This window comes from Liolophura sinensis, chromosome 6, assembly GCF_032854445.1.
Source record: "Liolophura sinensis isolate JHLJ2023 chromosome 6, CUHK_Ljap_v2, whole genome shotgun sequence".
In the NCBI taxonomy this organism is placed as follows: Eukaryota; Metazoa; Mollusca; class Polyplacophora; order Chitonida; family Chitonidae; genus Liolophura; species Liolophura sinensis.
The window spans coordinates 17,574,924-17,646,228 of record NC_088300.1 but is presented as its reverse complement, the minus strand read 5'-3'; the positions used below and the strand labels follow the sequence as shown (position 1 = coordinate 17,646,228).

General features: G+C 38.7%; 3 protein-coding genes across 3 annotated transcripts; 1 reads left to right on the top strand and 2 right to left on the bottom strand.

Moving 5' to 3' along the window:
- Positions 1–7,413: 7,413 nt before the first annotated feature.
- LOC135468148 (GTP cyclohydrolase 1 feedback regulatory protein-like) lies at positions 7,414–13,187 on the bottom strand. The gene is made up of 3 exons (XM_064746234.1): positions 13,075–13,187; positions 9,132–9,226; positions 7,414–8,174 (listed from the first exon to the last, which is right to left on the bottom strand). The coding sequence occupies exons 1-3, from the start codon at positions 13,108–13,110 to the stop codon at positions 7,949–7,951; spliced, it is 357 nt and encodes a 118-aa protein (XP_064602304.1). The 5' UTR covers positions 13,111–13,187; the 3' UTR covers positions 7,414–7,948.
- Positions 13,188–13,472: 285 nt separating this feature from the next.
- LOC135468040 (regulator of microtubule dynamics protein 1-like) lies at positions 13,473–20,783 on the top strand. Its single transcript, XM_064746051.1, has 9 exons — positions 13,473–13,804; positions 14,526–14,709; positions 15,115–15,287; positions 15,915–15,990; positions 16,191–16,268; positions 17,020–17,118; positions 17,419–17,472; positions 17,682–17,762; positions 18,384–20,783. Exons 1-9 carry the CDS (start codon positions 13,497–13,499, stop codon positions 18,435–18,437), a joined length of 1,107 nt encoding a protein of 368 aa, XP_064602121.1. The 5' UTR covers positions 13,473–13,496; the 3' UTR covers positions 18,438–20,783.
- Positions 20,784–47,635: 26,852 nt separating this feature from the next.
- LOC135466959 (thioredoxin domain-containing protein 16-like) lies at positions 47,636–69,974 on the bottom strand. The gene is made up of 21 exons (XM_064744712.1): positions 69,752–69,974; positions 68,762–68,844; positions 67,526–67,599; positions 67,068–67,142; positions 65,531–65,652; positions 64,306–64,396; positions 63,157–63,328; positions 62,309–62,469; positions 61,577–61,652; positions 60,293–60,458; positions 59,846–59,848; positions 58,856–59,032; positions 57,953–58,181; positions 56,147–56,277; positions 55,678–55,765; positions 55,087–55,228; positions 53,934–54,091; positions 52,753–52,843; positions 51,961–52,054; positions 51,063–51,191; positions 47,636–50,477 (listed from the first exon to the last, which is right to left on the bottom strand). Exons 1-21 carry the CDS (start codon positions 69,906–69,908, stop codon positions 50,206–50,208), a joined length of 2,691 nt encoding a protein of 896 aa, XP_064600782.1. The 5' UTR covers positions 69,909–69,974; the 3' UTR covers positions 47,636–50,205.
- Between the last annotated feature and the right edge of the window lie 1,331 nt (positions 69,975–71,305).

Genomic DNA, 71,305 nt, shown 5'->3' with positions numbered 1-71,305 from the left:
GGCATATCGCATGGCCTCGTAAGAATTCCAGATTAAAAAATGATCCATAGAGTTACCAAGTACTTAATAAAAAAATGCCCGTTCAGCTGTGTATAATAACCTTGATTATATTTTTGTTTGTCTTCTTTTAAAGGCGAACTAGAAAGAACTGGAACTCGTTGTTGAAAGGCCAGCTGGTCGCAGTGAGAGTTATATAACTGCCTGATCAAGCCAGGGACCTCACATGACATACAGCCTATGTATACGGTCTGTGTAAACAATTTGGTTTGATTGCCTAATGGATTGAGTGATTGAGTATCGATTAACACCATGCTCAAGAAGTTTTCACTAAAATGATAGCTGTCAGTTTCATGGGTGGAGTTTCCCCTGGGCTCTGCCCGGTTTCCTTTCACGATAATGCTGGCCGCCGTGTTATAAGGAAATTTTCTGAAGTACGGCGTTAAACACCAATCAAATAAGTATAAATATACAGCTATCAATGCTCAGAAATAATAAAAATCCACTACAATGTGTGATTTTATCAAGAAGCCATCTTGTATGAGTACAACATAGCCATTCCAGCCTATGTTACCAGGACTCCTATATGGCTGACTGGCTAGTGTTCTTCAAGGGTGACGATGTCTCGTGCAACCTCTTTATTGTGACCAAGGCACCACAAGCAGTGGAAACCGGGCAGTGTACAAATGTCAAGGCCAGGTTTGACAAACATCGATGCTGTACAATTGTTGTCTTACGCCGCAAAAACACGTGTAGTTACACCTATATCACCAAGGCCTGGACGTTATACCTTGGACAAGCACTGTGTTATACACCCGACGCGATCTGCATGAATTTAGTTCCGATGTTCAGCAGATGATGTCCTAAATCCCATTCACATCATAAGCAACATTTGCCAGGACAACAACATCTGTACGTGTCCCTAGAAACACAACTCAGGTAACGACAACTAAACGTGCTTCACAAAGCTTAATACTGTGCCATGGTCGCTATAGACTCGGTGTTCTGCGGAATTGGGTTGTCCACACGGAAAATCAAGGCATTTAACGGAAACTCCAGCCTTGTCCCTACGTAAGTTAGCAGGCGTCACAAGACAGCACAGGCTGCAGAACGTCTTGCCGGAGGTCGAGCCCCGAAGGCATGGCGTCGATGTAATCCTTCCGATTCCACGTGATACATCAGGTTTTTAGTAACAGATTTGAACATACTGGTAACGCTCTCTCCGCCTTTAGCACTTGTCTCGAAGTATTCCATCTGATACTTCTCCGCGAGGGTCTGAGTGCAGGAATAAAATTGGAGTATAGAAAAAGAAAGGACACTACATTAGTTATTGAACATTTATTAAACAGCATGACTCTTGCCATACTTACTGGTCTCCAGTCTTTTAATCAAATGTAACTTTCTCATTTATCGAGACATTTTGTTTAAATTCAACCCACACTGATTTAGATCTACCAGCGTACCATACCTAGCAAAGCTCCTGGAGTAAAACCGGAACCAAACCAGTCGGAGCTGGTTGCGAACTTGTGACTTCACTGGTCAGGACTTACAGATATGACGTAAAGATCCGCTAGTCTAAAATGCCTGGGCCTATATCGCAAACAGCTATTGGAAAAATTGTATAATAACGTCAAGAGATGTAGGAATGAATACTTTGAGTCATCTAATAACCTCAAGAGATCTTCGAACTTGCAACTTTCCAAAGTTAGAATGTCATTAATGCTAATAGTTAACCAGCCAACTGGTTAAGCTGAACGCCTTTAAATAAAAGACAAACACATAACCAATTAAGGCCACACGATGTGCGGGGTCAAACCCGGTCACCGACACTGAATGATTACTGTTTAACGACGCTCAGTGATCGACGACGCTCGTGTTGCCGTTTAAACAGTCTGACAATAGATAAAGACCACTTGTTCTCCACCAATATGGTGTGCATATCTCTACGTAACATGTGGGCAAGTGTGTATGTAACTTCCAAAGGGTCAGTGTTTTACCCCGTCGTCTAAAATCATTTCCTGAGGATAATCCACTGACATATTTGACGTATCACATCTTAAGATCCTTCAATGATAGCTTTATAAGGAACGTTTAACAATCATTTTCATGTTGGGACCGTCCAATAGTCGATCTTTGTGACAATCTTTATCAGGTATTTACCTGGGATCGTCCACTGATGTGACAAATCTTTAACAGGCATATCCTTGGGATCGTCTGTTGATAGTTTTTGTGACAAATGTTTAAGTAGCACTTTACTCAGATGGTTCTCTTAATTTTCAAAATAAATTAATATCGGTAAATATTAAGAATATGCTATTTTTCGAGTAAGGGCAAAAAATCTCACTTTGTTAGTTACATCATACACTATGATAACACCCTGAGCTCCTCGGCAGTACGAGTTCAACAAAGACCTGTATCTCTCATTCCCCGACGCGTCCCACTGCAATAACAACATATTTGTTATATGTACTTTATGCTAATATATAATAAATCGGCCTGATAGGCTTGTATTGGTATAGACTACTCTGCTATTTACACATATACACATCAGTATTAACTCAGACTGGACAGGCATACAAGAATTATAAAAAAAACAAACGTTATGTTAACAATATAAAAAATCAAAAGCCGAAAATTTTAGGGTCACTTTCCACAATCAACACGATCAAAATCACTAAGTTCATACAGGAATATTTACAAAAGAACTATACAAAAAGTAAATAAAGCTGGTAAGCGAGAAACAGACATTAGTTTTCAATGATTCATGGAATACAGTCGATATGCTACGAATGGCGTTCAAATAAAAATTTAAACTCATCGTTCGTGGGAAACCTCCAGGTCGAATAGTATTAATATATCACAGTCACGCTTAGAATGCAACTGATCAAAAAGGCAGCATGTTGATGTAATTAACGCCGATGCTTTATACGCCCTTAGTCCCTGGCTAATCAGAATCGACGTCGTGAACGCTCTGTCCACGTATTTACCATCTTCAGAGTTTAAAAGTAAAAGTGTTTGATGTAGTATATTTTGACACACTTGTCTGAATGACCTGAAGGTGTGAAATCCTCATATTTTGTGCGTGGAAAATCTAACAAAAGCTATAGGCCTATAAGTAAAACAATCCACTGGGTGAGGCAACCAGCAATACGATTGATAGCCTATAGAATAATTATTGTTCACGTTCATTTACGTCGCCATTTTCACTTTGTTGACAGAAAAAAACGAACAAAAATAGAAGTACCATCCATACTGTCCACTTACTAGTTGCAGCCGTATGATTTTCTCGTCTACGCAGAGGGTTCTTATGGACTGAAAAAATAGCATAAAGCAATGGTTTTGATATATGACCACAAAGATGTTACAGCTGCAAAACATATCTTGCAAAGCATATCTGCTGAAAGAAAGTATATTTTATTATTTCTACTTCCATTCTATAACCTCACTTTCTACCCCGGCATTACTTCAGGTGTGATGTTTCAGGTTTCAGATTATGTTTTCCCGTGCTCTACCCAGCTTACTCCCACCTGCAAATCTGTACGACGTCATACAAGTGAAATATTCTTAAGTATGGCGTAAGGAACCAAACCAATGTACACATAATGTATATCTGCATGGCTATGTGGATTGTTTACTTATACATGTTATTCTCGTAGAAATAATTAGTCCTGTACATGCCAGCATGATCAAAGCTACCTATGCACTAAGAAGCTTTACGGCCATGTTGAGTCAGTTAAATAACTCTGGTCTTACATTCGAACGATCTATACAAGTTAATTTTCCAATGTTATATGTCCTTTAAAAGAACAGTCACAATTGCGCAGTGCAATATGTCCTTCACAAAGTAGTCATATAGAGACATGCGAAAGACAGGACACACGTCACACATACATCACACAATATATCCAAGCGCCTGTTGAGAACTTTGGGTCATCTCCAACTAACAAAAACCGCGCAAAACATTAGCTTAGGGGAAATTTGTCCAAGCGCGAAGTAACCCTTCGGCCAAAGTTCCAAAGTGTTGAATTCTGTAAGTCGAAGTGTTGCTGCATAGCAGTTAACAATTAACAAATCCTAATTTCTATACTTACAAAGTCTACGCAATGGGTCGGTATGTATCTCTCATGCAATTGGTTCCCCTGAGCAACGAAAGAAAAGGCACATAAAAGGTAAGGCTGTAAATATGCGTATAATCATGAATATTGACGATATAAACCCACTCAGACGTGAACATTTTCCCAAGAGATGCCACACCAACTTAAAGTATTGTTTTTACCAGCAGAACAAATATTGTCTCATTGTCATCGGAGGTTATAAAAATAAACTTAAAAACCGTCCTAATTTGTTGGAAATGTGAACTCTGTCAACAGGTTTATTTAATTTTTTTGGCGTCGATCTTTAAACACAAAATTAAATTGGTCTAGCCTAAACTATAAATTAACTTCTCCGGAGCGACAGACCGAAACTGCCAAGTAAATCGTTTCTGGAACGGAAACGGAGAACCCCACTTCTATGTATATAGCTGGCGCCCAGCACTCAGGTTCAGTTTGACGGTTTAATTTGCGTGTCCTGTATAACTTTGACTGCGCAGAATCTCAAACATGAGAACGACATAAAACCCCAAGCATTCATTCATTCAAACATGGGACAATAACGAATTTAAAAAATGACGCTGTGGATAAAAATGAAACTTGCCTCATAGATCTGTAAGGATGTCTTGCCGACATTGACTTCTCCAACAATTAAACCTTAACAGGGAGTCTCTGGAATGCAAAAGTGTTTTACTAAGTGCTATTAAACGTTTGCAAACTTATGACGTATCCCATATACAAAAATGTACATGCGGGAATATCTCTAAAACAACCCTAGGCTTGAAATTCACTTTCTGACATCATTATCATTATTCACAGTATTATATTACGGTTTACTGAACAATATTTCACTTATGCGGGCCAGCACCATGGTGCATGGGTGAACAAATGGCATAGACGGGGAAACCCACGACCCATCCGCAGGCTGTTACCAGACCAATATTATCTGTAAATAGTACAGTTGTACATGTAGTTATATTGATAATAGTTACTGGTGTAAGTTACATATCATGCACATGTCTCACAAGAGGTTACTATGTATACATTAATGTACGTGAGAAGGTCTTCAGCAGTTTGCCGATGGTCGTGGGTCTCCCGTGGGGTTCTGCCCGGTTTCCTCCCACCATAATGCTGGCCGCCGTCGTATAAGTGAAATATTCTTGAGTACGGCGTAAAACACCAATCAAATAAATAAATGTATACATTAGTAGATCTGGTATTAACTCAGAGCAAGGGTTACCGATAGCGCCTTTATAATGTCAGTACAAGTACGTGCATGTACACCCACATATTTGTCGTACCAGTCTATTGTTAGACCCCTGCCTATATACGGTACAACAAAATTACACCACGCATTTAATGTGTCCTGAAGCAAATTTTACTCACGTCATGATTTGCCTAACTATACGTTATTCCAGCTCACTTGTTGATAAAAAATGATGATGTGAAGCTACAGCTTATGAACTCCAAAATTGTGCCCAGTCGAAAGGACCAGCTGATCGAACAACATGGTGGACACATGTGGGTGCAGGCGGTATAATTTATTCAGAAATAGAATACTTCGTAGAATAGCACTTAGGTTGTTGTCCAGTTGTTCTGGACGACAAGAACAGTAACTCTCTTGTATATACGCTTACCTGCTTCACCAAATCGGTTAATAGTTTCTCTGCAGCATGTAGGTCATTACGTGTTATGTTGTGACACTGGTATATACGCTATAATAAGACACGTCGTCGGAAATCGGGCGGGGTGCACCAATAAACACCAATAAAATAAATAAATAAATCAATACACCAAGACAGTTAATGTAGTTCTGCCGCAGTGTGTGCATGATATATACTGTAGGACATAGTCCGTGTAAAATCTGAATATATTCATAAATTGGATTCATCAACCAGGCCAATACCTCACGACTGTAGTTTGCATAGTTTCATCATTATTTACTATGTCGTGAACAAAGCAATACTTACTAATGAATGGTAAAACCGTTGTAATGCTAGATATCAACAGATATGACCTTCAAACCCCAATGACCCAGTAAACCTCTCCTGTGGTTGCTGGCTAGGTGTAACAACACCACTGAATTAGTATAAATGTAACAGATACTCGGGGACATATCTCGTTCTGACGTTTCCCAGGCTCGGGTATCATAATGATGGCCGCCGTCGTCTACGTAAAATATTCTTGAGTATAGAGTGAAACACAAATCAAATAAATAAATTAAATTAAATTCTGATTATAGTCTGGTAATAACAGTTACTTGGTTGACCAATTAATCTTATTTGGTTAAGTGTATATACAAATGTCGAACTGGTCACTTATTAATAAGCTTTATACAGAAAACCAAGAAGAGCCTATCTATACAAAATGCTTTTCTTTTATTGTTTCCATTCTCAGTGACATCTCAGTGAAGGATGTTTTTTTGTTTTTTAATTTTGTGCACCACAATTATGTCGCACGCAAAAGGTCTTCAATCTTGTTTCCTGCTGAACTATCTTACGATAGCCTAGAAGCCAAACTTCATCGTCATCCACAAACTTCAAATATGAGAAAATGGTTGAACCTGTTATTATGAACAAATTAAAACTCCACTGGCGTTATCACATGAAAGCCATTGCAACCCTTCTGACCTAGCTGAATAATAGAATGGAATGTTTCGTAGCACTGGCTTGTGAAGTCCACGGAAATACACACGTGATTACGGATATATAACCAAATGAGAGATTGCGTCCACCGTTAACATAACGGTCTCCATGCCGTATGATTTTTCGTGACGATGCAATTTTTGTAAAGTAGATTAATAGATCGCGCAGAATATGAATGTGCATGTTACTATAAGAGTTGATGTGCAGGTTGAGATAGCTTTGTGAACACGCGGACAGATTCTCATTTATTTGTGAAAACGAGAAAGCTTTCTTCACACATAAACATAGGTAAATTGGTTTTACGATGCCATTTCCGGCTGCTTGAGTCTTGCAAGGCATCGCTTCCGTAGTAGACAACACAAGCACTATCATACCCACAGTTGGTTACGCGTTGGATCATTACGTCATAAAAATTGTCAGGTGCGTTGGTTTTTGTCCGATTTCTTCCATCCACAAATCTGACCACAAAAGCAGGTGTCCAATATTACTGAGGATGGCCGCGCAGAACACCAAGCACCGATTACACATGAAAAATCTGGTGACAGGTGGCTAAACACATCTCCCACGGTTTTTTACAGCAATGCATTGTTGATTCGGTTTTAAAATTAGGCGGTTATGTCTAATTTTACAGCCACCCTGTAGAGAGTAGTATCACATGATGACAAGAATCTGACAAAATGTATAATTTAAACTGTATTACAAATCTCAATGAACATATTCTCAATAACAGCTGTACACAAATATATTCAGGAAACAAAAATGATGAAATAAACGGATTTGTAAGGAATGTACACAATATCTCTTTCAAGTTATCTGTTTGATTTGTTTGGCGTTTTATATGTTAATTCCGTTTCCATTTAAACTTCAAGCTTTCCTAAAGCACAGCCTTATGTAGTTAATATTCTGCTTGGTTAGGCCGTGATGGGCACATCTGGACAAAATGTCTGCCACGCTTGGATCACAGCGTGTGGTTCGTTAAGAACGATTACAAAGAATCATGAAGATAGCTGTCAAACAGAACATATGCCAAGCGACTGTTACACAAAGTACAGAAGCAAGACATGTGCTAAGAAGTGTAGTCCAGAGATGGTGGTCAGCTCCTCAACACTCTGGCACACCTTCGCAGCAAGGCTTCAACAACCATACTGAGAATGCAGCGAAAATACCCGTAGAACAGAAAAGTCAACAATCGCATAAAGAAGAATCAGACGTATTTCAGAGTTTCTCGGGGCAGGTATCCATTATTTCAGTAGCATCGGCTCTTGTTGGCGGTGCTCGTAGAGTCATCCTATTGTTGATGTCGTTCTTCTGACTGTCGTCGGGTTTGAAGAGCGTCCATACACACGTTTGATTGATACCAGTCATGCACACCACCCGGTACCCCTTCTTCTCCAGCTTGTCCAGAACAACCCTGGGGCAATGCTGTGTCACCCACTCCAAGCTGAGGACAAAAACAAAGGAACTCATCGGAGCAACGTCACCCGTAAGTTTGTTTCAAGGTGTGTGATACATGTAGCTACACAGAAATTTACATTGCAAAAATAACTTTATATACTATAATCAGTCGATACAGGTCGATCAGAAGCACTTTTTATTACAGGTTAATATTAAGGCCTTTTGTGACGAGTGGGCCGCTGCCCTTGTAGATATTATTTTTCGCAAAATTAAACAATATGCAGATAACAGAATTAAATATGCCTTTTCATATGAACGAACTGAAAATACTACAGCGTCAGGCTCAAGAGCATGTATCTGACTAGGTACAGGAGCATGTATCTGGCTAGGTACAAGAGCATGTATCTGACTAGGTACAAGAGCATGTATCTGGCTAGGTACAAGAGCATGTATCTGGCTAGGTACAAGAGCATGTATCTGACTAGGTACAAGAGCATGTATCTGGCTAGGTACAAGAGCATGTATCTGGCTAGGTTGGGCACTGTAGGTAGGAAGTGATAACAAGCTTATTGACAAATGTATTAACCGGAGGACCGATTGTGACAACAATTTTTTAATTGGAAATGAAACTAATACATAATAAGAATAGTATTAATGACAAATATGGGAGAATCACAGTTATGAAGGACTTAAAAACAGTTATGAAATTATAAGACGCTTCAAGAACGCAAACGTCTGCCACAAATAAGTAGGCATTTCTGGCCTATATTTCTGTCAGTGGGTTTGGTGAATTGTCCACTGTGCAGGGACAACCTGTGTGCAAAACTTCCTCCAAATTTCTGCGTAACTTTTACGTAAAGTTTCTTGCAGACAGACATATGGTGAGACAGACAGGACAGGGTGACAGATATAGAAATGCATACCGGCAAAAAAATAACATTGGCGGAGGTAATAAATATTATCACCAGATCATTGACTGATATAAGGACAGATTAGAACTCACAAGTTATTTCCCAGCGTTCTGCCCAGAGAGGCGTCCAAGTATTCCATCAGATCCGGATCACTCCATTCATCCCCCACCACGGTCGGTCCGTTCTCCTGTGTATACAGAGATACATACAGAAAGGTTAAAACCGTTTCTTATCGTTATTTTGGCACGATTTATCTAACTACAGTAACTGCATGAACTGATAATACTTTATACCGTGAAAGACGATGGGGAGGTAGGTTTATGTTTTCTTTCGATGTCACCAAAAAGTAATTGGATTGGACTGAATTCGATTTGTGTCACAGGCCGTACTCAATGATATTTCACTTATATATGACGGCGGATTACGGCGTTACGGTGGGAGGAAACGGGGTAGAACTAGGGGAAAACCCGCGACCAGCCGCGGGCTGCTGGATGAAACTCACAAAACGCGTGGGTATATCCTAGTTGTAAAAAATAGAAATTATCCTTTAACCAGGTTATTTATGCAGTGTATGTCTTTTTGAGAAACAAATTCGTAAGTGGATAACAACATTAGCGGAGTCTGTCTCTACATCACAAGGGCAATGTTGTATTTCCTGACACTGTTCGCCAGTTTGGCTTTATTCTTTGCGCGAAAAAACTATGAAATCATCAAAATATTACTCGTTAAGGGATGGGCCCATCAATAATGGAGTCTTTTGTGTGTGGGGGGGGGGGGGGGGGGAGTGCATATTTCAACCACCAGCTTCAAGTACTAATGTAAAGTACGTGTCTCGTATTCATTATAATAATGTGTGAATATCATTATTGTGCATTAGAGTCAATTCACATAAATTAGCCTGAAGTAACAACTTTGCCGCATGTCAGATTCAATGGAGATTACATTTTACCGATATCATTATGCTTGACAGAACTCAGCGTTGTCCATAGCACAGTATCTGTCCGCCGTACGCCGACTTCCGGCTGACAGGCAATTAATGCGGCTTTGCCATACATCTGAGTCCACAAAACCCATCTGACGATATCCACAGGGCCCACAAAAACTGATCCACAAAATTTGGAGGTTCAAAAACTAATAAATCCACGATACCCAAATGTTTGTTCACTAAACCCCAACCCCAAAATCTCCACAAAGCTCTAATTGCAAGGCATTCCACAATACTCCTACAAAGTCATGAGCCACAAACCTATCAAAGCCGACTTTCCACAAATCACACGGTAGCCGTCGGTCTGCAACATTGCAAATCTTCGTTTATATTATCCATCCACTTAAGTGACAATTGTCTTTATCCACAATGCAAAAAATTCTGGATCCACATACAATATCGCCGTTGTCGGTAAATACACATGTAGGGCAAATCTTCAACTGATTTCGTATGTTTATATAATAGCTAAACTGCCGGTCAGTATAACAATCACCACAGTTGTCGGTTCCTTTATAACATTCCAATACAACACAGAACTCCTGGTCGATACAGTACCACAAATTTCCGGCTTAAAAACTCAACCGTAAATTTGAAAACTCTCTTGCAGGTCTAGATGTTCTCAGGTCGGGTCATGGAGTATAGTAAGGTGACAAACACAATCATAGTTTAAAAGGAAATGTTTGTAGGAAGCAAATCGATATGGATGTATAAAAACGAATACATTTATTGACCTGTGTACATGTATGTATTAATTTATCCAAAATGCTGAGATATTCATCAGTATATCATGAATTAGGTCAATTAGGTCAACGATTCAGCGTTATACTGTACTGAACCCAATGAGTTCAACCCACGAAACAAGGGCTGACCGCTGAACAAATCAAATGTTATAGGTTTACGGTATGCATGCATATATTGATCAAGAGGAAAATCGATAGAGGCGCATTTCCTACAAAACCATCATTAGTTCAGAACTGAACATCATACACGGATCCCAAAGCACGCGATTGCATGTACTGTCGATTTCTATATGTGTTAAATGTGAGTGATGTGTTCATAATTTTAACAGAAAGACTCTTGCCTGAGTGATGTTAGAATGTATTCTGCTAGTGTAGCAGATTCTTCTGTTAAATATAGCACACATGCTCTATTAATTCAACCTGAATTTTCTATCATACGAACAGGATATTGTGTTGAATATGACAGAATATTGTGTCATTTTAACAGAATATATTCTAGTATCACTCAGACGACAGGCTTTCTTTTAAAATTAAGCGATTAATTTTTTGAGGGTACATGTAACCTCGGGCCTAAGCTATGAAGTTTGCTGTTCATTCACCCCTTATGTGATGACGACCTGTGAGCAAACTGGTGACGTATATCTAAAACCAATGGACAGTTCAGCTTGTACCCGGAGTCTCCATTGCGTTGGTAAAGGAACCTCGTCCGGACTTGACTTGCAAATCTGACAAATCCTCTCGTTTCGAGGCTGGCATATGTTCATGTTCGGATGCAACAATCGATCGAACGCTGACACAGATTGTTAGCAAATGAGGCCCTATGATGCGTGATTTATACAGGCTGGTTATCGCGGGACATGAACAAAATATAATGAGACTGAATATAACCAAGATTGATCGGATCTCTTGCGGGTAACCCTAACCCGTAAACAGTCGTAAATACGGTACTTATAACATATTAGTGTAACTCCTATAAGTGACAGACGCAGAATTATTCTAGTCTGGTGAAACTGATAATGTAAGCATATATGTAAAAAAAAAAAAAAGCTTGTACATACTCTAGGCTACCAATAGATTTGACTGCAATACTGCCCAAATGGCGTAAAACCATAATCAATTATTCAAACAGACGTCTACTCCACTGGCACGTTTGTATACATACATGTGTGTGCGTATTTAAGCATGTGTCCGATGATGGCATATTATATAAAGAGCTTTGTTTTATTTCAAGAAAGCTGTATATGGGTCGCCCGATATATATCAATGATGAGAAGATGAGAATTCAGTCCTTGCAATCCCTTGCTTAAAACGATAAAAGCAAATAAATATTGATGATATATATATATATATATATATATATATATATATATATATATATATATATAAACAGTCTAAAACATGACAAATGCACTTACTTCACGTTGGCCTACATTATACGACACAATCTACACAATGAACAGTGGACATTTGACCCATGTTTGTCATAAACACGCAGTGAAATGACCTTTAATGTAGATCGAAATCGTACACTTTCAATGGAAAAGGCAACGGTGAATATCAGGCCTGTTTAAATTGTAGGTCTACGGGCTTAAACCTATACGTGGGAGGATAGACCTAAGCCTATATGTAGCAGGATAGACCTAAGCCTATGTGGAAGGATGTTACTATTCAGATCGCCAGTGTCGCTGCCCATCATCCTAACAGCAACACTGTTCAGGTATGCCTTAGGACTTGACGCATCACATCACAGAAATGGACCTGAGATTTTCTACCGTATAGGGCTGACTTTAGTGCTGCATGTACGCCAAAACATGCGTAGCGGCCGGGTAGGCCTAATATATATCAATTAAACATTTTGGCTGTCAACAAATTTAATTATAATATTATTATGCAATGTAGTAAAACACCAATTTCTATGTATTGGTGACGTGAAAGGAAGGTGGGCAAGCGCTAAATAGTCCAAGGTCAACCTGATTTTAGGAAATGTCCTGGGTTCATAACCTTGTGATTTCAATATCGCTACCGGTATTTAAGTTTAGACCAGTGTAAATATTACAAAATCTCATGTCACTGCATAGGCCTACATATGATTTTACAGTCAGTGTAATTGCGACACCGTACTTAAAAACATCCATTGTTAACAATTGAGCTGCTTTGCGACATAAGCCTACGTGCATTTCACACTCTCTGATGTACAACTCCATGCACTCTGAAATCACCGACCGAGTGCCATTTAAATCACTGCTATATTCAAACTGAAAGACACCGACCTAGACGCCATATAGTTACCATCTTGATCAGATTACTCACCAATCGAATTTGTGTGCTCATCAACACATACGGCATCTTGTCTGCTTAAATCAGCCCACACAGCCGTCTGAGCAGAGTGTTCACTATTAGCCGTACTACACTTGTTAAATGCCACGCTTCAGTGGCATGCAAAGTTATTTCCCCTACATTTGATCGCCCTTTTTTTTCTAATCGACTGCCAAATTTAATCATGTTCATTGAGAGCTCAATTTTTAATGTCTGATACGGTGATTATTCGAGAAAATGTCAGACGCGGTAATTAAGTAATCAGTAAAGTCTGTAACTATTGGGTCAGTGTGTGTTTTTATCATGTTTTATTTACTTCCTGAGTAGTGTCCACCAGATGTCGCCCCACCTTGTCAAGGACGAGTTCCTGTTTGACTGACGCCGAAAGGGAATGGTGTGACAGGCAAGCAATCAAAATGTCATTTGCAAGAGAGAGACTGAATGTGCTTGCTGCTCTTGGCACAGGTATACTAGTCGGGGGTGGTGGTGTGCTTTTATATTTTAAGCTTAATGGGAATGCCAATCGTGAATTGTTGAGGCTATCTGCAGCTGTTTCGGATCTTCGAAGGGAGATAATCGAAATCAAAGAGAGACTGATTGAAACAGCCGGTAGTCGACAATCAGCATCTGTGAGTTCGTCTCTTAGACGAAATAGAGGCAGTGGCTACTTTTCTGTACATGCCAGTAGTGGTGAAGACGATGTGTACGAGGAGGCAACAGAAGGGTAAGACTAAAGGGTTCATAAAGCATCTGAAATATAGTTATGATTTACATGCCATATTTATTGTCAGAGGTTAATTGTTTAACTTTTACTGTAAATAATATTATTTTTATTCTGTTATTTAAATCGTGTGGATTATTTTTTCCAGCATAGCTTGCCGCAATAATGTTAAAGCTAAGCAGGGACCATCCCAAACAGTGTCAGAGTTCGTCTGTCACAATAATTCAACTAGTTAGAATCTACCTTCCCATTGGGTATTTTGACATTCACCAGTCGGTCGAGTTCATTTAAAGTTTAAAAAAAAACAAAAAACAATTGTGCCGATATTTGACGGTCTGATATTTGACAGCCACATTGATGAGATACTCGTGTATCACCACAATCATTCTCTAATTTATTTGAAGTACAGTGGGCTAGAAAGGTAAATGTATGATTTATGATAAGGAGGTAGATCATTAAGTTAGCCGAATTAGATGGTCACGATTTTACCAGCCCTAATGATTAATGTCATAATGTCAGTTGTTACATCAAATTGGTATGGGAGCCATTCTAACCTAGATATGGGGAAAAAAATCTTTTTTTGGTTTTTGGCTAACATGCAGTCATTGAAATTTCAAATGCTAGAAAATGGTCACTATGATTGAAAGAGAGGATAATTCTGTGAACTATACCTTGGGATTGATTTTTTCTTAATCAATTTTCACACTGACATTTTTTATTGCAGTTCCAGTGACTTGGAATCAAACCGTGACTACCGGACTCCTGAGGCCCGCAGCCCCACCCCAAGTGTTGTGATCAGTGACACTCTGACTAATAAAGAGTTTTACGCCGAGGTGGACAAACATTTGGATGGCAGTGACTGGGATAAAGAACAAGCTTATGAAGCTCTCCAGAAAAGACAGCTCAGGGTCAGTATCTTTATGACTCTTCATGGTGAACAGTTAATGTATACCACATACATATATTATATTTGACACTTGCAGCTGACAGTGTTAATGAAGGTAATCCTGAATCGTTGACTTCTGTATGTGTTATAGTGTATGAGTCACCCCAGATATTCATGTAATACTTCTCATTTTTAGAACAGATTATAGTAGTGCTGAAAAAGCAAAAAAGTACATTCATCTCTCAGATTTTCAGAAAAGTAAACATATAAATACGTCGTTCATTAGATGGACTAATCATGTGAGAAGAGAGACACTGTATATTCGTGTTATAATTACATATGTAGTGGCTTAAAAGAGCAGACCAGATGTCCCAAAAATTAGAAGAATGACAGTATCCTGAATCATTGATATTTTTGTGTGTTATAGTGCATGAGTGACCCCGAGTTTTTATGGAGACTGTCCAAGGCTTGCTATTTGATGGCTGGAATTGAGGGTGATCGAGGGAATCCAGAGAAGAAAAAGGAACTAATGTTTGAATCAAAGGATCATGCTGACTCAGCTATTCAGTTAAATGAAGAGTGTGCAAGTGCTCACAAATGGTACAAAACTTACATTACATTATTTTAGTATTCAATATTTTAATACAATGTCAGCTCCGTAAGATGGCATAAAAATCTGTATTGTGAACAGTTTATATATATACATGTCAGTTGACAGTGTAATGTCTACAATGTAGTTGAATGCATATTTCCTCTAGTTTGAAAGCAGGTTTGTTTTTTTTAATGTGAGACATGCCATCATATGTCAGTTCGTGGATTAAGCTTGAGTGCTTTGACATTTCCCTGATCAGTGCGGTGCAATGATGTTTAGAACTGGGATCACCTTGCTGACCCCAATGGTTGAAGTACTGGCTCACTGCAGCTGTCAGATCATGGACCCTTTGATGTGGCATGTTCATGTCCAGTTCTGGCTGCCTTGACTGTGGCTCTCAGTCAGGTGGTTTGTAAGGCACCTGGTAACAGGTTATGGTTTATTCCTGGCACTCAGGGTGGCCACCACCCATATCCCGTAACCACTGTCATATGAATGAAAAATTTCTGAACACGACATTTGACACCAATCAAATATAAAATAAATGAATAAGCGTTTACTACTGACTCTTGTGAGAGATAGCTAACAATTTTTTGAGTGCACATGTTTGTATATGTTTGTTTATGTTTTCTTAGGCTGGCATGTGCTCTAGGGGCTGTGGCAGAGTATGGAGGTACTCAAGAGAGAATCAAAAGTGCCTATGTGATAAGAGTGAGTGTGGTCATTCATTTATTCATTCCAATACACACTTCTCTGGTTCCTATTTTAAGAGTCGACTCTTTCTTTGAACGGGTCGCTTTATCAGCCTTGGAAGTAAAACTATTGACTTGTTTTTTATATGGTAAACGGCTAAAGTAACAGTACTTGTTGCTGGATAAACCTGGTGTGATGTTGTCTTTTTTTTGTTGTAGGATCACATGCAGAGAGCCATTGACCTAAACCCCTCTGACCCTACTGCCCATTACCTTCTGGGACGCTGGTGCCTTGGGGTAAGTACACGTGTACCCACTTGAGTATAACACAACATGTCTTTTCAATTTATACCTGTATTCAGCATGAAAATTGCAAATCTTTGTTGGATTTCTTGTTGTCTTTAACACATGACCTTTGTTAAGAGAAAGGCCCAAGTTAAAAGCCAGAATGTCAAAGACTTCACCATCAGACAGAACAAGAATCGACTTATAATAGAGATGTTTGGTGGAATCTAAAATTAAAATTCCAGGTAATAATGTGGCCTTTATTACTGTACTAGTTTGGTGATGTAACACTACTGTGAAAGTCTTGTATTTTGTTTCTGGGTGTGTATGTGTAACCTGCATCAGAATTTCAATGTCTTGAACATTGACTATGTAATGGGTTTGAACAAGACAGCCCAGCAATGTAGTAGGTGTGCTTAAGAAATGTGTATTAGGACTTAACACCAGTGTTAACTTTAGTTCAGACTAAAGTATCGTTTACTTTATATTGGAATGAAACAAGTCTTAAGCCTAGTTTTAACTATCAATGCTATTGAACCACTGGCCCCAGGTCACTGAAGTTTTGTGAGTTAATCCAACTGTCACTGATTCAGCTGTGATAAAGTACTCACATATCTTGAGATATTTTCAAATGCATAATGCATTGGTCAAGTGTACTGAAATTTCAAATCTATCCCTTCATAATGGTAGTATATATTGACAAAAATGCTTATGTGAAATTTTCTACTCATTGTTATAAATTTGATGTGTTCATGTTTTTTAGGTCTACATGCTGACATGGATAGAGAGAAAGGTAGCGGCTACACTGTTTGGGACACCACCAACAGCTACAGTAGAGGAGGCTTTAGACCACTTCATACAGGTGACAATGGCATGAACTACATGTATTAGCTTGCCCTCAGAGAGTTGGAGCATTTCTGACAGAAAGAGGCAAAGTACATCTTACATGTACTCTGATCAGATCTGGGATTCTCTATATACTGCAGGAAATGCTCATCACAAGTTAAACACTGCAGCACAAAGACCAACACATCCTGTATCACATTAAGCTATTGACATCGTAATACCAGCTGTGTTACTCTTCTGACCAGTGAGATCATGTGTTCAGATCTGTCAATTTTGTATTCACTTAGGCATATTTGACTGGTTTGTATTTTTGCAGGCTGAGGAGTTGAAACCTAATCAGTGGAAGGAAAATATGTTATTTATATCAAAGGTGAGATATTTGTCTTTCTTGAAGAATCGTATCTCTATGAAGGCTTACATCACTGGAATAATTTGTTACATATAAACTGTGATGTATTCCTGAACAATTAAAATGATGATATTCAGTGAAATAGCAAGTTCAAACAGATAAACTTTCCAAGACTCTCAAAGATTTTATCTTCTTAATAAATGTGAATAAACTTGAATTGTTTGTTACAGTGTTATATAGAGCTAAGAGATATAGAAGAAGCTGTGAAATGGCTGGAGAAAGCGAGTTTGTTGTCCAGTAACTCAACTGATGTAAGTACACATGTAGGATTCCCCTACGAGCATGAGCTTTCAAATATTACCCAAATTCAAGGGCGATAACTCTGAAGGGCTTTTGTCAGCTTTCAATTTAAAAGTTCTCAAGGTATCAACGCGGTGTTAGCTGTCATGATTATATGCCAAGGGTTTAAATGAAAGGATACTTAAAGACATATTCAGAACAGAAGTGTATGTCCATGTGTCAAGCATTATCCTTGTGTACTCAGAGGTGTAGATTTCTAACATTATCCACAGTTCATTGATTTTGATTTGTTAATTTGATTAGTGTTTTACGCCGTACTGATGAATATTTCACTTATTATTGTGGAAGGAAACACACGACCATCCACAGGTTACTGACAGACCTTCCCGTGTACAGCCGGAGAGGAAGCGTCACAGTTCATTGTGGTGAATGAACGTGTTTATATTAAGGCTTGAAGTAGCTATATCATATAGCATCAGATTTTGTTATGACCCTTGGACCATTTTGCACATATTTCAAATATATTGATATTTATCCGCTATTAAATTAGCAAACAGTGGGCTCTAGGCAAATATAATATGAGTTCTCCTAAATTGTTGAATCCACTTTTGAGTCTTAGCTTTATATTTCAGGACCGGACTATCCAGTCAGAAGTGGACGCATTGTTACAAAAACACAGAGGCTAGAGAGCTCAACAGTACTTTATCTTTCTGTTAATGAAGACCTAAAGTCACATGGTGATGAAAACTTGAAAACAAGCCGTGACAAGGAAGGACTTACAACCCTGCTTGATTAACCAGTTATGACAAGTCCCTTGTACCCTCTCCCCCAACCTCCTCTACTGGCCATTCTTGTTATAACTATAAGAAAGTGTTAGAAAACGTTGGCAATATTACATGAAGGATAATATACTGTTGTTATGGTTGATTGTTTTATTTGTCACACTATGGACATGTTTTCAGTCTATTTGATTTGATCCCCCCCCTTCCCCTGTCAAATCGTAAATGTGATTTTAACAAGCTGCCTGCACTGCCTTAGCTTTGTAACCTTTTTCGCAAGACATTGCATGATAATTTTATCTCGTTATACATCAAGAAGTAATAAGTAGGACAAAAGTCTGTACAATGTGCTTGTACAGACTTTCATTATTATTGGTCAGTATGAAGCTTAAAGTATTCTCTGCGTTCACAGAAAACACTTGTTTGCCAACCTGTTTTGCAGTGTTGCTTGTTGGTGTTCAACTGTTATGAGGTTGAAGTGTTATTTTGAAATCAAACTTTGCAGTGGTATGTTCTGTCTGTCCTATTCGGAATGGGCCCAGACTTCTTTCTGTCAGTTTCATGTCGAATGTTGACACATTGTAGACAACATTTATGAATTAATCAGGCTTTTAATTACTAGTGCCCAAAGTAACTGTAAAATTCTGTTTAGAATTTTGACTTATGTCAGAGCTGGCTTTGCAGAATATTCCCCATAGCCACTTCAAAATTTAAAATCACATCACAAAAACATTGTGTAAGTATTGCAGTTACTGCAAGTTAAAATCTTAAAAGTTTAATTTCTATAGCCCAAAAGTAAGGTAAATTCACATTTCAGATTTTGGTCTTCAGGAATCAGTCACAGTACCACAGTGAAAGAGATGAGCCAGAATTAACAAAAGACTGTTTGTATTTAATATGTGAATGGGGACCAGTCAGTTATGTCTCACTCCAGGGCTTGAGGTTACCGCAACGTCTCTCAGCCTCAGTTGGGATTGTACCTCTCTTCATTGACCTGCTGTTATAGTATAATACAATATAATGCTAGCTATTGAAGCCATAAGGCTCTACACTTTCCTCTTTGCTATCAGCATTCTTTTCGTAGTGTGGTTTCACTTGTGAGGGTGTAGAGGTGAGATCGTTATTCTGAGTGTAACGTTTGTTGAAGACCTCTTCTCTTCCACCAATATTGTCTATCAAGGTACTGAGGAGGACAGTTTGTCAGTAACTTGACAGATGTTGGTGGTTTACATCATGTAGACAGCCCAGTTTCCTTCGCCCAAACATATGAACACTATGGCATAGATGCAACATTATTGCGTATGGCATAAAACAACAATCAAACAACAATTGAATAAGTAAATTAACTACAAGAGACTTTACCTTGGCAGATAGTTTGAAGGACTGAAGGAACAGTTTATTGTTCTGATATAAATTGTGTATAAATTGTGCAGATGGTCTGGTCAGTAACTGCCAGCTATCAAGTTCATGTGAAATTCATATACACATGTTTATCAAACAAGGGCTAGATTTGTTTTAGCATTGTACAGGCTACGGCAGTGTTCTTTACATATGATCTCATAAATTGCTCAATTTTTTTTAAATGTATGGATGTGTAGATAAAGTATTATTGGTGTAAAAGTAGCAGATGTGTATTGTTTTAAGTTTTAGCTAAAATATCAGAGTACAGTATAATGAAATATAGTTATGATTGACGATTATGGAATACATGTTACCTGACAAATAAATGCAGAAATATATCCCTTGCTTGTTAAAAGAAGGTATGCATTCATTTGTCACCAGCTTTAAGAAACCTGTAAATCAGTGCAAGTTTTAACTCAGTCGTGGAACAACACTCAGATATAGTATATTTGTTACTATGGATAGTAAATATTGTTCTGGTTTCATGTATGTGGCATTTTTTAACAAATAATAAGACACCTGCAACTGTATACAGAATAGTGGTTAAACTGGAACTGTGACATGTTTATCATGATTTTATGAAATAAGTTGAGTTTGATGTTAAAGTCAATTGAGATTCCGCTGGAGACTGGCTAAACTTCATTCCTGCATGGCTAATACATTTAATATGAACAAATACATATACATCTGGCGTGTAAGCAAGTTGTGTCATGTTTTTAGTCCGTATACTGCTCCGGTCGTTCTACAAATCTTCCTGAAGGCAGGATGAAAAATATCAGGATGAAAAATATAATAAATAGCACAACCACATTTCGTATTGACATTGTAACAGTTATTTATTTAACAGTTATTTATTTAACAGTTGAATATTTATGGAATCTGTCCATCGTTGGCTACCTCACGCACATACATGTTTTGGGATTCAGTATTGTTTATCATTCTACCTGTACCTGGGTTTTCCAAATTCAAGACGGTGTATCCTGCTTCAGGTGTATTGGATTCTATAATAAGTGTTGCTGTAAACCTGTGTATGGTAAGCCCATCTTGTTGTTTATGGATTTGCTGGAATAAGTACAGTTTGTATACAGGTCTTATTTTCAGTTATTATTATATTTAGTGTGTCCGTTTTGTTTTAAATTTGAAATACACGTACTCCAGATGATTAGTTCTCGATTGTTGTTACTTATTACTGCAGCATGGTAAGTACACAATTGTTGGAAATGGTTGAATGTATGCTTGAGACAAAAGCCTGTATATCGGGCGACGTTAGATTCTGAAGCTTTATCACGCATGCGACAGAGTATACTGTGTTTGTAATCACTGGGTAGAATGATTTAATTGACAAATTTAGGTCTATATAGGCCGATATTAAGATAACTAGAGCATCATACCTATCTTTGTATCCCCTTAGTCCTGTTATTGTTTAACAAAATAGTAATTAGCGTTGAAATTCTAATAAGGTATAGGGGGAGAAAAGTATATGCCCTGTGCAGGTATGAACCTATTTAACATTAACCAGTTTGTGACTAAGAAAAATCAAATTTTAATATGGAGTAATATATCTGCATTCTAAACAGGGCATAGGGCTTATAGTGTTCATTTTATTCACCATACACAGTAAAGTTCCGGGCTGAGCATCACAAAGATATCGTACATGTACGATAATCGCACATACAGAACAATGGTACGGTAATAGTGAGGTACAAAATGTCGTAAGGCAAATGTACGATAAAAACATGTACGCCGCTTTGTGAAACTGTATATTCGTGACTGCGTGTGGAATTGGTCAACCCCACCGCCGAGGTAACAGCTACATAGATATTGTTGCCTGTCTGGTCTGAATTATTCTATAGAGAACAAACCAAAACAACCAATCACCCTCAAAGTTTGTTTGCAAACAAAGTTTTACTACAGAGAAACCCCATGATGGTTTAGACACCAAACATTGACTGTGGCTTCGTGATCTTGCTGATTGTCAACACGGGTCGTTGCTTCTTAAATTAGGCGAAGACATTGCATAACAAGACTGGGTTCTGCTCAAGAACAAGCCGCGGCTGGCCAGCATGTGTACCAGTGAAATGCTGATTGCTAGAAACACCGGTTGCTGATAAGGCCGGCGTGTGGCTTCGTTAGCGCCCACTTTGGGAAGCTACGTTATCCCAGTCTTATCTGTGGATGGGCAATTCCATCCTCTTCTCGGCCAACACACAGTTCCAGTGACGAGCCGATAGGATCACAGCCACGTGGTGGCCACATGGCAGGTCCGCACTTCTGCCAGCCAGGAATGCATGTGATAAGGCACTAACGTTCTCTTCTCAAACGACTCAGGAACGCAGAGAATTGATGTCCAGCATCTCTGTCATTTGTCATCTCATATTCTGGCAAAGGAAGAGAAATTAGCTCGCTTTCTTTATCGTTCCGCTGTATCTGGTTAGATTTGGCGAAGCTGGAATCAGATAAGACAGTTTCTAGAAGCTGGCCATACTACGGCACTGTTAATCAACCTCTTAACCCGGCTGACGGTCGTGAATTAACGAGAGAGAAATGATTGTGGACGGCTGACATACCGTCGAGATATTTACCGTACCGAATAAACGTTGTCTGGCGAACTGTGAAATATCCCTCCCCTGTTAAACCACATACATACATGCTACGAATACCATCCAATTTATGCACTCTATCAGGAAGTGATTGACCAGGTAAATGCATTAATCCAAGCTATGTCTGCCGGACAGTCCATCATAAATCAATGTCAATGCGGACTTGAAAACACCAATCAAATAAATATAATCAATGCGAACTTTTCTGTATGTCAGTGCGGGTTTGCGGGTATGTATACTTCTCTCTATGTCAGTACGGATTTGCGGGTCAGCACATGTTCATATGTCAGTGCTGATTTGCGGGTCAGTATAATTCTCTGAATGCCAGTACATATTTAACAGGTCAGAAGTTCTCTTTGTGTCAGTGCGTATTTGCATGTCAGTAGTTTCCTGTATGTCAATACAGATTTGTGTTGTATATGTCATTGCCGATTTGCGAGTGCTTCCTTGTATGGCAATACGGATTCACGTGTTAGTGCTTATCTGTATGACAGTACGGATTTGCGGGACAGTGCTTCTCTGTATGACAGTACGGATTTGGCGGCCAGTTCTTCTCTGTATGGCAATATATTTCTCTGAATGCCAGTACAGAAGTACCGGTCAGTACTTCTCTTTGTGTCAGTGCGGATTTGCATGTCAGTAGTTTCCTGTACGTCATTCCGGATTTGCGGGTCAGTACTTGCCTATACATCAGTGCAGATTTGCGGGTCTGTACTTTCCTGTATGTCAATCCGGATTTGCAAGTACTTCCCTCTGTGGCAATACGGGTTCGCGGGTTCGCGGGTCAGTGCAAAACGTCCATGCAATGGCAGAACACTCGTTTGAAGAAACCATGCATCTGCGTGGTTGGAATGAATGATTGGTGTTTAACGCCAAATTGACCGTATTTCAGCCATATCATCCTGACATGTGGCTTAAAGATGGGCTCTTCCTTTGACTTCCTCGTCAGTTCATCGTTTAAAATGTCTTCATTCGAAAAGATAAATAGCTCGAAACCGTCAATATATTTGTGAACATTTTTCATGACTTATATACGCCATAATTTGTCCGGTACTCCTGGCGAGAGGATGTTAGTTATGTCGAGTCTTCACCAAACAAAAAAAGGGAAAAAAATTTATAGGTGAAATATTGTGGAATATACCAAGTAAATCAAATATTTTAATCTCGACCGACTATATATATATATATATATATATATATATATATAAAGCCAATTTAAGATGGGACAGAACCGAATACAGATACCGGGTAACACCAGCACCCATTGTCGAAGCCGAAAGGAAGACAGTCGATGCTGCATCAGTCGGTAATCATTTGCTAAGAACTATAGAATGCTCAATATAGAACTCCAAGTTTGATTATCGCAAATCAGGATTCTCTAAAGCACAATCGTTATTTAAGGTTGGAATGATTGTTTATATGACATCCAACAATAGAGGGTTTTCTTTCAAGGTTTGATTCATATGGACATCGCTTTTTTCTTCCGCTTTAGTGATATCTAGATGTATGTCTTTAATACTTCCAATTTAGATGTTGGTAGACACCTTCGTAATTGCTTTCACCTCAGTCGAAATGTCTCTGTGATACCTTATACTGAAGATATGAGTGAGTGAGTGAGTGCTTGGGGTTTAACGTCGTACTCAACAATTTTTCAGTCATATGACGACGAAGGAATCATTAGGGTGCATGCACGTGTAATGTGCCTCCTTGTTGCAGGGCGGATTTCCACCACTCTTTTATTTCTTTTATTTAGTGCTGCATCACTGAGACGACTTACCGAAGGCAAGTAAGTCGCCCCGCCCGAGCCATTATACTGATACGGGTCAACCAGTCGTTGCACTATCCCCTTCATGCTGAACGCCAAGCGAGGAAGTTACAACTTCCTCTTTTAAAGTCTTAGGTGTGACTCGACCAAGGATTGATCCTGGATCTACCGGTCCCGAAGCGGACGCTCTACCAACTGTGCTATCCGGGCCGGTCTGAAGATATGAAGGCTTGAATACAACCTTATTACACTGCATGCCTCTCCAGCTGCTTTATACGTCAGAGAGTTTGTCAGGCACTTCGTCCAGGACCCTCCACCCATAAGGCATATACCGCCGTCATACAAGTGAAATAGCACGCTATTAATTCAACTCAAATCAACTACACAGTTAAAAATGTCCATAAAATAATACATTATTTATTTCTTTATTTATACATGCATGATTGGGGTTTTAAGCCGAGCTCAAGAAGATTTTACATACTATAGTAAACGACGGCGACCAGTATTATGGTATTAGGAAACAGGGCAGGGCGCGGTGGAACCCCACGACCACCAGTACGTATATCAGTAGATATAATACCAGTAAAAGACACAAGCACGAGTCAGCATGTTGTTAACAAAGACATATTTTGACAGAGATTAAACTGTGTTCATTATAACATGTTTCAATGCATGCCTGAAGTATCCTTCCGCAGTCAACAGTACTTTATAGGATATAAAATTATTTTTAAGAAATTAAACACGAATTAAAAACAGGTTGGACGTATTGAGGAATGCTATATTTATATCGGAGAGTATAATATAGAATATATACGACATATTATGACAAGATTCTAAACAAGTGTCACTGGATGTTAAAGCAGATACATCCAATAAACTCACTTTTTAGCCGACACACTTTTCAGTATAGCCTGTGTCTTGATGGACAAGGTTCGAACGCATTGTTATGCTCAACACCGTTGTACCGAATCACCGGTGGTGTAAACACCGCTGTACTCTGTGTACAAATGGGCAAGGGTAGGAGAGCATCTCTGCACTGTCATGCATAATCGTCAGGCATCACTATCCACAGTATCCACATGAACCGAATGATCTGTTTTACATGCAGGAAAGTTCCAAACATGTAGCTATATCGCCTTTATAGTGCCATTAAACGATGAGAGGATAAATATCACTATCAGCCAAATCACTCTGCTTCAGTGTGAGTCTAGTTTTTCTCTGCTACACTCAGTCTCTCAATTCACTTGCGCAACAGTGTACAGGAAGACATACAAGGCATACGCTCTGACTGTCACACAGAAAAATGAACTGCGTTCCAGAAGGATCTCATCGAATCGTGTGGCCATATACAGACCGTGAGCATCTCAGTGACAAAACCTTATAGTACATTTCACTTTGTTTCACTTCCACAGAAAATGTTTAAATGAAGCTCATGATAACTTGCACTCACTGACCACCATCATATCCCTTAGTCTCAGATATACAGTGTTAATTCTAATTGCTGCTAATGAAATATTGCACATCAGACGTAAGTAATTGTCTCCAGTTGTCACACAGATTATGGCACGCGAGATCTCGCGTAGATGTACATTGTTGAGGAATATGCCGTGCTTCGATACTCATTTGCTGTTGTTACGGCGGTGTCACGCTATAGCCATGTTACATATCATCCTCACTGTCTCACAAATCCACCCGACCATGTCACATTAACACGATAGTGTCACATTGTCACAGCCGTAAATCGCCATGGCTGTGGCTTATTGTGTAGAGACAGTGGCATATTGTTAAGATTTACTTATACGACGGCGGCCAGCATTATGGTGGGAGGAAACCTGGCAGAGCCTAGGGGAGACCCACGACCATCCGCAGGTTGCTGACAGACCTTCCCACGCGCGCACATTGTTAAGACAATGATGCAGTCACGGACGTGTCAGATTGTCACGGCATTGCATGTCAAATTATCACGGCGCGGTCGCACTGTCACGACCGTATGGCGTTATCGCGGCCATGTCACACAGGTAGAATCTTGTCGTACTGACATGGGAGCATATAAACTGTGACTGTGACACAGAATAGGGATGGTACATAGGCAGAAATGACTGTTATAGCGTAGGACAACTCTCGATCGTGCCAGCGGTGCCATCGAAACAAGTGTAGTGTTGGGGTGTATCAGGAAATGTACACTGTCACGCGCTGTCATGTGTGACATACGCACGGTATACTGTTTGTCACATCCTGGTTTTTACATTTGTCGTTTACGACTAACACTACAGGCATATTCACCACTGTTTACTCTGACACAGCGATTACTGCTCTCCACGCCTGCATTTATTACCGGTAGAACACCCAGGTAAGTGGTAACAGTTAACCGTTTAATGTTCGTACATCGCCACATTTGACACGGTTGCACAGTTCGGAGTTGGTATCTGGTGTGTGTCAGACAACAAATGGGTGGTATCGTGACGGGTAAGATGATGCCAATTTGGAGGGGACGGGTCGCCACGGTGCCTGAGCCTCATGACCCAGGTGGTTAGGGTACTGTCCGAGGGTAAGTCCTTCCCAGAGGCCCGAGGGAATCCCTGCCCCTGAGACGGGGTAACCTAAGTCCGTGCCGGGCCGTCTCTGCTGAGATAAAACATATGGATTTGAAGAAACACCTGTCACTGGTCTTGGAGGAAATTTCAGTCCACTGTCCGGGAACCGGAGGCTCCAGCCGGACAAATCCGGAACTTTCCCCGACTGATATTTGGTGGCATAATTCCGGTAAAAGTAGTCGGCCATGGAGTCTCCCCTCACCGTCCATTTGAGGGAGGGAGAGGACAAGCCTCTCTGACAGTATGCACCACCGGCAATCTCCGGCCCGCTCAAGTCCTTGTACACGGGCTGGTAGTGTTTGTACCCTTGCCCGAGGTACGCCAGGCTCACGGCCGGTAAGGAGTAATAGTCTGTCTTTGGTCTGTTAGGTTCCTTCCAGAATGATGCTGGTAACTGTCGCAGTCTAAGGGGTACAGCTGAGGCACCGGATCCCTGTGGTTGATTCTTTGAGACAGTCTCATCCCCAGACAAACCGGATTTGAGGGTGTCACACACTGGGTACCCATCACCAGGGCTGTCCCCAGCAACACAGAGGCGGGAGTCTCCCACCGCATCATCGGTCACCAGCTCACCACTCATACTTTACTCAGTCGAGAAGCGATCCCTTCGTGTCGTTTCACTCGTCACTCGATCAGTCGAAAACTGATCCCTTAAATTGTGTCCTTCACTCTGTCGCTGGTTCAGTCGAAGATTGACCCTTTTTGTATCCTTCACTCTGACACTCGATCCGACAACGACTGATCTTTGTGTATTCTAACTGCAATATTATGCACTATGAGTCGTGGTTATGCAAGATTAGCACATGCAAACACCATTGTCATCATACTGTTGGTATATAATTAAACACACTTCCTCATATACCAGCTCCGCTAATCGCTATAACACCATCTTAGTCAACTTGTTACATGAAACTTTTATGAACTCTGGTCACATTGTCCACTACATCCGCAAAGGAAAAATAAAGCCAACTCTCCGTAACGCACAGAAACACTAAAGCCACGTTATATCTCTAGTTTTTGTCTGGACGGTACGATTTCTTTCTTTGACGACAGCTAACAGTCTCTGTTAATGTCACTCACTCTCGTCTACTTTCCCTTTCTCTGTTTCCCTCTCTCATCCTCAACCGCAGGCCCCACTGTTATGCCGTGCCGCTCAATCCCATTCTCTCATCCCCCACTCACTGACGGACTGCCCCGCCCCCAAGCCCTGACGTACACCACGGCTGTTCTCGCTCAAGTCCGCGCTGGTCGGGGTCAGAGGAGGCAGGTAATTGTATAGAATGCTAACATCTTAACAAATGCGCTCTCTGGATCTTCAGTTATCCAAGTCATGTGCTTTTCGAAGTGTCAAAATAAACAAAAATATTTTACTTTCTCCCATTAGTCATGCTTATCTGTTCCTAATCGATGTAGGGAGAGTTGTGGAGATCGTCCAGATTTACAGAGGGAGAAGCTGAGCCAGCCTTACGCCGACGTCAGCCGTAGTGTCCTCTCCCACTCTACCACCACTCATAACTCCTCCACTTTTCACTACCGACAATGATCCCGTGTCGGCAACGATAACATCGAGACGTAACACATGCTATACCCAGTGTGAACTGAACAGCTGCGATGCCGTGACGTCACTTGTCAGTTTCGTGACATTCGTCTTGTTTACGGATTATACTTTACTTTCAGAGATGTTCAGTTTCCTGATACACGCACTTTCCTCAGACAGATCATGTCGCTAATTATTGGCTGTTTACGTAGTCTTAATAAGGTACAGGCCTATTGCGTAATAACACCATTCGGCTAGGGGAATGCAGGGTTTAGCCATACACCCTGTATACTTATCGATGGTACTGTAAGCTTCACTCAGTTAAGTTATTATTTACACCCTCTGCATGCAAAGTACCACTGGAAGCATCCGGGTCTATTTATAAAGAATACGTCACCCACACTATAAGCAGCAATTGCGTAATCTACATATGGTGTAAAAGAGTGGTTATGAGGCACTTGGTGCGTATACATGCGCAGGCAATAGTAGGTGTAGGTTGGAACGTAGTGTCTTTAATAATATTACTTCTGCATTATGTCTCGTGTAATGAATGATTTAAGAACGGATCTGATATACACAGTTGATGAAAATAATAAATTTCCGTGATTCTTTCGACTTTAACGTTGCAATTAGTTGAAGTTGAAGGCGTCTTAATTGTTTTTTGCACGTTCTTCTGACTACCAGTTATCGTGTTTGACATTCCTTGTTCAAATTTATCGATAATATGCGGATAATATAACCGGTGCTGTTAAATACACAGTGCACTACAAGGTGGCATTCGGCAATTTTACGGAAATTCGTATTTCGTACATGAAGAAATGATAATGATTGTTGTATATGATCTGTTACCACTTAACCATTTGGATGAAATTTACAGAATAAAAACCTAACAAATGTAAATTGCAAATTATGTGCGACAATTACCGGACTGTCGCACTATCGTTGCTTGTATTTTTTCTCTCCTTGCTGTGTCTATATTACTATCACAGTGTTTTAAACAACATGCACAAATATGGAATCCTTTAAGATTTGCTAGGTAAACTTAATGTAGGGGAACATTTATATGTAGGTGAAGAGTTATCTACAGTGTAGACAGTTGCATATAACTGTGCCAATTCTGAATCGCGAAATGTTTTGCTTATAAATATTTTCCCATATCGTCGTGGTGCTATATTCTCATTTCTGTATATACAATCTCTGTGTATTTATATGGCATCGATAAAGTGTGTGTTTGTTTGATCTTCATCATAGATTTGAACATTATTTTGGTCATATATAGCCATTAGAGATGAGAAACCGATCAGCGATATATTACATAGTGCTGCCATAGTACTGTAACGCCATGTCAGAGACATCAGAAATAACGTTTCATTTATTTTTCAAACATAAACAAAGTATTTAGTACGATATCAGTCTACCTAAACATTAATCAGCACAAGTGACAGATAAGGCTATACAGTCCTACGTTCAGTACAAAATCACGCCCGGTTCACCACAGTGCACAAAACACAATGGATTTAAGAATAGTAGTGTAGTTCAAAGCATGCAGTAAGAAGTTTGTCACCGTGCCTAACGCAGTTAAACTTTAGCAGACGCCGCCGTCTAAAAACTGGAAGTCCGAGGTATAGGCTGTATAAAAGGACAAATTGATTGTGGTATCACTGATGTTGCAGATATACGGATAACAGAGACACCATGCCGTCTGCATGCCCCCACCCTCGGGACCACAACCTTTATCGTCACCTGAAGAAGCGTGGGTAAGCTCCGTGTTCTCGTCGACCCCTGAGCGGCTAACATAGCTGGGCTTTAGAAGCCACATTCCAGTTCGAGCGGGGCCACACTAGAGAGGATTAACAAACCATTGCAAGTGGCTCACTAACTCTTCAACTGAAGCTGTTAAATACCAGGTGGTAATCCGTCACTCTTTGCACACCTATCAGAACTGACTCCTGTCTAAGTTTATCCTTTCTGATATACGACAAGGCAATAAACACCCGCGGCGGTTAATACAAGCGCAGCGGCCGCCCCGGTCTAGCCGTATAGAGTGCTTGTGGCCTGAAGTACGCGCAGCCTTGTATAGTGCTTTGTATCAATGACGTCGCGGGTTCGAATCCCTCCAGATGGAGTTGGCTAAACTGTGCCCTAATGCAATAAGGCTGGTCAGGTGTACCTGGCAATCTGTGCTTTTCCCTTGCCCCCATCGCCCATAATTACCGTTGTATATATGCGTGGAATATTATTGAGAATCGCGTAAAACACAAATATAAGTAAATAAATAAAAATGTGTCCCTTGGGCTTATCAAAAAGTTGGCAAGTTTAAATCACAAAGATGTATATCACTTTTCAAAAAGTGGCGTGACAGCGTTTCATTTAATTTTCAGACAGTCGTCTTCAGTTTACCACTGCATGGAACCTTAGTGATGTGCTACCATATATGTGCATAGTTAAGACAGATTATCAATTTACCTGAAACGGTTAACTTAGTTAGTTTTTAAAGGCAAAACTTGTTTCCCTTCTGCACATGTATACTACCGAAACCTGTCAGAGTATCCAAGGAAACAAAATAGGTCAGTTTTGAGGACATGGAAAATGCAATCAGTGTGACATTAAAGAATAAAAAACAGATTTGTGGTGCATGGTCTTTCGGAGTGTCCACATCCACATCATGAAAATTCCTTAGCAGGATGATTTACAAGTGTCTGTGTCATAATAAGTTCATTTGTGGGAACACAGAGTTGGGATAAATGTAGGGTTAGAAAAACTGCTTTACTAGGGTAAAACAGTATCAAGCATGATATAGTAAAAATATACTGTCAAAATACATTGTCACGATAAACTAAATTGTAGTAAGTAGGGAGTTAGGACTAACGTCGGTATACAAACAAAAAACCAAAAACAAAAACATGCACAATATATTACATTGTATGGTATCATTTCCAGTGCGTTTCGTTTGTCAGTATACAGGTTGGTTACAAGAAACGGGAAAAATCAGCTGAAAGGTTATCACGTTCAGTGTTAGGATAATATTCGATGTCAGGATTTAAGATCTAGAGTTAAATCTAGAGTCAGGGCAAAATAATAACTCTTGCAGGGTGTCATGCATGTCCAGTGCCAAGAAAAAACTCAGTCAAAGAAAGCAGAGGTGTTACTCTATCATCGTCAGAATGAACAAAAACAACAACAACAACAATAAAACACATACTGTGGGGAGTAAATTCCAATCGTCAACTATTACATACGTTCCAGTGAGCTGTGATCAGTAATCGCAGGGTTTCTTTTCCCATGAACGTTCAACACAAACCATCAATGAAGTTAGAAAGTATGAGCATGTATTAAAGGCCAGAAAACACTAACAATGTACATGTCAGATGAAAGCCCATTAAAAACTGTCCAGTAATAGAGTTGGATTCATTTTTAGAACCTTTTCAACACAGAAAAAGACAATTGGAGTTTGGATACCTTATCTGACAATATTGGGGCCAATGACGTCACATCAGGTTTTTGTCACTTAGCACACATACACCGCTTGATTTCACCGTTTTAATTGTATGTACATGTACATATGAATGCACTCGCGAATGAACCTTGAAGCGAACTATTACGGATATGACGTCACTGATATTCTCTGGGTCACTACAGACCACCACAGTTTCTGGTGGGAATGGTCTTTAACCTGATTACACTTTATTTTTGTATTTTCTTTGCCTTTAAAAGTATAAACTCAGCACAGAGTCATGTAAAGAGAAGCAATCAACAATGTCAACAAAGACATAAGGCCGAAACCCAATATCCAAATCAATATTTATTAGTTAAAGCTGTGTATCTGTAAGTTCGACTTGGGCTGGAACTGTTGGTATATCCAACTGTTGGAACTTTTGGTATATCCAACATGATAGTTTTGTTCTACAACGATCCTGTATACATGTATAACATGGGTTAAGCGGAATAAGACTCAGTTATGCAGAAGAGTTCCAGAGATTCTGGACGCTTCATACTTTCTTAAAGAGAATTAAGCCATTTCTCTAAGGGACGCATAAGTTACTACGATGTAAGCATTTACACGAACGGTTAGAAAAGATTCCTAACTGAGGAAAATTGACAAGAGAGCGAGTTTCACCGGTTACGTGTGACCATTCGCCAACTATCACACTGTTCATACTGCAGCCTTTTACATTATCCTCCTTTTAAGATTTAAGATATTTAAAGTGAATGTGCTTGATAAAAAAGCAATCTTTTATTATTCTCCCCATTACGTTCGAAGAACATGTACTCTACTTAGCCAAGACGGTACTGCGTGTACATTTGGCTTGCCATATTCTGTCTGAACGATGAAGTATACGTATAGGACCGAGAGGCGTTCAGGCAGGGCTTGTACCGTGCATTGCTTTCAGAGCAGATTTATTGCCATGCTAACACAAGCCACAATGTATCTTAACAACAGGCAGTCATTCGTCCGGCTTTTACAACCTACTAATTTTATGCTACATTTTTTCCACTTTGGTGGTCGCTACCCTAATTGTAAAGGCACAACGATGCAATTTCCAGTGTTGTCACTTTTCCATATTACTTTGGCACCGTTTCATCCCTAACGTATGCATTATCTACAGTCTGTATTTGCATGGATGACGGACATGTTAATTTTAGCGGAACTAAAGTTATATACAACTGGAAAATGAAGTCGAAACAAACGTATTACTTGTCTCTGCTTCCTGTTCTTGAACACATAATTTCCCTCCGTATGTGGCCAAGCGGTTGTATTAATATTTATATTTGATGGCCTCATGTCGATATTTATAGAGACAAGAGTATATGGTAATTGCTGAAAGTCTGTATGCATTTATGTTTGTATCTTGATGTAGCCTATAAACAGTTAACCTTAAAGTCGGATTTTTACTCTCTATATATTCAGGGTACAAGTTCCTGAAAGGAAATAAAAGAATGTGTTGACCAATAAAGTCAATCATGGCTTGGCTTGAAGCTGACGCTAAAAAGTGATTTTTTTGTAGTGTGTACATTGAAGCCTATATAGCAAGCAGAAAATAATAATTAAAAAAAAACCCAGCCTTCTGAAACACATTCACATTGTTACAATAAAGTGACGCCCAATTCTATAACGGCCTGTGTAATACTGATACATTTATGTATAGTAATGCTGCATGAATGGCCGTTGGTACCGTCAGGCTGTCAAGATGGTAGCTATATGATGTTAGCTGGAAAAGCAGAAAAGCAAGAATTTTGTGATGGCGGGAATGTTCTGTACCTATGCAGTCATGGTAAGTATTCGCCGGGCTCAGTAAGTAACAATGTTTGATGTTCTTTACTGCAGAATCCCAATAAAAAGATAGTTTCAAAGTGCTCTTTGCAGACGCCAGTCAGTCTGCGGGGTAACATGCGCAGCAGACTTTTGCGCTAACAACAGTATCACCGTCCCTCCAAATATCCCTTTCTTCGGCCGAGAGATGCGCGTCGTTTGAGAGTCTCTACCGAGAAAGTATGTGTAGTATACTAACAATGTGAGGACTAGTGAGGCGAGCAGACGAAGCGAGAACAGTTAAATTGACGGGCAAGACGGTGATCAGATAAAAGCCCGCGGCTGGGACTGACTGATCGAGAGAGAGACCGACATTCCGCGGAAGACTCGCAGAACAAGGTGTAATGTGGCAATGCCAGTTTCATCAACATGCTTGGCCTCAAGAATTCCCGCAATTTCCACAAACGCCAATTTGACCGACCGGTCCCCACAACTGACATTTTCCTGCTTTCTCACACTTCTGAGTCCTTACAAAATTTTACTTTGACGTATACACTGCCTTATTTTCCTTCGCGCCTGCATGAATGTATCCAAGGCAGCCAGTTTATAAGTTTGCACAAAGAAAGGGGTTCACCATGATATTGGCTGCTATGCTAGACGCTGATTCAGTTATATAGGATGACGGAATTAACGTTAAAGGCACTACATTGTACAAAGAAATCCTTTGATTCTTTACATTCCGTCACGTCTCTGACACGTAGTTTTGACATATGTCTCTGACATATTTTACTTTCTTTCTATATTTGTTGAACCATTTATAGAATTGTTATGAATGTCGCAATAATGGTTCCTTAGCGAATCATGCGTAAAATGTTCTTCTGAGGAATTTTTTATTAGAAAGATATTCTCTCTTCTTCGCTCTTTTCTTTTAGTCTTCATTGCGATCTTTGAGAACTGGAAAACGATTTTCTATTAACTTGTGCAAGGGTGTGGGAAGCTTTCCTGTATCCATGTTAACAAAAATAGAAACGCAAGTCTTGAAACCTGATGCGAACTTTGAGACTTTGTGGAAGTACAACTCAAACAATACACATTTTAAAGATGTGAACATTTGCAAGTGTAAACAGACATTGGATGTGTTAGCCAGACATTTGTGGAACTGCATATGGAAATCTGAAATTAAAACAGTAGTCATTTTACATGTGTAAACTTAAGCCATTGTTGTTTCGAGTTGATAAAACTGTTTTAAATGTTTTAAGCTTGTAACAGTGAAAATTTAGCCTTTTAGGTATAGAGAACAGAATAGAATAAAACGAAATTTGGCGCCATAGCGGACATTAGTATACCAGTCGTCAACGATAATGGACGTTCTCTGCTAATCATCACAAGGCCAATTTCCCAACGGTTTACGCAAAGCACCAAGGAACAAGAAATTGTGCATGAAGTAAGAAAGTAGGACCAAGTCAAAAATTTCACACACAAAAAACACTTGTGTTGTTTCAACACAAACTTGTGTTCTTTCCAACAAAAGTCGTGTGGTATATTTCAACAACTCTATATCTTGTACACAATTAACAATAATATAATTGTTCATAGAACTGAAGTCTTTCAGTATAACATAAGTGTTAAACTGTGTTAAAATTAAAAATAATTATAAAGTTACACACAAGAACAAATTTAAAACAATTATTTCAACACAAGATCTTGTGTTAACTGAACACAAGACGGAGTTGTTCAAATATGACACAAGACTTTTGTTTGAGAGAACACAAGCCTGTGTTCATACAACACAAGTGTATTTTGTGTGCACAAAGGTGTGTATATAAACATGTATGCATGATGTTGCAACTTGAATTTATCCGCTTGAACTATTCCATGCTATATATAATTTAAAAAAAAAATATAGTTTTTGAATTTTGTATGGATATTATTGAATCGTGTTATGATTATCAATCTTATATTCCGCTTATATACTATTTCAGTCCAGTTTAATACGTCTTTATATCACAACCCAATGTTTGCAATGTAAACTAATCAATAAAAGGGTTCTTCATTGGCCACGACTGAATTAATCAAATCTTGCTAAATGAGACTTAAACCCGGATAAAACCAAATAAATAATAACTGTGATAAAGTATGTCTTGGCGTGTCACAGTTACTACATGGGTGTTCTATTCTATGTATATATCCAATAGCTTTCGGCACATCTAATACCGAGTCGACAAGGTCACTGCGCACGCATATATGTGAGTTAGTATACGGCAGTGAGTGAAATACACAGGTATAAAGGCGTAGATGGATGCCGAGGTGTCATGGAGGGCGTATTATGAAACGCGGACTCGGGGTATGGATCAAAGTGAAGCGTGGAACACAAGCGTAAATCTGACGCAAACCGACGGATGAACGAGACAGCCGAGGGGAGAGCTGCATCTACAAGCATTCCAACAACTCTACTCACGCTGGCTCTCGCTTTGATGATCATAATTAGTAAATAGGGCCGCGATTTTCTTACATAAACAATAAATTAGATTACGGCTGAAGACTGGAGTCGACATTTCTCGGGTAAAACTGCCAGCTTTACCCACGTCAGCCACCTCATTGTGTTCTGTGGTTGTATATTTCTGTGGGTGAGAAACTAAATATACATGAACCGTTAGCTGTTGCTGTTGACCGCCTCATGGATTTCCAGTGACATTATCAGATGCATCTGTCCATCTATTAAACCGCCTGTTTGTTTACTGTTGTTTTCCCATAACCTCAAACAAACGCGGGCCGACAATAAACACAGTTACCTAGGGGAATACAGTCATTCATAAAGGTAAAGAGGCAAACAAACGGCATTCAGCTGGCAGCTGTACAGCCAAATAGCCTCTCAACCTGAGGCCCTTTAGAGGTGTGGGCAAACGGGCGGTGTTTCAGGAAACCATGTTTTTTCCCCATAGATCTGTATGAGAACCCCGCACCTTGTCTTTTAGATACTGAATTTCATTGCGTATCATTAAAAGAAGTGGACTCGCATCATGTATGTTAAACCCATGAACGCGCATATGTGCATATTTACGTGTATGTTAATTCCAGTTATAAATGTTCGTTTTGCTATCACGTAACAATATTTACTACAGCTATCAGTTATATGAAACACTGAGCTTGAAACTTCGATTGATACAAACACAACAAGTATACATCCACAAAAGACACAATTCTCCATAACGTTCAATACAGGATCAAGACTAGGTTACAAATATATCACTCAGTGTATAACAATGTATAATGTATTTATACTAGAGAGTACGAGCACAAAAGACCTACTCTGATCTGCCGAGAATAAACTTTTTTTAACTGCATTGGACTGGCAGACTGCCACTCGATTTCCTTTAATGTCATGACAGCATAAATCTGTAGTAATCCTGATCTATATAATTAATGGATCTTAGATGTTTTGCATGCAAATTTGTTCACACCTATAAAATGTGCCACGCCGGCATCAAAGAGCGCCCGGTTAGGACATCATAGTTTGCTGTAGTGAATGACTAACCGGCTGGTTCGAGTGCGATTACGCGCTGAGTTTGATAAACATTGCTGTATACATGAATACAATGAAATTTACGAAGAAATAAATTACTTGTAAATCTACAGACATAAACCCCTCTCTAATTTACTGAAATAGAAAGCGTAGTGCAATTACAAGAAACATTGGAGCGTTAGGTCAGTTTGGCCAGGTAGATGATCGTAGTCTTCGATTATGATCCAACCATAGGTTGAGACGGTCTGTTGTGAGTAACGAGACACCGAGGAAAAACGGACTTCCTTAAAGAAACATAAACTGTGTGATTCTTCTGTTTGTTCATAAGATAACTATAGACAGCAAAATCATTATGATATATGATGGCATCGCAGAGAGAAAAAAAGAGGTCATCAGAAACGGATTCCGATGTATGTTTTTCCCATATAAAAAGTAGGCCCCTATATCTCTATGCGTAATCTCTATTAATTTTAACACATGATATCTATAGACGTCCTCTCAATTTTTAACCGTGTCGAAATGAAGTCAATAATGGAGTCTTGTTCGCATTTCATAAGGGCGAAAGCTGGGAATTTTGCTGACAAAACAAAAAAAAAACAACAAAAAAGATTCCTTAAAGAGCATGAAGTAGCCTTTTATACATTGGTTTTGAAATCTCTGTTTTGATTGGGGTTTAAGCTCGCTTTCAACACCCTGAATATAGAATATATAGAATACTGTATGTTAACGATAATGGATAATGTAAATTGAGAATGAAGAAAAACAAAATATCACTGCAATAATTTGTGTGAAAAAATGAAAAGATAAACAAATTTTATCAGGAAAACGTGACAAGGTTAGGAACACCATGGCGTCGCGTGCTATCTTGTGACCCCTGGTGAGGACGTAATGTTTGACAGGACAGGCTCACAGTGCCTCCTGCCGAGTGTTGGAACTATTGTCTGCGACTAAAGTGTCAACTTTTCGTCGCACCTCGTGTCTTTAAGACGACATTTACATCTGTCTCAAGTTTATCAATATGAAATAATTGAATCTAGCAGCAGGATTCGGGACAGGCTGGGTTTGCCCAGCATCTCAGCGTGCGCGTTAAAATATTGACCGGGGATACCATTTCCTACAGCACTCAAGTTATTCGCGTGCACTTTATCCCGTTAAAGTGAAGTCAAATGTGGAAGGAAGTGTTTCTTCTGTCTGTAACAAACCTGAACATCGCAGCGCTGATCGGCGGAGTTTAGTCCGTCAAGGTAATGGCCGAAGTGTGCTTAGTGGACTTTCACAAATAATTGTTCACAAGTGTCAACAGACGCGTACTAATTCGACGGCATCTCGGGCAATCTCTGAGCAGAAAAAGTACTTCCGGGCGAGTAGGTCAACCAAAGGCTAGAGGACATCCTGAACAATGGGTAGCCCCAACAGAGCCAAGATACTTCCGTTGGGGATTTAAGGAATTTAAAACCATTGGTCGTCATCCAACTGCACTGAAACAACACATTATTAGAATCCATAATAAAAAAAATAGAGAAATAAGTCCAGGAAAGTCTAGTAACTGTAGGTCCTAGTAATCATGCGCATAATCCAAAACATCACTGAATGTGACTGGACAGAGATAACAAGACCAGCTACTGCCACATATGCACATAAATCTCTAAAGAACAATATTCAAAAGACAAAATGTTCGTCTGACCCTTTATCGGCATATATAGTCAAACTACTTTGAAAAAAAGAATGACAGTGTCGGAAACTCCAAATGCCACATTTTACCTCATGGACACCTATTGGATGTTCCCCTTTATAGGAAATCATCAGAAAAAATGAACGAGAATCGAGTAAGACAAAAATGACACGGTGATCATATAAAAATCAGTTAATGATGTAGACGAATCGAAAAATGTCCCGAATTCGAATCCATACTGTCCCAAATGTGTGAGATTTGTATGTATATATATCAGACTGCATCTTTTTGAGAGGAACAAGGAGTATATTTGTTATTATTTTGTTTATTTATTTACTTAATATTTATTTATTTGCATACATTTGGAGACTTGACCAGAAAATTGTAAATTATCAGCCATATGTAATGGCCTAGACTGAGACAAAAACTAAGACTGATGAGACCGTTCTGTGTTCCTGCAAGCGTTTGTAGACAAAAAATTGAACGAATAAATGCTTGGGGTTTAACGTCGTATTTTCAGTTACACTTTCGTACAATTTATTAGTCATATGACGACGAAAAAAAAGTTTATTACCTACGTAAATTAACCCAGATTCACATGTTATTTATATTTCGGTGAAATATTCTTGAGTGCGCCGTAAAACACCAATCAAGTAAATAAATAAATAAATAAACAAATAAACTATACATATTTTAGGTAAGCCACTGCACAAATGGTTATGCCATATGATGAATCCGTGGGTATATTTTACTATCCATGTTGTAGGACAATGCAATGTAGAATGTGAAATATCCTCAGGAAACCTTTGTCAAATCTAACAATATAATTCTTATACCCATACATGAGTAAGCACATGTCTCTTTTCGTATAGTTCATGCGCTGGTGTAACTTTACACGATTGTGATTGGTCGAACTCTGCATGTTGGGGTTTGAACCAACGATCTTCGAACAGAACTGCATATAGTCTGTATTTCAACCTCTGAAATACAAAAAATACCGATGTTTTGTTGAAGGACATTTAAACTCTCATTCATGTTCCAAACATCCATTTATAAGGCTATATTTATGCTGTACCCCAACTCTACCTTAGCAAGTCTAATTGTCATTTGAACCAGCGATTTTAAAATGTTGCATGCGCTTTTCTACCACAAGACTATGCAAGATGAACTGATTAGTCAGATTTCAGATAAACTTTACTTACACGAACACAAATTACTACAGTATGTCCATTAAAACCTTTCTCAAGTTTTATTATATCATTTCCATACATATATTTTTACAAATATACTTTGCTAGAGCTTTTCAGTCAAAAACTGAGGTGGAATTAAAAGAACGGAGTTTCAACTTTGGTCGTAGAAAACTTTGACTTCCATGCAGTCTCTAGTTAGCTGTACGTTAAGACCCGTGCTTGCTTCCTCGGCTAGATCGACTGGCTTCACTCTCTCGTTACTCGTGGCTGATGAACTGAACTTCTCTCGTTACTCTAGCTTGACGGACTCCGCGTTCCGGAGATATTCCATCGCCTTTACGCCTCGCAAACTTGTCAAAAATTGCCATATTTTTTCTCCTCAACAGGCGGCGAGCTCGCGAGGAATGTCGAAACATTGTGCGCGGCAGATGAGGCATTATCGTGTTTCAAATAACTAGTTCGGCAAACGACTTCTCCACAACTATTATCACCTAGACTCTCGGTCTTTTCTGGTCTTCCTGAGATTCCGTCTGTCAAAGCCCGCTATTCGTCAGAGCAGCGAATCTTCGGTTGCCCGTATTCTCTTACCTTCCAGATTACGCAAACTCCCCAGTCTCCGAGAAACGGTACATGTCAGGTTAACTTAATCATAAGCTACTTACACAAGGAAACCTTGTTGTTGTTCACTTCCTCAAGTCAGTTCCCCATTAAGCAAATTAAAAGACTAACATGTTTACAAACAATTAGTATATATAGTCATTAGGAGTCTATCGCTGAGTCGCAGACAAATAACGAAGTGAAGAGAAAAAACAAATACGCCGGGTAGCTGGCCTCGTGAGTAGTATGGAAAACACAGTGGTACAGTCACGGAGATAACACACTAAAATACCTGACCTGCTGACGCTGGGTGGTCCGACAAAGTTGGCTGTATCAAACACTATACATACACGTCTGGCCTGTGATCTTCTTAATGGGCGTTGTAATAGGCATTTAGTTAATATCTTAATTATTTTAGACTGATTGATTTATTGTACAGGTTCAGTTTTTTTTAATCCACCCAGAACCAATTCGGTGAAAGGACCCAGTACTATAAAAGATCCAAGTATAGACCGGCCTTGCACCGTAGCAGAAAAGCTGTTGAAAAATAATATAGGCCAATATCATAACGATCGGTTTTCTCTGTTATGAATGTCGCGTGTACTCGTTTTTCTTTTTTTTTTTATTTTTAGGTTCTTAATTTTTGCAACATCTTCTTTGATTGCTACCTGTACACAGGTCTCACCTACACTTATGAAATCCTTTTCACTAAAAATGATAACTGTTTCCCCATAGGTGGAGTCCACAGATGGAATAAAAGAGCGTTGATCGAATAAGTTCGGTAACACAAGTCATCATATATTTCCAAAGCCATGTGTTCCGATCGTTTAATGCTGTCTGCTTTTAATCAGTGTATATATGTGTGGCCCTAAAATGCATTTCTCTGTCATATATCAGTCTATAGTACCAGAAACGAGAACGAGGATTCTTGTATCATGCGAGTTTTCACCTGGGTGGAAACTTGTTTACTCAGGTGAGAACTGTTTTCACAAAAGTGAAAAAGTTTTCACCCAGCTGATATCTTTTTCCAACATGGTGAAAACCAATGAAAGGTTATACAAAACATAAAAACTTAAAACGTCACGTGGGCTACCGTATCACCGTAAATGGCTTCACACTCATTGGTGTTCCCACAAAAGTAATTGGTATAGGAATACTTTTTGTGTGACTCTTCCATGGATTTTGTGAAATATTTCTATTTATGGATAACAAAAGTAACTTTGGTGCGAGGTTTATGGAGTCTGTCGCGGACTCCCTCAATCTGGCTATCCTGACTACGAAGTCGGTCCCCTTGCATGGAGCAACACTTTGCTGATGACATCTGACGGACTCTGTGGTCCGGCTACGGAGTTGCATAGACAAAATCTGAATGCATTGGAATAGCACTATTACGGGGTGCCCTAAATTAGGGTAATTATGAAAGTAATACCCCGACTGCCAATAAACTTAAGCATTCCCCTCTTTAGATGATAGACAAGACACATGGTAAGATACGTCGAAATCGCCGCGGTAGTTTGTGAGGACGTACATGGACAAAATCATGTCTACAGACAGATAGACAGACAGAGTGATCCCAGATCCCAGGATACTCGCTCCCCCTCCCTCGTATAATAAAACATACGACTTACAAACAAATAATTACTAAGGCATTTGCATGCATATTATTGAGGTGCCCACACATATTTTATTCTCAAACAAAAGTTATATCAAATTACAACCATACTAAACCTTACAGTGCTAAATTTTCCTGCGAGGCCGTTAAAGATCTGAGGAAAGATTGAGGCAGGATAGCTTATTGTTTGTTTTCTGAAATAATTCAAGTGCGACGTAAACCCATGCATACATACATACTGACATAAATCTATTCTGACTATCGAAAACGAAAATTTCTTAAATATTTAAAAGTATAGTAAGACAAAATCTTCAATAGGTGAAGACCTGTAATGATACAAGTTGTATTGTTATCACTTGTTGAGCTACGTCTGGGAAATCTTCGCAAACGGTGTAAGCTTGAGGTACAGGAAAATTGGAACATTCATTACCAATAAAATCAATACCTAGATGACAAAAATCATGAAAGATTTGTACGAATTGTCTTGTCTAAAGTAAAAATTGTTTAGGAAACAAACCCGACTCCTGTGATGATGTAACATTTCACAAGAATCCGTCAGATTTGTTAGCCAGGTAATCTGGGTTTTGTTTGTCTGTTTGAATTTGCACGCCGAGCAGTCAAAGGGATGGAATGGGTGGTGCTTAGGTCAGACAGTAGGCCTATATAGAAGGAACAAAGCCTGCAGTCGGCTCACAGTCCATTACAAGGTGCAGTACAGCCACTACTGAGTGCATTGTTTGACCTGAACAGTCCCCTTTAGATGGATTGGTAAGACTGGTTGAAGTATTCCAGGCTGGGAGTTAAGTTCTCGAAACCACATGTAACAATGCTACGAATGCGGCGAGGGGTTTACGGAGCGCGGGCCAGACATTTCAGCGGGGCAGTGGGAGCAAGGGAGAGCTATGGATAAGTAGACTCCAGTCCCCGTACTCCTCAGCGGACACCGCTCAGGTATCGGTCGCGCCGCACCCTGTAACATTTTTCAGCACTATAGTCCTACATACCGATCCCTACTGCAAACGCTGTGTACTTTGATTCTGAGGAAGAGACTGTGAAGTGGTGGGGTCGTCTGTTAACCCCAAGTCGATCACACGCTGGTAAGAAAAGGTTTAAGACATCGGCAAAAACTCATCTGAGTCATCAAAGGCGGATAGTTCTGAAGTGACTTGTAAACTGCGGGCATGCGTTATACTATAAAGACTTCTCCGAAGTGCAGTTGTCATACTCCTTACAGCGCATGTGCCGCTCTCGGCGCTTGCGTTACACCACTATCACCACTAGGCCAGCTTGACCTTTGGAGCTCAATCTCACCGCTGGTGTCCAGGCGCTGAACTATTAAATGAGCATTCAGCAATATAAAATTGTTTCAGATGTTGGTTAGAATTATGTTCTGCAGACGTTAGAAGACGAGAATGCATGATACAACGAGATAACGAGGATGGCCGTGCATTGTTATTAATTTATTTTGTGTACCGGTATGAGTTTTTATGTTTTCCTGACATCACTTCCTGTCTCATCTGGGTGACCACGGTGAACTCAGCGTTGTTCAAGATTTCTGTACAAAATTTGCTAGTGGTAGCAGTGTTATGAAGCGAACGTAGAGAAGGACGCATGCGCTGTCAGGAGTGTGCTGCAGTGTTGGTCTCCCGTCGTCATTCAGTCCACAGACGGGATACCCATTATAGACTACAAACTGAGCAACAAGATATGTAATATACAGAATACTAATTAAACATTGGTATAACTAGGATTCCCCACCATAGCAAAGACCATTTCATTTATACCACGACAAGCAGTTGATCCGCAGTACCTGACCCAATACCCAAAGCTCGATTCCAGCAACTTGCAACCACATTGGCATATAGGGCCTGCCTTTAACATCGAGGCCAGCGCGTTATGCGACTAGGCCATCTAGGTTCTGCGTATCGAGAAAAAGCAAGGACGTCTATAACTCAATACTAAAATACTAATACTAAATTAGTTACAATACTAAATATACGTATTATCAGTCTCATATCCATTACGTGGTTATAAATAAGGCACATACGGTACTTCAAAATGTCAATAACAGTTAAAACAATGTAGGCCTTTTACGACACCAGTTATGTGTGTGTGTAAAGAGTTGAGCATTTTTTGTGATATTTAACACTGTCACTGACTCTATATTGATTCACTTGATTTTGGTTTAACGCCATCGCGTTGACTATATGTGTCACATTTTGTAAATTATTGTCGGTCTGATCGTTTTTGACATTTGGCAGTACGCTGTCAATTTATTCGATCAGTCAATGGATGTATTTCCATTATCTTATCCCTTTCTGTATTTGTAAAAAATGCCAAGCTCTTGATCGCATCTTAAATTATGTTATCAATGCAATCGCCTTTTAATTATAATTGAATAAATATTACTGGACACAACTCGCGTTGTCTTTTCTGTTCGAATTTCTTTCTTATTACCAAAAGTGTGATTTGAAATATGATTGACTACACCAATCTTATAAATAAATAAACAAATTAAACTGGTTTTTTGGAGAGGAAATTAAAGAATCATTAAATGCAATACATATGTATATCTGTATTTACCATAATTACATTCATGACAAATTTATCTATTCTTCTGAATGTTGCATGTTTTACGCCGCCTGTTTTAGGTAACCGTAATCAAAAAAATCCCTGGATTCACCAAAACTTCCCCACGTTTAATTGTGGTAGGATTTAACAGGTCAGTATAAAAGTGATGTCTTAGAAACTCTGTGTGATCAGCAAGAAAATATAACGCTTTTCATTGTGTTCATAATTCATTGTAATATATAGTATCTTTTTTATTTCAATACACTTGATGTCAGACAAATTCAACACTAAAATGCAAAACGTCGAAAATTGTATGTTTTTATGAATAATAATAACTGATAATATATATATATATATATATATATATATATATATATATATATATATATATATTGGGTACGATATCCGTGACATGATGTATGTAATATATGTATATCGGAGCCACTGGCCTGAGCATCTGGTCAGAGCTGTAGACCATGTGGTCACAACTGGTGTGAAGCTGTGGTAAGACCTCCTCTATTCCGCATCACGCAGACTGTGTGGAGTGCCTGGAATACTCCACCCTGCCTGTATATTTGTTGAAGCTCTGATCAAAAGGCACCAGTTTACTTCAAACGTGATGACCCCCAAGGTGCCACATTGCTAGCTGTCAAAGGCAAAACGAAGTGGAAAGGTCGATCGACTGTAAGGAGTGTATGTACTTGCATGCATGTAATTGCATGTGTATAAATATATACTGACATATATGATGGCATATTAGAATTATTGTAGGTATCCTAGTAGCAGGAGATGAGTTTGAAACCTCGGCGAATCACTTTCAACGTAATGAAAATGATTCATAACGATTCATAAAAAGTTCTACACAGTGTCTACAAACTCTGGACGAATGCGTGCTCGGCAAATGAACAATATATCTCTAAAATATATATCATAAATTACATTGCTTTGAAATTATTTATTTTAATTGTTGCTTATGGCCACCCTGAAAAATTTACTCACTTATTTAAGCTGAACCCCAAAAATTGACTATAGTTTAGAAAGTTGACTTGGTCTTCAACGAATGCAATACTGCTAACACAGCTTCTAGTAAGCCGTCAGCAGTTTACTGAATCTACCAATTGACTGAACTGAATCCAATCGTGATGGTAAGGAGCTGCGCCTGGGCACCTAATAATTTTAAGAAATTAAAAGAGCAGCCAGTTTGAGTGGCTAACTTTACAGTCAAACGCAAGACGTTTTCCATTATTTGCATATAGTTTGCCAAAGACTTTTCCTCGCTTGTCTAATGTTTCGAGTATATCTTTGAATTACCACTGACCAATGAGACCGCGAGTTCGAACTCATGTCCCATAGGCACGTGCGAATCTTTGAGGGTTATCTGGTGTATGGCGAAAAGCAGTGGTTTACGTCGGGTTTTTTATTTATTTATTTATTTTTTTATTGAATGGCACCAATTAAGCGGGCGTATTTCACCGGTTACGTGTGACCATTTGCCAACGATCACACTGTCATCGATGCTCAGGTTTACTGATCATGTTGTACAGTCTCTTATGCTATTCAAAGAAATACGCTAGGCTCCTTAGAAGTATCAGCGTGACAGTGTATTATGATGTTTGGGTTTTGGCGTAATGTGACCCCATTGTCTTCAGCCGAAGCAACAACGTTACTCGTCAATGACGTCAAGGGTTCTATTTCCGGGTTTGGCAATGATCTCTTTTTCGACAGTTCTACCTTAATGTCACTGTAACCCGTGGCAGCTAAAATAACCTAAACGCACACAGATCTTACCTATTAGTTTACATAAATAAACATGTAAATAATATTAAACGAAAGGTGTTTGGTTTTCTTGGAGGAACGAGATATTTCAAAACGACGATATGGTCGTAAATTGAGACGAGAATATATTCCTGAAAATATTTGTGATCTTTCAGCTGTTTGAACTTCGGCTAACTTTGTTCAGTATGATACATGTACAACTGCTCATCTCAGGGTTCCCACGTCCAGAATGGCGGCTTCAAACTGTTTTGACATTCAGAAGTATCAGTGAGAATGAAGGCCACCATATTGTCTGGGATCAGATCCAGGTGGCAAAACACGCGGACTGCGCAGGACATAGAGTGCAAGTGCTGCCGCTGCCAGAAATCTGCTCCCTCACGCGCTACCCTCTAACCTTGTCGTAATAACCTGATGGGATTTCAGGTTCGCTGTTATGTGATGAAAGCATCTGCAGTTCCAAACAGTGTGATACAGAGAGCGGTTAGAAAGTATAAGGCGTGTGTTCCATGAAAATAAACAATGCCTGAGCGTAACCACGTGCAGTATGTCGTGACAATAATAATCCATCTGTCACATGACATGTATACAACACGGTGAATATAACGGAATTGCGTGTGTAGACCAACGAGACACAGTCCATGCCAGACGTTGATATGACGCTGTGCGGAAAACACTTATAACTGTAGAGTTAAGTTGGTAACACCTTTATTGCAATCCAAAGCGGTATCGGCCAAATTTTCCGATATCGCCATGCATGGACAATAGAAAGTAGTCTACATGTGTTTTTCATTCACTGAAGTTTTGACTAGTTTACTAACTGCGTCATTTAAGTATACATTATCATTACATCCCAACTACAGAGCCATTCATCAACTGATAATACAGTTGACTAAAGTTTTAAATGATACAAATGATCTCTGTCACAAAATAGGATATATGCTTGTGCGACCAGGTGAAGAGGACGTGATAGATATGCTGCGAGCGTCTTGACTGTACAACCAACGACAACTGTGCTTAGATGCTTCATCTTCATTTATTGGTCAAAACATTACAAACAGTGTTTTCGTATTTCCATACAAGGCATTTATCCACTGACTCGGATCATCAATATGTTAATGAGTAATTCACTCATATATATATAACTTTCTTTACCATTGCCATGCCATTGTCTCAGAATCACAGTCTGTAATCTGAATCGGCTGTGGTTACACTCTAAATCAGATTCACACAAATAACTAAAATTGTTTCCCAAAAACAACAAAACCAAAAAAAAAAAAAAAATTCCCAAAACAACAAACAGTAAATAGAACAAATCAAAACAATTTAAACAACAGACAAGCACAGATGTGATGCTATTCTGGCAACGGCTGGTACTGTTTTGGGATCAGAGATTTTGAACATGTTTACCGAATGGCACCTAAGAATGAATTACAATTACAATCCATCTCTAAGTAGAAAACAGCAGGCTTGCCTTGTAATATTTTCACATGGGTTTGTAAGATAGAAAACTTCTACTTTTGCTTGGGAAGATGGCTTACAGTGCGATATAAGGACACATATGTTACCCAATGAAAATTCTCCTTTCATAAAAGATACAGGTAAGATGACCAGAATCTCGCCAATCAGGAAAAAGATAGACATATACAGATAAATCAGTGTGTATACATTGGTGTACATTTAAAAGCATGTTAACATAATTATGTCTACACAAATAGGACCATACTTTTTGTGAAGCTTCAAGATGAAAATATGTGTGAGCAAAATTTTACTTCATAAAGAGATATAAATTCATAAAATGCCTCCAACATAATACAGGTCCCTTAACCTCAGGCTGGAAAATGCCAAACATCCTTTAGATTTCCTACAACAGGATAACAAAGTTCACACCACAGATAGTAGTCAACAATCACCACAATGTTAACACAAAAAATTAAAATGGCAATCAAGCATCTTTAATTCATAAAATCTATAATTCATAAAATGAGACAACACATCCCCATCAAAATCCAAGCAACAAAAGAAGTAGCTTATAATATCTATAATTGTTTTTCCCTCAATTCAATAATAACAAAAAATGTCACCAAATAATATGAAAGCAATGGCAATCAAGATGGTGGCACCAATAATATTATGAGACAGTGTCATGTAAGATACCAGTACTCTAAACTAAATGTAGGACAATGTGAGGAAAATTAAGAAACAACTTCTAGTAAAAAAAAAATAGACAATCTCCTCAAACAAAATAAAACCAAACGACTGATTCAGAAGTTACTGGTGAAAATCTAAGAAAGCACAAACAGTGTGGACAGCTGTTACATTGGCACCTTATAGCTGTATGTAACAGTAGTTACAATGTACCTTGCAGTCATATATACAAGTATATATTAAACATCAGTAAATCCATATTGAACAAGCCATCTTTCCTAATTAAGAACCTTATTGAATAATAACTAACAATTTTTAAATCCTTAAAAAAAATCATAAATTGCTACATGTAGCATTGTAAAATTGTCTAAATGAAAGTTTATTTTCAGTGAAAACAAATGTAACATCAACCATGCAGTTCATAGAGACACTAATAGTTAACCATATCAATAAGTTACTTGATAGATGTAAATGGAAAAATAGCATGCTGCAGCATAGCAAACCAAGAGTGGCATGGTCAACATATATCCCCATTATCATCATTTGTTTAGTTCATCTCAATACTCCATACTATACTCAATATTATTTCATATGCTAGTATACAACAGCTATGAAGTTTAAAGTGTGGTTGAAATCCATCACGCCGTTCCAGATATCAGACAAGTAAGCATCCTGAATTTGAAACTTTCTTAACAATGAGTGAAACTGTGGGCAAACAGATTCATTATCATCATCATGTGGGAACTTTGCTAGCAAGCAATGGTACAGTCAGCAGACAGAGGCATTGTTCACATGTGGTGACTTTGCTAGCAAGCAGTGGAAGTGTCAACAAACAGACTCATTCTCAACATGCAGAACCTTTGCTAGCAAGCAGTGGAACAGTCAGCAAACAGAGGCATTATCATCATGCAGGAACTTTGCTAGCAAGCAATGGAACTATCAGCAAACAGAGGCAATGTCCACATGTGGCAACTTTGCTAGCAAGAAGTGGAATTGTCAGCAAACTGGCATTGCCCACATGCAGTAGTGAAGATGGTGCATATGCAGTATATGCAGTAATATATATTCATAAAAATCAATAGATAAAAACAGGATTTACACAGTGAAACAAACTGAGATTCTCTTTCTATTACTGTCTATTTACTATTACCTTCACTCACACCAGTGCACACAATATATTTATATAAAGTCATGGAATGCAAAATTGTATAGATGAACCAGCACACAACACCCACACATATGACAATCATGTTTCACCAAGTCTAAATGAGATGTTTCACACAATAATAAATATAGATTATATAAAAATATATCTGCTTAAAAATAGGATTTTCACTGTAACATGAATTATTCATAACTTGTTTTTTTGCTGTATTTTCGCTGGATGGTTCATGAAGGTGAAGACCGAGCACCAAATCTGTTGGGGACTGTTGGTGCAGTGTTACAGTTCACCACCATCATGAGTTTTGACTTCTGGGTTCTGTGGAGTTGTGGGCCCTTGATGAGTTATGGGCCCTTGCTGGGTGGTTGACTCTGTGATTTTGGGTTTGTCACGCTTCTGATGACCAAGTCGTGAGTGCTCGATGGTGTCCACTTCCTCAGAAACATCACCTGGTTGGTCCCCTTTGTAGAACTCATCCACTGATTGGCTGAACTCTTTGTCCTCCTCAGACAAACCCTGCTCCATACTGTAATGTCCATCGGCATCAAAACCTGCACACGGAGTAACACCCAATTTTAATGCGTGCTGTGACTTAACAACTAATTAAAACTTGGCAAAATAGTAATTTCTGATTAGAAAAAGAAATTACTTTGAACATTTTTAAGGGAAAAAATATGAGTAGATTGTATAGGTATAGTGGTCAGATGCATGAACAATTTCACATGTACTGAAATTTTGTATAAATATACAATATATAAATGTAGAACTTCATTTCATATAGATGTCTAACACTGCACTCAAGAGTTTTTCATTTACCTAGACAGTCATATTAATGGGTGGAGAAAAGGCAGAAGTCTGGATTAAACTACAGCCCTGTTACATGTACCTCATTAACATATTGACTTTAAGCTGCAGAAAACCCGGCGGTAGTCTGTGACCTCAACTGCCAGGAGCCGAATGGCTGTGGCCAGCTTTGAAAGCTTTTTCTCTCTTTTACTAGATAAGCTGAAATTTCATTGGTTGAGAAACAGAGCTTTGAATGCAACCCCATAGGTCTGGGGCTGATTTGCTGTGTCGTAGTAGCACCAAAGCTACATGTTGATTGGCTGATGGTTCACAGGATTTCTATCACTCACCAATGCCCTCCTCGTTGGCAATGCCCACCATGTCATCTTCCCCGACACGATCATCTACACCCTCATCTATCATTCGTAGGAAGTCATACCCCTCATGTTTGGGACGCCAGGTGCCCCTGGGAAGGTTCACTGTCAAGTACAGAAGATACTAGTATAGAACTTCAGAGTGGGTCAGTGCAGCCATGTCGTATCAAGCACATGCCTTTTTGAAAGTCAGCCAAGGGAAAGTTTTAAGTCTGATAGAAAAGATGGAAAGAATAGCAAACAAGAAGAGTTTGATGAAGTGATGGGAAAGGAAATTTGTCACATACATGTAAAACAGGCAATTTAAAATGGACAGACAAAGCTAATGAAGGGATAAAGTGCACTGGCTAATCAACTACTGTAAAACAGACAAAATGTTGACGGGGAGACTTACTGGAAAGGAATGTGGCAAATAAAAAGAGGTTGGACTTACTGGAAGGGAATGTGGCAAATAAAAAGAGGTTGAACTTACTGGAAGGGAATGTGGCAAATAAAAAGAGGTTGGACTTACTGGAAGGGAATATGGCATATAAAAAGAGGTTGGACTTACTGGAAAGAAATGTGACTTACTGGAAGGGAATGTGACTTACTGGAAGGGGCTTGACATCCTGAAAGGGAATGTGACTTACCGGAAGGACTTACTTGAAGAGGGCTGGACATACTGGAACTTACTGGAAAGGACTGGACTTACTGGAGGGGGACAGGATTTAATGGCAGGGGTCTAGACTTACTGTAAAGGTATGCGTCTGAATGGAAGGGGATGTGACTTTAATACTGGCAGAGAAGGAATGTGACTTACTAGAAGGGAAAGGGCCTTACTGGAAGAGTATGGACACTTACTGTGGAAAAGTGACTGACATGAGATGAGACTTACTTGAAGGGGAAACCTTCTCTTGATGGATCTCCCTCAGCCATTTGGAGATTGTTTTCATAGAGAATTCCACTCCAGGAAAATTATACACTTCTGACTGGAAAAGCAACATACATTCAGTACATTTAAATACTAAATTTACCTGATTCACCCGAAACTTTATGTGAAGAGGTTTGTATGGTACCTGGCAAGGTGCAGTGGTTTCATCCAGGCTCTGCCTGGTTTCAGCCACCCATAAACTGAACTTCTGCCAATGACAACTCAAAATTTCTCAGTTCAGCATTTATTTATTTATTTATTTGACTGATGTTTTACACTGTACTCAAGAATATTTCACTTATACAATGGCATTATGGTGGAAGGAAACCGGGCAGAGCCCGTAGAAAACCCACAACCATCCGCAGGTTGCTGACAGACCTTTCCACATACAGCCGGTGAGGAAGCCACCATGAGCTGGACTTGAACTCACAGCGACCGCATAGGTGAGAGGCTCCTGGATCATTACGCTGCACTAACCAAGTCACGGAGGCCCCAGTTCAGCGTTTAAACACTAATCAAATAAATATATAAACATGTCCATATAGGAATAAAAGAGTATTGCTAAGAAGAAGGGATAAATCAAAATTACAACATACAGAAACTGGACACAGTAAGTTGCACATTAGCTGATGTGAAATATAAATATGCACCTGCCAGTTCATAATACAGTGCACAAAGCTCACAGACTCCTTATGCCTGAAATAACCTCCCCACAACTGTCATAATCTATGAGAATTCAAAGACAACAGAACTGACCTTATGGCGAATAATGAGACAGATATGAGGCAGCCTGGGTTGTTTCGTGTAATGGTACAGTAGTGTGGAGCCTAGGTTGTCCATGCCAGATCTGAAACACACAACAATAAGGTAGTCCACCTTCAGCAGCAATTGGTTAGGAATGAAGCACAAATAATATTTATTTATTTGATTGGTGTTTTACGCCGTACTTAAAAATATTTCACTTATACGCCGGTGGCCAGCATTATGGTGGGAGGAAACCGAGCAGAACCCGAGGGAAACCCACGACCATCCGCAGGTTGCTGAAAGGCCTTCCCACGTATGGCCGGAGAGGAAGCCAGCATGGACTGGGCTTGAACTCACAACGACCGCAATGGTGAGAGGCTCCTGGGTCATTACGCTGCGCTAACGCACTAACCAACTGAGCCATGGAGGCCCCTACAAATAATATGTTAATACTGCCCTCCATGCCTATTACTTTTTAACATTTTCGCTTTTGGAAGGCTTGTCCAAAATTATGCTCATCTTTCAGCTGATTTAATATACATAAACATATTTATCTACCTTTGTCACCTTTACATACTCATCCAGCTTACTGCAACTTCATATTTTCCCCCAGTGTAAGTCTTACTCACATTCAGATCATCCAGTTCTTTCTTTCTTACATGTTTATTGACATGAGTACAGTATACACATAGTATACATTTTCATTCATCTCAATGTTTCTTACACGTATATTCATCCAGCTTTATCGCAGTCTCAATCACACATTCATCCAGCTTCATCTTACTCACACAGTGCATCAGGTTAGTCTCACTCACACATTCATCCAGCTTCGTCCTACTCACACAGTGCATCAGGTTAGTCTCACTCACACATTCATCCAGCTTCGTCCTACTCACACAGTGCATCAGGTTAGTCTCACTCACACATTCATCCAGCTTCGTCCTACTCACACAGTGCATCAGGCTAGTCTCACTCACACATTCATCCAGCTTCGTCCTACTCACACAGTGCATCAGGTTAGTCTCACTCACACATTCATCCAGCTTCGTCCTACTCACACAGTGCATCAGGTTAGTCTCACTCACACATTCATCCAGCTTCGTCCTACTCACACAGTGCATCAGGTTAGTCTCACTCACACATTTATCCAGCTTAGTCTAACTCACAAATTACACCTGGTTAGTCTTACTCACACATTCATCCAGGTGTAGATGGCCCACGTGAACTCGCCTGACTGGGCCACTTCACTGACGGCCTCAACAACACCCTGATCCCCTGGCCCCAGGAACACCAGCACTAACGGTTTGAACTGCTGGTACACCTGTGGCATGTTGGCAGGAGTTAGCTGGCCCTGTCAACACATGAACATACTCACCATTATCTTTGAACGCAATAGCAGTCGTTGAAGTTTAGGTCATTATTTTAATTACTCCTCTATCATATGATGCCATATGATACATCCAGCTCTTGATGGTTTGGCTGTTCCTTAACATAGGATTTAATTTTGTTTAGTTGTGCTTTGATGTCATAATCGACTTCTTCAATGAAAGGAAAACTAAATAGGTTTTTAGTCAGAGTACATACATGGTTACAATCGTGTCACATTTTATATTATCTTGTATACATGTATGAAATTTGTGGCTTACTTCTGGCAGGAAATGAATCAAGCAAATGTATAGTCTATGTACAGCTCGAAATGCCATGGGTTGCTTCCCTTGGATCTGGGAATGTAATATCCAAGTGATGTACCAACATTCTAAGCACTCAATGAATTATTTTAACATAAAAAACTTTTACAATTTTATAACAGGAACCTTGTAAAAATTAAAAGCATTGCAGTTCACCTTTAAACTATGGCTGTCAGTTAGCTGTACTGAAGAAGCTAAAGTGCCCGAGGGGAATCACCACATTTGGTAAGTTACTGAACACCTTTCCTGTGCATGATGTACAAACGTACATCTATATTGGCGGAAGAACACCACCAGGTTTTCAGTCATGTAGCTGGCATATTAATTTCTACCGAGCACTTCCCAGCTTTACAGACAACACAATCTGACCACTGTCATGTAAATGACATAAACACATTACATTAAACAGGATGCACATAAATTCTTTGAAAAAAGAACAGGAACTTAAAATGAAGGCAAAAGAACAGAATTTAAACATCTACATGTAATAAAAGTAATAATCTACAACAAAATGTGCACTGATTACATGCTCAATCCATACCCCTCCCGAGCAAAAGACTTACAAACTCACAATAGCAATAACTCTACATTATTCAGAGGTCAATTTTCAGATTGAAGTAGTTCTAAATCCTAAAATTATACACACTGTTTTACTTACAAACAGTGGCAAGCTAGCGGCTGAGACAAACATTCCAATCTTTCTTGCTATCATCTCCTTCTTGTAAATTTCCACTGGCTTTAGAGGGTCGTTCCTTTTGAATAGGAGTACGGCAGGGGAAGTAACTCCGTAGTCTGCAGCACTAAAACAGAGAGAACTCCAACACTACATCGAGTCATTTTAAAACTAGTAGTTACTGCTCTAAACATTTAGAAATAGAGACATTTAAAACTTGAGATAAATAACTGCAAAGCTATCTTTGACAAAAACAAGATAGCGAAGATTTTATAAGGAACACATCATCATTTCATCTGACTTTTGTATCTACTTATTTTATTTTATTGTTGTTTAACACCACACTTAAAAATTGTTCATTTATACCATGCTGGTCAGCTCTATACGTTATGGAAATCTCAGTGCACTGGATAAATCACTTTGGCAAGTTACTGACAAACTATCCCATGTGTGGCATTCACACCATACTGGAGGAAGTCAAGTGCTCTTCAATACAATTAGATTGCACAAACAGCCACAAGGGCGTTGTTGACAGCGTGATGTCAACACGGGCAAATGTGTAGAGTTTGAACTTACATTTGTTTTGCCAGAGTTGATTCCGTTACCAACCCAAATGGTGCACGGTGAGCGTTCTCCATTGCAACCATATGGAACTGTTCAATGTCTGCAACAAAGTCATAGGAACAAATCACAAATCTTGCAGGTTTCAAATATGGTGAAATGAAATAATAAAATAAGTAACATATTTTTTTGGAATAATACAGATATAAAGATTGGGTGATCAACATGAAAGGTGTTTCCCATGTAATTCTCAAAATCCACAATGTCAAAATATAGATAAACAAATGAGCAGGGGAATAAACAAACCCCCATATAGTTTGTTGTATAGTTTGTGGGCTTTAAGACATGAAAAAGACCAACAAATTATTTCTGAACATATTGTACGAGCTGACAACAAGCCTCCGCCATCATTTTTTAAATTAGATTGAATTACACAATTATGTGCAGAAAAGAGTAAGTATGAGAGCTGTTAAATATAACTCACCTGTATCACTGTTCATGAGACCAAGCACTGAGACAGGTGTGGACTGGCGGATGTCCTCCGGGAACAAACCCTTACTGAACAGTGTCACTTCTTCCTTATTCACAGGCTTCACAAACCCATCCAGCTGATACCTGGAACACCAGATATTCTGACATGTAGGGAGGTATCTTGTAGTAAGGTAACCAAATAAGGTAAGTCATGTTAAAAGGAAAAGGACTTGTAGTGAGATAACCAGTTAAGGTAAGTCATGTCAAAAAGGACACTGTGACATGACTTACCTATAGTCAGGTAACCAGTCACAAGAAACCTGTGAATTGTAGTGAGGTAACCAGTTAAGGTAAGTCATGTCACAATCACACTGTGACTTGTAGTGGGGTAACCAGATAAGGTAAGTCATGTCACAAGGAAACTGACTTATAGTAAGGTAAGCAGATAAGGTAGGTCATTTCACAAGGAAACTGTGAATTGTAGTGAGGTACCAGATAAGGTGAGTCATGTCTCAAGGAAACTGTGATTTGTAGTCAGGTAACCAGATAAGGTAGTTCATGTAAAAGGAATTGACTTATAGTGAGGTAACCAGATAAGGTAAGTCATGTCACAAGGAAACTGTGACTTGTAGTGATATAACCAGATAGGGTCAGTCATGTCACAATCACACTGTGACTTGTAGTGAAGTAACCAGATAAGGTAAGTCATGTCACAAGGAAACTGACTTATAGTAAGGTAAGCAGATAAGGTAGGTCATGTCACAAGGAAACTGTGAGTTGTATTGAGGTACCAGATAAGGTGAGTCATATCTCAAGGAAACTGTGACTTGTAGTCAGGTAATCAGATAAGGTAGTTCATTTAAAAGGAATTGACTTATAGTGAGGTAACCAGATAAGGTAAGTCATGTCACAAGGAAACTGACTTATAGTAAGGTAAGCAGATGAGGTAGGTCATGTCACAAGGAAACTGTGACTTGTAGTGAGGTACCAGATAAGGTAAGTCATGTTACAAGGAAACTGTGACTTGTAGTTAGGTAACCATATAAAGTGAGTCATGTCTCAAGGAAACTGTGACTTGTAGTCAGGTAACAAGGAAATTGACTTATAGTGAGGCAAACAGATGAGGTAAGTCATGTCACAAGGAAACTGTTGACTTGTAGTGAGGTAACCAGATAAGGTAAGTCATGTCACAAGGAAACTGTGACTTCTGGTCAGGTAACAAGACAAGACCCTACATACATGTATGTATATAATGCCTCAGACTCCTGGTCATGTGACATTTGAAATGGGCATGGAGATACACGACTTCCTCATTTTTAAGGGAAGGTAAGTTAAATCATGCCTGAAGGAAACTTTGTAACACAGAAAGGTAATAAAGTCTGATTTATTTCGAGGTAAACAAAGCCACATTTTCAGGGAACTGTGAATCAAGTGAGTCAAGCTTTAATGAAATTGTGTTCATAGGTCATGTGGAGAGAAAGAGAGTTAAGTCATATTAACCTGTCCTGTGATAAGGTAACAGTCCAGTCCAAAGAATATTGTGCCCTGTGTTGAGATGAGATGTTAATATGCCTTTACAAAAAGCCTATATTGTACTAAAGTTTGACAGATGATTCTTAAGGCAAAAAAACTCATCCCTTGAAAGGAAGATTTGCAGCTAAATTTACATCTTTGCTGTTTAACTTAGAAAGAGATAAGAGGCTTTTTTGCTTTGCTATTACCTGATTCCATTTCTTCTGCATTCTGGTCTACATTTAAACACAAATCTGGAGGTCTATTAGTTATTTCAACCTGTTTTATCTTCTACTCATAAACTTACAGTTTAATGGCAGACAGAATTGAGTCTGTTCCAAGATGGCCATTATACACCATCTGCCTTTGTCCTTTTCTGTAGAAGTGCACTGTGGGATACATGGTAATGTTCTCCTTCTGGCAAACATCTGTCCAATCAAAACACTCAACACGAGCCAATGGGCTTTCATCAGGTGACTTAAAACTGGCCCCAGCCTCTGCGTAGGCGTGAAGGAAAGCAGCACTGGGAGTGTTCACTGGGGTATACAAAGAGCCAAAGTATCCATTAGCAAATGCCAAAACGCATGAAAATCTGGTAATAGAGCCCTGGAAAATTTGTAATAGTGCTAAGACATACTTTCTAGTGCCATGCCCAGGTACCCTCATATCAATACGCTCGAGCTGTTTTGATACCTTTATCAAATTTTCTGCAAATTTTAATTGTAGGAATTTTCAAAGCACAGGTTCATAAAAAAGACATTGATTTAGCATGCTGCAAAAGGATAAAAACATCTGTTTCACAGGATACACTATCTTTGTGTCTGGGCTATACCATGCAATGAAATGCACGATCATGCAATCTGAATGCTAAATTCTGAAGCTAACAAAAAACACAAGTACTACTGATTTGTGAAAACAAAATGGCCATACCAAATGTTAGGGTCAATGCTAGATTCAGCCAAAGGCAAGGAGAAGGGAAATTTATGGATTTGAACTCTATATTGTTCAACAAACCATATTTCATCTGACATAATGGTCTTCTGCTTTCCTTGCTGTCTGCCAAAGCTACGTATACTTTATTTATTATGCCGGTTTATATAACTGTCAAAGATTTCCTTTCACTGAAAACTCAATTTTTCGCCTTAAACTTAGCATTAATGTCATCAATTCACCAAATACATGAAGGCCAGTTTGTAAAGTAATGATTCACCTTTCAGATAGAAGAGAATAACAGCCAAGTCTTTCTGCTGGAGGGTTTGTGGGAAGGTTTTGTCTGTCAGGGCTGGAATGTTTTCCAGTCTGAGGTCTTTCTTCTTCAGGTCATGTACAGATTTGGCCACTTGGTCATCTAACTGTTCCACTAGTGATGACAAATAAAGGGAGATCACTCATGTTGTATTTTCACACTTGGTTCAGGACAGACGTAAGAGTAATTTTTTATATCAACTTCATATATTTTTTTCACTTCTATTGTTACATAGAAAATGCAAGGAGGTTTGTTCGAGGTTATAAATTTGACCATTTCTTCCCTTAGTTTTAATACAGAACATCCACAGATAATTTCTACTGATGAGACCCTGAGCTGAAAACAATCCCTAAAGTTCTTGGGGTGGATTTCACAAAGTCAAGACTTTTATGATCCTATATAGAATTACAAATTTAGTAGTTCTTTTTAACATAACATCAGTTAATTGTTCCTGTTTTAGGTCTTTTTAGCTAACTTTTCGGTGTTTGAATCACACTTTAAAGATTTTGACTTTGGCTTATGGTAATGACCCATGGTGACAGAGATACACATATCTATATAGAAATAACTTTCACAAGACTAGAAGGCTTGCAAGAAGTTCAAGGCATGACTTTACATGCAACTGCACAATTGTGTTGCTTGTGATTTGATTTATTGACTGTCGCTTTAACTCCACACTCAAGAATGTTTCCCAATCAGTTTGATGGGTGACAAACTTTCTCACATTGCCAATAAACGGCCATGGGAGTGTTGTCTACCAATTGACTGTGACCATGAGCTGGTCCCACAAGTAAAAGCTGGGGTTTCTACAACTTCCCTGTCCAATTCCAGCTTTCAGATTGTTATGCTTTGCAGTGTGTTATATGTGATTCAATTGTGCACAGAAATATGAATAGATGTGACACCTTTAACAGAAAGCACAGACAACATAGACAAATAAATCAGACAACTTACCCTCTGAAGAAGCAGGGAGATAGAAACAGACAAAAGCAATACAGTGTTAATTCACCATAACTGTAACGTTTTCACACATACAGGTAAATGCTTTACAGAAACCACACTTCTTTTCTATTCTTGTATTAATATGCACCATGTATTTACAAAATAGTTGTAAATGTTTAATTAACAGATAAAAGCTTAACACAGGTATATTTGCTAATACTATTGCTTTTATTCCAAACATTAGACTTTTCCATAACAATAATAACCTTCAAATTCCAGAAGTGACATGTTTATTAAATGGAAATGAAATGCCCACAACAAAGTTAGACATTTTGCCTGATTCTAATAAAATGTAATATTTTACAACAATATTGATTTAGCTGTAAGTATGCAATTTGGGGGTAAAAGTAGGTAATTTACCGTTTATCACAACTGTGACAACTAGTTATGACTATTTACCTTGTTCAATTTGATCCATCTTAGCCGCGTAGTTCTCAGACACTGGCTGTGTGGGCTCTGTCATGGTGTCCTTGCGAACACCGCGCATGAAGTCCTCCAGCGCATCCCTCACAAAGTAACCCAGGCTCACAATGTCCATCTCACCACTCATAAACCGATCATCATTCTGACGATTTACAGAAATACACATTTCATTATCTCTCATAAATCAGTTAGCATTGTGATGATTTACAGAAATAAACACTTCATCATGTCTCACAAACCCATCATCATTCTGATGATGTACAGAAAGAAATGCGTCATCCTCTCTCATAGACTGGTCACCATTCTGATGATTTACAGAAATAAATACTTCATCATGTCTCACAAACCCATCATCATTCTGATGATGTACAGAAAGAAATGCTTCATCCTCTCTCATAGACTGGTCACCATTCTGATGATTTACAGAAATAAATACTTCATCATGTCTCACAAACCCATCATCATTCTGATGATGTACAGAAAGAAATGCTTCATCCTCTCTCATAGACTGGTCACCATTCTGATGATTTACAGAAATAAACACTTCATCATGTCTCACAAACCCATCATCATTCTGATGATGTACAGAAATAAACACTTCATCATGTCTCACAAACCCATCATCATTCTGATGATGTACAGAAAGAAATGCGTCATCCTCTCTCATAGAGTGGTCACCATTCTGATGATTTACAGAAATAAACACTTCATCATGTCTCACAAACCCATCATCATTCTGATGATGTACAGAAAGAAATGCCTCATCCTCTCTCATAGACTGGTCACCATTCTGATGATTTACAGAAATAAATACTTCATCATCTGTCATAAATCAGTCATCAATTTTAAAATTCAACAAGTTAATAAGACAAAATATTCTGAACATGACATCAGGGGGACACCTGAAATCACAATGTTGTGATAGTACTGTTACTAAGGAATGGTTCCAATAGCACAGAGTGATTAAAACTTATTTTCAGCTGTTAAATTTTCGTCCTTTGGCTGTTAAATACTTTTGACAGAAAAAAAATTTGATACTGGGATGAATGGTTGGCTAGCTGGTCTACAGCCTTAAGAAATGTCAGTCAAGTTTAAGCATAACTGTGATATATGATACATGTACATCTATGACATGCTGTTGTACGTGAGACTTCTACTGTTACTTACACCAGAGGACTTGAAAATTGTATCTGACTTGCATACAATACCTGTTAACTACATGTAGCATTGATACTAAATCTGTGACAATCAAGGACTTACTACTCGCTTCAGCTTCAGTTTGGCTGTTGGTAGAGGACCTTGAAATGTATACTCTTCTGGCAAGTTTGGTGATTCTCTGAAATATTATTACAATTAACAAATATCAGCAAGTGGACAGTTTTGTCCTGCTGAGCCCCATAAGTGCATCGTATAACATCATAACATTATAGATTGTAAAATTTTAAGCGGAATATTCCTAATTACCGTGCATTCTCTATAATTCCATAACGAAAATTTCAGCTTCAACCATAAAATGACAAATTCAACAGTTTGGGAAAGGTAACAAAGTTCACATTCCTGTCCTAGTATAAAACTGGACATACCTGACTTACATGGCCTTACAATGTCAGCCAGGGTTGATGTATATACGTAAGAATGTGAGACATCAAAGGAGACATAGAGAACACACTAAGCAGTTAAAATTTATACATGAAATATACACTGGCCCTCATCATATTCTGCTCATTTTTTTCTTAAAATCTATAATTCTTATGGTCAACATGTGCATTCAAAATCACAATATATAAAGGCACACAGAAAGGCTAAAACAGATAAAATGAAAAAAAAAAAATCAATAAAACGATTAAAATCGCAAAACAACCTCAAAAATGTTGCAAACTTCTCACAGTTGAATCTATAGTTACCAACACATCCAAAACTTGCACATTAGGACAATGTTCACATTAGGAGCCACAGGCGAATTTTACAGTTAACAAGGCTAATAAAACTCACACATTCACAGTGATGATTCCCACTATTCCTCTGAACCTGGTTCCGAGGCCCTGAGCTAGTGTATGGGCCTGTACCTGGCCTACTTTGTCGTGATAAAGATAAAGGGTATGGATCACAACCTCAGTGTAAGGACTGGTCACCCCATCCTCTGGAATATTGTACTGGTAAGAGAGAACAAACAAGACTTTTCAACAACATTTTATCATATTTTTTTTATATTTTTTATTTCCTTTCCTTTCTTTTCTTTTTTATTTTCTGTTATTTTATTTTTTAATTATTTTATGAGGTCCTTAAATATGTCTGAAAGCTAAAAGGCCTAGTATCACTTATTTCATGGCATTTTACCTGGGAAGAAGACAGACCATCTCAATTCCAGATTTTACCATGATTTAAATAGAGATATTATCTCCATGTATATCAATATGATGCAGGGGTCTCTTATTACAGCAATATCAAAAATTTACCAACAGAAAAAGCTTGTTAATTACTGAACTCAAATGGCAACATATGAATCTTAAAACAGAACAACTAAAGATTAATATTAAACCTTGTGGTGGTCAATCAAATGCACCATATGTACACCATGTAATGTACAAAATTAATACAGCAAGGTGCAATAACCCAGGAACCTCTCACCAATGCAGTCGCTGTGAGTTCAAGTCCAGCTCATGTTGGCTTCCTCTCTGGCTGTAAGTGGGAAGGTTTGTCAGCAATCTGTTGATGATTGTGGGTTTCCTCCCAGCATAACATAGGCCGCTGTCGTATAAGTGAAATATTCTTGAGTACGACGTAAAAACAACATTCAAATAAATAAATATAAAATTATTACATACAGCGTGAAGCCTTACCACATTAGGCAATGAGAGAGACTTAACAAAGGATGCCACATCCACCAATTCTAATTTGCCAATGAACTTCACAGCAGGGCAGTGAGTTATCCCCTCTGGCGATGTCCTTGGGGCATTCTTGCAATCAAGCGCCCAAAGCATACAGAGAGCACTCGAATCAGTCATCGCATCCCTGCTCAAAGACAAAAGTATATGACAGGATTACAATTAAAAAATAAATTTCACAAACCTATGACTTTTATGTCTAAAACTGATCAATATAATAGTAAGCCACATTGACAATGAACATAGAATAACAGTGTAATGCACATAGATTTGTACAAATAAAAAAGATGATCAGCATGGCAACACTATGTAGAACCATTCAGTTCTAACAGAGTTGAGAGACATATGTCATGTGCTCTTTTTATCCATCTGTGTACTATAGTGCACACTGATGGGCGCATACAATCATGACAGCAGCTGGTCTCATGTTTCTAATTTATGGACGATTATGGTGCGATTCAGTCTGATAAAATTAAGAAATAAAGGTTTGATTTTTGCAGCAACTTAAGACTATATGATGGGAAAACAGACACGCCTACTGTTTGAGGACGTGGCAAAACTCAAACTTTTACTTCTATCAGATTCTAATACACCCAAATTTCACCACAATGGTATTATATTTAAGCGGTTGCATTTTCAATCAATTCCTTTCCAAACGATCACAGCTTTCACCTCTACACATATTAACATACACTAACCAGTCCCCAGTGTTGAAGCTAGCGATGTTACTGTCTATTTTGACATCTTGTCTTAAGGAAGATATGGGATCCATTTTGACCATTACACTTGGGTTGTTTACATTTTTACTGAAACAGATACCTTAATGTATCCAGCCTTTATTTGACAACAGGTTCCACATAAAATGACAAGCTACTGTATGTCGCACCTCTCTGTTGTACGCTTTCTAAGCCTAAGAAGTAGAATTACAATTGAGAGTGCTGATATTTATACAACCATGGACAGCACTTCTTTTGGCTGACCAACCACAAAGGTATGATGATGAGAAACTTCACATGCCTAGTCTACACTAGGCCAGGGCAGAAATGTTTGTGTTTCTACATCACTGTAACAGCCCCATATTTATGGTTAAATAATAATACTCACGGAAGACTTGAAATAGTGCTTTTCTCTGTGGTGACTCCAAATTTATACTTGCTCTGGTAGAGATAAGCAACTTCCATAAAAAGCCTATGTTCTGGAACCCAAACATGATACATGTGTACACTGTTAGGTAATTACACACAATCATCATTACATTACAGTGTCCATATATTTTAACACAAAATACTTACTTTGTATAACAAGTATTGTATTATAAATCAGAAACAAAACCTCAATATATTACATGTATATATACAATTCTTGGAACAGACTTACCTAACACTTGAATGAGCCTTTCTATCCTTCCTTAAACCTAGTGCACACGCACAACATTGGTGTTGAAAATCAGATTTTCAGGTCGCTGTCTCAAATGATTCCGAATGTCAGATACCCACACACGAGAAACGTTTGTTGTCCACTTTTTAAGCTTTCAGCGGCGAAAGATGGTCACATGATACATTCAAGGTCATGTGACGCTAAAAGTTGTGTAACAACTTCCATTTTATCTGTACTCACGTCACATTCCTACACACTCTGACTGGTTGAAGTAGACGACAACTATCTTGACAACAAGATCCAAATTGTCTGAAGACGAGCAAAATTTTGTGCCCGGCCCAATTGTTTCTGGATTTTTTGTTGCCCAAAATTCAACAAGATGAATCTTTGGATCAAGTGTTCCAGACTCACGACATCGTTGTTTTTGTTGTTTGGATCAAGAAATCTCGTTTTCGACAACAAATATTCTTCGTGTGCACTGGGCTTAATATACTACCAATGCATCCACTGTCTGATTAGGAATTTGTCAAAGTTATAATTTTATAAACTACCCATCACACATGCACATCTGCTTATGCAATGTCAACAAATCTAATGCATGTATTACAGCTGTATATTTACCATAAAAATTCATCCACAACAAACTTACTCATTTTGCCTCATTCTAGGAGTTCTACTGATCTTAGAAAGCTGTTCAGAAGTTTGTTTTTTGGAAGATAACTTGATATTTTACTGGAAATATATGAATTTTAGCACCAAATGTAAAACAGATTATCTTTGATGGCCTCTAAAACAGTACCTTTGGGGCTGTCTGTACAGTACCTTTGGGGCTGTTTTGGATCAAATACAGATCAAATCTGTATTTCACCTTTGAAAGTAGGCTTAGGGCTTTAAAATGGCTAAATGCCCTGCCACACCCACGTGAAGATTAAGGCCTGATTAATGTATTTACCATAGGTGCCAATGGCCCGGTGGTAGGAGAAGATGAGGTCATGTTGACCTTTGGCCGAGTTCTCCAGCTCAGCAAACTCCTCCTCTGTCTGTACAATGGGGACGTCTCTCAATAACACCAACCTGGAATACCAACCGCACTCCATGTCTTATTCACTGGTCACATAGTATTTTAGTTTTTCTCACTATTTTATGATTTTTTTTCAGAACCCATTAAGTGACACTGTAATCCAGCAATATCAAAACAAACTACAGTTTTAATATTTTTTTTTTAACTGACATTTATTTATTTATTTATTTATATGATTGGTGTTTTATGCCGTACCAGCATTATGGTGGGAGGAAACCGGGCAGAGACCAGGGGAAACCCACGACCGCAGATCTTCCCACGTACGGCTGGAGAGGAAGCCAGCATCAGCCGTTATAAGCTGACATACACAATATTTTGCGACATAAATGTTACAAACTTTTACCAGTATTTAGTGTAGCAAGGCAAATGAGTGACTATCATACAAACAAGTAAATATATATTGTTTTGGGGCAGGAGCTTTTACCTGATAAATGTACCATTCATTTATTTGACTGGTGTTTTACCCTGTACTTAAGAATATTTCACTTATATGACAGCGACCAGCATTATGGTGGGAGGAAAACAGGCAGAGCCCGGGGGGTAACTCAGATAAAATACCTGTGTTGTATGAAAACAAGGGTAATCTGATTCATATCAAATATCTTGAAATAATATAGCTCTTGAATGTAATACAAAACCCCTAAACCCTTAAGAACAAAATATAATTCTGTGGAAATACATGCACAAATTTCACTAGGATGTGTTTGTTTTGTGGCCACTAAAGTGCTACTTCAGTCATAAGATAAACCAGGCACAATCATAATGATATGAAAGACACACTATGGAACAAAGCTAACACCCCAGATGACAAAGATTTACAGTGAATAACACTATTTAACCCCTATATGTGAAGAGTCCTCAAAAACAAAATCCTCTGCAATTTCTGTAAAATTTTCCTGATGTGATATGATAATATGTGACACTAAATCAGGCAGATATGATGTCAAGTAAGGCAGTTATGCTGGAATGACGTCATGAGTGTTTGAAAACAATACGTCATTTGTAGCTGTTATACATCAGCGATGGGTGATATCAAGTCTTCTTGCATGAAGTCACACCAGGCAAAATTGGAAATTACAGAAACTAACAACAGCTCTTGTAATACAATGCAATTTCTTCATAATTTAGGAAATCAATTCAGACTGCCTCGATCCTTGGTCCTTAATTCTACTTTTAAGATATACAAATCTTCACACTGTGGTTGCTTTTTAAGGCCCTAAATATAGCTCTGCATTCCACAGGTAATTCAGCTTAAAAGAGGTCTTCTGTAAAAACTACACAGAGAAAACTTAACTCAGCCCACTTTACAAAAACATACATTTAGTAATCACTCTTTGTTTGCGCAAGCTGTGACTAGGTAAATAAAACACTCTCCTCCCAGATGTGTGTGGAATTAGAGCTGACTTACTGTAGAATGTTGGACATAATGGAGTTCACATCAAACATGGTCTCCAACTCCATCTGTAATAGCTCATAGCCATCCCTGCAAAGGACAGAGGCAGACAAAATACAAAATTATCACGGGAAAAACACCAGTTCATCAGAGATAAGTTAAAATACTTACTGACTAGCACAAAGAAATACAATGACATTACCAAAGCATTTGACATATGCATGCCAGAGTGCAAAGTTTTTATGTTCGCAGTACATGTACACCGTGATAGTAGAAAACAATAATATTGTAATTTGTAACATAATATATATCAATATAGTTTTTTTTGAGATCTCAGTTAGCACTGTCTAGTGAGAATCAAGAGAGTGTAGAGATATAAGAAGCCAGGATTATAAGGCCCATACAAATATCTGAAGATATTATCAATCATGCCTAGGAGACATCACACATGTAGTAAATATACAAGTAACAACCTGAAGGCATAGACAAAATGTTCCCCTTTCTTCTTCTGACAATGCTCTGTGGATTTGCCTTGAGTACAGTCTACCTGTTTGCAAACACACATGATAATGTTTACATTATGAGCTACAGGTACATGTATACTGTGCCATGCATCAATTCAGAAACTAAAATATGTGTTTACTTACACAATGCATAAATACTTATTGAAAAACAATACGAAATTGCACTGGAAATAAACGGTCTTGATGCGTGTTTCATTTCCGTGAAATCAATCAGTGTTTGTATGCTTCTGTGTGAGAAGAGCTCACAGCTGCTGACTAATCAATACACACCTGTCATATGCACACATCTCTAACACAGATCAATCAGGGCTGACTTAACTTAGTGGAAACAGCTGTGTTTATTTATCTGAAATCTCTGATTCCTGGAATATGTTATCTGTCACTCAAGACATACAAGACATGTCGACTGCAATTAACTATTATAACCTGGTATGTATAGGCCTATTGTTTATATACATTAAATGACCATAAACTTTGTCCATGACTAACTTGTCCTTTTTTCTGGATTCTGAGAGTTCCATTGTGTTTACAAAGGGGTTTTGAGGTTTTTTAAAGATATGGGATGATATTCTACCGTAAAATTGTAAGTTACAGCACCAAAAATAATATTTTGTGACACATATTTGCCTCTAATACTGCACTTTTGCGGGAGAAATATTAGGTCATTTAGGCTATGCCAAAACAAATCATTCAACAAGTTGAGGTGACATGGGTGTTACGCCAAACATATTAACATGTAACCACTTTTTTATTTATTTATTTATTTATTTGATTGGTGTTCTATGCCGACCTCAAGAATATTTCACTTATACGACGGCGGCCAGCATTATGGTGGGTGGAAACCGAGCAGAGCCCGGGGGAAACCCACGACCATCTGCAGGTTACTGAGAGACCGGAGAGGAAGCCAGCATGAGCTGGACTTGAACTCACAACGACTGCATTTGTGAGAGACTCCTAGGTCATTACGCTGCGCTAGTGCGCTTACCAACTGAGCCATGGAGGCCCCTTCTTTTTTTATTAAGTAGAATGTAGAATCTAATTATGTTTCTGCATAAAACATAAATGACCACGTTCAGATCTACCACAAATTAAAAATATTATGAATACCAGATCGCATAACATCTTCTTTGTTAAAATAAATGAAGACAATTAAGCCATAGTGAGAAGTTATAACATGGATCTTACCACAGCACACTTAACATGGTAGGTGGCGAGAAGCTCTGCTGATCTCTCATACTCTCTGTAAAATGATGGTAGCCTGGGGACCTCTGAAGCCAGCACACAGTATCAAATAATTTGTAATAGAAACAGCAATGTCTATTTTAGCCATATAGAGGGAATGGCATGAGATTGAATATAATTTTCTATTCAACATTGAACTCTATTATAACAATATAACATCAAAACATTGCTGTGTATGAGGTACGGATGAAAACTTGAAAATTTATAAATGTGTTAAATTCATTTCAGACAGTTCAAAATTTTTTTAAAATTCAGACGATCACATTTTTTTTTACCATTAACTGTACCATGCCCTGTGGTTGAACTCCGTTAAATGTTATAATGTGAACTCTTCTTTGAAAAGTTTACTTTTAATTTTCTTTATAACCTTTTCAAATCTGACATCCTTAATAAAGAAGTCTTCCTTCATATAACTCTATCTGCTATAAAACAGATAAAGATATATATATATTTCCTCTTCATGGTTAACAAAAACATTTCCTGTAACATTAACCATGATTACAGGAAATATGACATCTTTAGTTCGTCCTCTAGAGATTCTCAACACATAGACGTTGGCAACTGGTAACAGATGACTGAAGCTATTACTGTATTCATCAAACATTGGGATGGGGCAGAGGGAGGGCGTATACGGTCAACTTTCCACATGCAAGTAAACACGTGCTTATGTAAAAAGGTCTTCGGGCATATTGATACATGGGCTGTCGTACACTAAAGTTTATGCGCCAGAAGTATTTACACCAAAACATATTTAAATTGTTACGTTCTTCGTGATCTTGACAGTATCATCTGCTGCACATGCCTAAACTGAACAGGTGCTGTACGGCACTGACATTGACAGCCAACTCGCTGCGGCTTGGACACGATTGTAATGTAAACTGCTTTAATAATGTAAGAGGTACTAACCTCTTTAGCACCAGGCAGTATACTTACCTCGTTTGTAAAAATACGCTACACGGATATCCGGAGATTCCTTGAAGTTTTCGAACTGCGCCCCGTTCATCGTCTCAACATGTTTAAAATCTGTCCTCGTGGCGGCTTCTGAATATGATATCAGTGAGAGGAGGACGAGCAGAAGAGACCGTACCATCTTGCCAGCTGCCTGAATGTCATGAATGAGTTACTCGCTGCTGTTGGTTAAACGAGGTTCTCACTGCAACACAACCCACTGCTAACCAATCAAAAAACCTAGTTACAATCACTGGTACCTTGTTCAGTGTTTTGTGTGGGAATAAATGTACCAGTTCCCATGCTGGAGTCCAATCAAAATCCGGCGAGTCTCCTAACCTTTACTAGGAAGTAACTTAAGTTAAACAATGTAGATGCAGATGTATGTGACATCCGGGTTTCCAGTGCAAGTCAGTCAATGAAAGCTTATGCAGTGAAGTATCCTCTATCCAAGGTGACGAGAATATATAAATAAATAAATACAGCAGCAAATTAATTAAACAAATGAATACTTAATTAATTAAGAAAACAGCAACTAACCAACGATAAGTAAATCGTAACAGCTGATTACATGTACTTTATAATGTAATTCATTATTTTCGTCGTGGTGGTAGGCCGTAACAAAAGTCCATACACTTAATCCATTACGCCTATACACAGATGTACAGATGCTCTAGAACATAAGCCGAAAAATATCAATCACAGAAAAACAATCCAACTAGCAATGACGATTCATGAATGAACTAATTAAATCTTCACTTTGGTGAATCTCAATTAGTAAAACCCACAACAGTTTTTTTTAAAAGGTAGATGTCTGTTCTTAGAGCTACTATAGGTTTGTGTCATCTTCAGGAGATATGTACATATTCCTTGATGATAGCACAAACATGGTTTGTAACAAATGAATTTCGCCATATTTTTTACCATTTTTTATCTGTTCTGCAATGGAGTATGCTAGCCAAGTTTTCACCCTTGTTTCCTTTACAGCCCATGCTTTGGAAATCAATGATTCTTATGAACAACCTGTATGCAGACTTTATGTGAAGCAATTTAAAAAACGGGGGGTGGGGTGGGAGGCTATTTTGACGAAGTATGTCATTTTCTCCATGCATGAGTGCCCATTTTTCTTTGCAAATATATGATTTATATATTTTTTTTCTAATATAGGCCTATATATACATGCGCTCTTTTGGGCTGTATCGGAGCGTATATAGAGGTGAAGCATTCTTTTTTATCAGCGGGTAAATGACCACTGTTCTATATACTCTATTTTATATCATTACCCCGAACGCATGTATACCTGCACAACAAATGCATCCGGCAGGTGTTTATTTCTGCACTATGTATACTTGTGAATTATATTTATTGGCCAAATTTAACAAGTTATAATGTCTAGATTGTTTTATTTTCTCTTCTATACAAAAATTAACACATGCTTTACGCCGTTTCCATATTTAAATGTAATTTTGTTTGTACCTTTGTTTCATGGGATCACGAAAAATTAATTTGTGAAAATTAGTATGGGGTTGAAGTCACGCC

Bases quoted from the DNA above. Each gene is read 5' to 3' on its own strand.
- LOC135468148 (XM_064746234.1), bottom strand. From the start codon at position 13,110: ATGCCGTATGTGTTGATGAGCACACAAATTCGATTG. The intron at 9,227-13,074 runs GTGAGTAATCTG...CTGTATACACAG, and splicing joins TGAGCACACAAATTCGATTG to GAGAACGGACCGACCGTGGT. The intron at 8,175-9,131 runs GTGAGTTCTAAT...TTTTGTCCTCAG, and splicing joins AGAACGCTGGGAAATAACTT to CTTGGAGTGGGTGACACAGC.
- LOC135468040 (XM_064746051.1), top strand. From the start codon at position 13,497: ATGTCATTTGCAAGAGAGAGACTGAATGTGCTTGCTGCTCTTGGCACA. The intron at 15,288-15,914 runs GTACAAAACTTA...ATGTTTTCTTAG, and splicing joins TGTGCAAGTGCTCACAAATG to GCTGGCATGTGCTCTAGGGG. The intron at 16,269-17,019 runs GTAAGTACACGT...CATGTTTTTTAG, and splicing joins TGGGACGCTGGTGCCTTGGG to GTCTACATGCTGACATGGAT.
- LOC135466959 (XM_064744712.1), bottom strand. From the start codon at position 69,908: ATGGTACGGTCTCTTCTGCTCGTCCTCCTCTCACTGATATCATATTCA. The intron at 52,844-53,933 runs GTGAGTAAGACT...TGTGTGTTTCAG, and splicing joins ATCTACACCTGGATGAATGT to ATCTGGCATGGACAACCTAG. The intron at 50,478-51,062 runs GTGAGTGATAGA...CTCCGTGTGCAG, and splicing joins TGCCAACGAGGAGGGCATTG to GTTTTGATGCCGATGGACAT.